The sequence below is a fragment of the Arachis ipaensis genome, chromosome B8 (genome assembly GCF_059453495.1).
Source record: "Arachis ipaensis isolate K30076 ecotype BB chromosome B8, ASM5945349v1, whole genome shotgun sequence".
Lineage (NCBI taxonomy): Eukaryota > Viridiplantae > Streptophyta > Magnoliopsida > Fabales > Fabaceae > Arachis > Arachis ipaensis.
The window spans coordinates 49980598-50052686 of NC_142443.1; the positions used below are offsets into that span (position 1 = coordinate 49980598).

The 72089-nt window shown below is 36.8% G+C and overlaps 3 non-coding genes across 3 annotated transcripts; 1 reads left to right on the forward strand and 2 right to left on the reverse strand.

Moving 5' to 3' along the window:
- Positions 1-41637: 41637 nt before the first annotated feature.
- Positions 41638-41744, reverse strand: LOC148548029 (small nucleolar RNA R71). Its single transcript, XR_015897552.1, has one exon. It is a non-coding gene; the product is annotated as a small nucleolar RNA R71 (small nucleolar RNA).
- A 9619-nt stretch (positions 41745-51363) lies between these two features.
- Positions 51364-51471, forward strand: LOC148548030 (small nucleolar RNA R71). The gene has a single exon (XR_015897536.1). It is a non-coding gene; the product is annotated as a small nucleolar RNA R71 (small nucleolar RNA).
- Positions 51472-64197: 12726 nt separating this feature from the next.
- Positions 64198-64305, reverse strand: LOC148548031 (small nucleolar RNA R71). The gene has a single exon (XR_015897293.1). It is a non-coding gene; the product is annotated as a small nucleolar RNA R71 (small nucleolar RNA).
- Between the last annotated feature and the right edge of the window lie 7784 nt (positions 64306-72089).

Consider the following 72089-nt stretch of genomic DNA (forward strand, 5'->3'; position numbering starts at 1 on the left):
TGGGACAGAGGCATGACAAGCTTCTGCATGTCATTTATTATGCCAGTCGCGTTCTAAATGATGCCCAGAAGAATTACACAACCACAGAAAAAGAACTACTTGCAGTGGTTTATGCCATTGACAAGTTCAGATCATACTTAGTGGGATCAAAGGTGATTGTGTACACTGACCATGCTGCTCTTAAGTATCTACTCACAAAGCAGGATTCAAAACCCAGACTCATCAGATGGGTATTGCTTCTGCAAGAGTTTGATATAGAAATAAGAGACAGAAAAGGGACAGAGAACCAAGTAGCTGATCATCTGTCCCGAATAGAGCCAATGGAAGGGACGTCCCTCCCCTTCCTTGATATCTCTGAGACATTCCCTGATGAGCATCTATTTGCCATTCGGGAAGCACCATGGTTTGCCGATATTGCAAACTATAAAGCTGCAAGGTTCATACCCAAGGAGTACAATAGAATACAAAAAAAGAAACTAATTACTGATGCAAAGTACTACTTGTGGGATGAGCCCTATCTCTTTAAGAGATGTGCAGACGGAATTATCCGTAGGTGTGTCCCCATAGAGGAAGCACAGAGAATCTTATGGCATTGCCATGGATCTCAATATGGAGGCCATTTCGGAGGTGAGTGAACAGCCACCAAGGTCCTCCAATGTGGCTTCTATTGGCCGACACTCTATAAAGATTCCCGAGAGTTTGTACGTAATTGTGACAGTTGCCAAAGAGCTGGTAATCTGCCTCATGGTTACGCCATGCCTCAACAAGGAATCTTGGAAATAGAGTTGTTTGACGTATGGGGAATTGACTTCATGGGACCTTTCCCACCATCATACTCAAACACTTATATTCTGGTGGCAGTTGACTATGTATCAAAATGGGTTGAGGCTATTGCCACACCCACCAATGATACTAAAACAGTGCTGAAGTTCCTCCAGAAACATATCTTTAGCAGGTTTGGTGTCCCTAGAGTGTTAATCAGTGATGGGGGCACTCACTTCTGCAATAAACAGCTTTACTCTGCCATGGTTCGGTATGGAATTCGCCACAAAGTGGCCACTCCATATCATCCACAAACCAACGGGCAAGCTGAAGTCTCTAACAGAGAATTAAAGAGAATCCTGGAATGGACAGTAAATACCCGTAGAAAGGATTGGGCAAGGAGCTTGGATGATGCTCTGTGGGCTTACAGAACAGCATTCAAGACCCCTATAGGGACCTCTCCATACCAACTTGTGTATGGTAAGGCATGTCACCTGCCCGTGGAACTGGAACATAAAGCTTATTGGGCAACCAGATTCCTAAATTTAGATGCCAAATTAGCAGGAGAAAAACGATTGCTCCAGCTAAATGAGCTAGAGGAATTCAGATTCACAGCTTTCGAAAATGCCAAGCTTTATAAAGAAAAATAAAAAAAATGGCATGACAGAAAGCTGTCATCTAGAATCTTTGAACCAGGACAGAAGGTCCTGTTGTTTAACTCTAGACTCAGGCTATTCCCCGGGAAACTGAAATCCCGGTGGAGGGGACCATACGTGATTACAAATGTGTTACCATATGGTTATGTGGAGCTTCAAGATATTGATTCTGATAAGAAGTTCATTGTCAATGGACAGAGAATCAAGCATTATCTTGAAGGCAACACTGAGCAAGAATGCTCAAGGCTGCAGCTAGATTAAAAGCTCAGCAAGGTCCAGCTAAAGACAATAAAGAAGCGCTTGCTGGGAGGCAACCCAGCCATGGGGCATCAATCCTCTAAGCATTTTTGCCCTATTTTTATTTTTATTTTTATTTGTTTATATAAAGTTCACTGACACTAAGGTACAAAATCATTTGTATAAGTTTACAGGGTTACAGAAGGAATCAGTACACAAAACAGAGAAAAAGAGCTCAATGGCAAGAAAACGCCAGTAAAGGGGCATTTTGGGCGTTCAGCGCCCAAAATGGCCACCCACTGGGCGCTGAACGCCAGTAATGGCAGCAATTGGGCGTTCAACGCCAGAAATGGCCACCCACTGGGCGTTGAACGCCAGGAATGGTAGCAACTGGGCGCTGAACGCCCAGGAGACCAGCATTTGGGCGCTGAACGCCCAAAACAGGCAGTGTTTGGGCGTTCAAACGCCAGGAGGACAGGAAGGAGCCAAATCCAAGCAATCCCACACGTATTTCCATTTTAATTTCAAATTTTATGCTTCAATGCATGATTTTTACATAAACATATCAAGAACCCTGATTTCTAAAAACCTTAATTTCTAAAAATCCATCTTTCCAAATTCAATCCAACTCTTTTCAAAATCTTTTCTGAAAAATCTATCTTTTTCACTTTAAAATCTTTTCAACTAATCCATATCTTTTTCAATATCTTTTTCATATTATCTTTTTCAAAATCCAGAATTATGTTTTTCAAAAATCTATCCTATCTTTTCAAAATTAAACTATATCTTCTATCTTATCTTTTTCAACTCAATCTTTTTATCTTATCTCCTCCAATTTTTCGAAAATCCACCCCTCCCCCCCTTTAAATTGGGTTCGGCCTCCCCCCTCCTTCATCAACAAGTGCTACTCAATCTCCTTCTATCCCTCTCCTTTCTTTTCTTTTGCTTGAGGACAAGCAAACCTCTAAGTTTGGTGTGTTTTTCCGAAATCACTAAGATCATGGCTCCCAAAGGGAAACAATACACTCCTAGAGACAAGAAAGAGAGCGTTCCAAAACCACTTTGGAATCAAGGGAAGTTCTTATCTAAAGAACATTCAGACCATTATCTTAAAGTAATGGGTCTGAGATCAGTGATCCCGGAAGTTAGATTCGATCTGAAAGAAGACGAATATCCGGAGATCCAGGAGCAAATTCGAATCAGGAACTGGGAAGTCCTAGCTAATCCTGAAACGAAAGTAGGAAGGAACATGGTCCAGGAGTTCTATGCTAATATGTGGCAGACTGACAAGCAAAGACTATCTGGAACAGCCTGCTACGAATTTCGGACCATGGTCAGGGGAAAAATTGTTCATACCACCCCTGACAAGATCAGAGAGATACTAAAGCTACCTCAGCTAAAGGATGATCCAGACTCTTTCAACAAGAGGATGATGAGAGCAGACATTGGCCTGGATAAAATTGGAGAGGACATCTGTATTCCTAGAGCCAGGTGGACCACCAACACAAAGGGCGTCCCAAATCAACTCAAAAGGGAGGATCTCAAACCAGTTGCCAGAGGATGGCTGGACTTCATTGGGCGTTCTCTGTTGCCCACCAGCAACCGTTCTGAAGTCACAGTTAAAAGAGCAGTGATGATTCATTGCATCATGATGGGAAAGGAAGTGGAGGTTCATCAGCTGATCTCAACAGAGCTCTATAAGATTGCTAACAAAAATTCAAGAGAGGCCAGGTTGGCTTATCCAAGCGTGATTTCTCTGCTCTGCAAGGACGCTGGAGTCAAGATGGGAATAACTGAATATATCCTAATTGAAAAGTCAATCACCAAAGCATCAATGGAGAGACAACAAGCACAGGAGGATCCTATAAAGAAAAGAGCACAGGAATTCCTCCCAGAGATTCCTCAAGCAGAATATTGGGAACATCTTGAGACGTCTGTCAACAAGATACAGGAAGCTATGGAGCAAATAATAAAACAACAGAAGGAACACAGTCAAATGCTGACCCATATGCTCAAAGAACAAGAGGAGCAGGGACGTGACTTAAGGGAATTGAAGCGCCAAAGATCTTCTGTGATACCAAGTCTCCCAAGGATCAGAGGAACCCCCATACCCCCAGAATAAAGGTTGTTAATTTCCAATTTCTGCCTTAACTCTGTGACAGTGTCCTTAGAAAAGTACCTTAGAAGTCATATAGTAGTAATTAGTATCTATTTTGATTTTATCTCCAATTAAGCTATAGTTTATTTTTCTCATCATCATTAAACATGAATAAAATAGTAGATCTTTTGAATAAGAAGCAATAAAATCTCGAGTTTAAATAAAACAAATTCTAATTGGTTAAATGTGGTGGCAATGCTTTCTGTCTTCTGAATGAATGCTTGAACAGTGCATATGTCTTTTGAATTTGTTGTTTAAGACTGTTAAATATGTTGGCTCTTGAAAGAATAATGAACATGAGACATGTTATTGATAATCTGAAAAATCATAAAAATGATTCTTGAAGCAAGAAAAAGCAGCAAAGAACAAAGCTTGCAGAAAAAAAAAAAAAAAGCAAGCAGAAAAAGCCAGTAACCCTTAAAACCAAAAGGCAAGGGCAAATAAAAGGGATCCCAAGGCTTTGAGCATCAGTGGATAGGAGGGCCTAAAGGAATAAAATCCTGGTCTAAGCGGCTAAACCAAGATGTCCCTAACCATGTGCTTGTGGCGTGAAGGTGTCAAGTGAAAACTTGAGACTGAGCGGTTAAAGTCAAGGTCCAGAGCAAAAAGAAGAGTGTGCTTAAGAACTCTGGACACCTCTAATTGGGGACTTTAGCAAAGCTGAGTCACAATCTGAAAAGGTTCACCCAATTATGTGTCTGTGGCATTTATGTATCCGGTAATAATACTGGAAAACAAAGTGCTTAGGGCCACGGCCAAGACTCGTAAAGAAGCTGTGTTCAAGAATCATCACACTGAACTAAGAGAATCAATAACACTATCTGAATTCTGAGTTCCTATAGATGCCAATCACTCTGAGCTTCAATGGATAAAGTGAGATGCCAAAACTGTTCAGAAGCAAAAAGCTACTAGTCCTGCTCATCTAATTAGGATCTGAGCTTCAATCAAAAAATCCTGAGATATTATTGCTTCTCAACCTATTAGTCTTCTATTTTATTTGTCTAGTTGCTTGAGGACAAGCAACAGTTTAAGTTTGGTGTTGTGATGAGCGGATATTTTATACGCTTTTTGGGGATAATTTCATATAGTTTAGAGTATGTTTTATTTAGTTTTTAGTCTATTTCTAGTAGTTTTTAAGAAAAATTTATATTTCTGGACTTTACTATGAGTCGTGTGTTTTTCTGTAATTTCAGGTATTTTTCTGGCTGAAATTGAAGGAGCTGAGCAAAAATCTGATTCAGGCTGAAAAAGGACTGCTGATGCTGTTGGATTCTGACCTCCCTGCACTCAAAGTGGATTTTCTGGAGCTACAGAACTCGAAATGGCATGCTTCCAATTGCGTTGGAAAGTAGACATCCAGGGCTTTCCAGCAATATATAATAGTCCATACTTTGCACAAGGATAGATGACGTAAACTGGCGTTCAACGCCAGTTCTCTGCCCAATTCTGGCGTCCAGCGCCAGGAAAGGATCAAAAACTGGAGTTGAACGCCCAAACTGGCATAAAAACTGGCGTTCAACTCCACAAATGGCCTCTGCACGAAATCTCAGCCCTAGCACACACCAAGTGGGCCCCGGCACACCAAGTGGGCCCCAGAAGTGGATATCTGCAGCATCCATCATAGTCCACTCATATTTTGTAACCCTAGGCTACTAGTTTAGTATTTAAACAACTTTTAGAGACTTATTTTGTATGTCATGACATTTTTCAGATCTAAACTTTGTATTCTCTGACGGCATGAGTCTCTAAACCCCATTGTTGGGGGGGAGGAGCTCTGCTGTGTCTCAATGAATTAATGCAAGTATTCCTGTTTTCCATTCAAACACGCTTATTCCTATCTAAGATGTTCATTCGCGCTTAACTGTGATGAAGGTGATGATCTGTGACATTCATCACCTTCCTCAAACCATGAACGTGTGCCTGACAACCACCTCCGTTCTATATCCGATTGAATGAGTATCTCTTAGATTCTTTAATCAGAATCTCCGTGGTATAAGCTAGAACTGATGGCAGCATTCATGAGAATCCGGAAAGTCTAAACCTTGTCTGTGGTATTCCGAGTAGGATTCAAGGATTGAATGACTGTGACGAGCTTCAAACTCCTGAAGGCTGGGCGTTAGTGACAGATGCAAAAGGATAGTAAATCCTATTCCAACTGGATCGAGAACCAACCGGTGATTAGCCGTGCTGTGACAGAGCACGTGAGCGTAGTTTTCACTGGAAGGATGGAAGGTAGCCATTGACAACGGTGATCCACCAACACACAGCTTGCCATGGGAGGACATGCGTGCGTGAATCAGAAGACAGAGGAAAGCAGAGATTCAGAAGACAAAGCATCTCCAAAACTCCAACATATTCTCCATTACTGCACAACAAGTAACTTTTAATTTATGCTCTACTGGTTACTCACAATTCAATTGATAAACATAATTGACTTCCTGACTAAGATTTACAAGATAACCATAGATTGCTTCAAACCAACAATCTCTGTGGGATTCGACCCTTACTCACGTAAGGTATTACTTGGACGACCCAGTGCACTTGCTGGTTAGTGGTACGCGTTGTGAAAAGTGTGATTCACAATTCGTGCACCACCTCCCATGAAGCGCTTCTTTAGTGTCACTAGCTTGACGTTTCTCCTTCATCAGGGAGGTTGATAATGCTTCAAGTCCTCCCCTCTTGCCTTGGACTTATATCCATTGGTTGTATCAATGATCTCTACATGTTCCAAGGAGAGAACTCTGTTGATAGTGAAGACCTTAGGTAACTGAGATGGTACAGTGGGGAGATTAGGGGGGATATCTGGGAAGTAAGCTGAGATCACTTTATCTCCTGGAGAGAAACCTTCCGTAGGGATTTTCTTGTTCCTCCACCACCTTGGTACCTTCTTCTTGGTCCCTTTTGATGCTGCCATGCTCTTGGTGACTTCTTCTTCTAAGTGAATTTTATTGTTGTCTTCACATGCCTCTGGTGGTTTAGGTTCTTCCAACTTCTCCTTGAGCTGTGACGATTGCTGTTTGCCTTGTTCATCATTCAGTGGGGTTCTCAGATGTGTTGGTGGTGCCTTAGTGCTTGTTTCCTCTGTCAGCATCTCATTATGATCATTCCTTGGTTCTTTGTTTTCTTGGTCTGCTTCTTGTGAAGATTTAAAGACATTAAAGCTGAGTCGTTCATCATGGATCCTCAATATTAGCTCCCCTCGCTCCACATCTATGAGTGCTCTGGCTGTAGCTAGGAATGGTCTTCCCAATATGATTGGGTGAGTGTGACTCTCTTCCATGTCCAAGATGACAAAGTCTGTGGGAAGAAAGTATTTCCTCACCTTTAACAACACGTTTTCCACCACCCCTTTTGCTTGTTTTTGAGTTTTGTCAGCCAGCCTGATGACTACATCTGTGGAAAATATCTCATTGATCTGCAGCCTCTTCACCAGGGATAAGGACATTAAGTTGATGCTTGCTCCCAAATTGCAGAGTGCTCTCTCAAACATTGTTTCTCCTATGGCACAGGGGACATGAAAACTCCCTGGATCTTTTTTTTTCGTTGGTAACTGTGGTTGAATGAGGGCACTGCACTCCTTGTTCATTACTATAGTTTGCCCTCCCTTGAGTGAACTTTTCCTGGGAAGCAGCTCCTTCATATACTTGATGTACGCAGGCATTTGTTTGATAGTCTTGATGAATGGTATGTTCACCTGCAGAGATGCAAACAAGTCCAGAAATCTTGAGTATATTCTCTTCTCCACAGCACCATTGAGCAGCTGGGGAAAAGGTGCATAGAGTCTCAGCAGCTCCTGTTTTGAGATTTTTGGTTCTTGGTACTCTTTTTCCTCCTTCTCTGCCGAGGTATCTTCAGGTTGTTCTGACAGCTTGCTTGGCTTATCCTCAGTCTCCTTATTACTTACAGTGACCATCTTGCAATCTTCCCATCTTACCTTTTTTGTTTCACCTCTCGGATTCTTCTCTGTGTCACTTGGGAATCCATCTGTGGGTTTGGGAATTTGCTCAGAGAGATACCCCACTTGAGATTCCAACCTCTTGATTGTGTCTCCTTGGTTCTTGAAACTGGCTCGCACTTCCTCATTGAACACCTTGTTGTCTTGAATCTCCTTGCTTATGCCTTCAAGTAGATTCTCAATCCTTGAGATTCTTTCATCAAATGATGATAGGTTAGGCTGAGTAGGGTTATTCTAGCCTTGATATGAATGTGGGGAGGTGTTGTTATGGGGGTGTTGATATGGTCTAGATGTGAAGTGTTGGGTGGCTGCATTTTTGGATTTGGGCGTCTTTGATCAAGGCTTTGGTCTTGTTGATTTCCCCACCCAAAGTTTGGGTGATTCCTCCATCCAGGGTTGTAGGTCTTGGAGTATGGATCATGGTATTGCCTAGGTGAATTCCCAATGTAGTTGGCCTGCTCCTGACTACCCTCTGCTTCTTCATTCACTCCTTCTTGGGTTGTTGATGAAGTGGAGATTGCTGCTACTTGGTTCCTCTCCATCTTCTTGGTGAGGTCAGCTAGCTGCTGGGTAATGAGCTTGTTTTGGGCCAGCAGAGCATCTACATTATTCAGCTCCATCACTCCTCTAGTGTTCCCTCTTTCGGAGGCATAGAAGTAGTCATTCTCTGCTACTGTTTCAATGACATCTATGGCCTCCTCAATGGTCTTCTTCTTGTTCAAAGATCCTCCAGATGAATGGTCCACGGCCTTCTTTGACTCATAAGAGAGCCCTTCATAGAAAATGTGCAGCTGCACCCATTCATTGAACATATCTGGTGGGCACCTCCTTGTTAGGTCTTTAAACCTTTCCCATGCTTCATATAGAGTCTCACCATCTTGTTGCCTGAAAGTTTGGACCTCAGCTCTCAGCCTATTGATTCGTTGAGGAGGGTAAAATCTTGCTAAGAATTTGTTCACCACGTCTTCCCAAGTTGTCAAACTTTTCCTTGGGAAAGACTCTAGCCACTTGGCTGCCTTATCCTTGAGTGAGAATGGAAATAAGAGCAGTCTATAGGCGTCAGGATGAACACCATTAGACTTCACTATGTCACATATTCTCAGGAAGGTGGTTAGATGTTGATTGGGGTCCTCTTGGATACTCCCTCCGAACGAACAGTTGTTCTGAACAAGGGTGATGAGCTGTGGCTTCAGTTCAAAATTATTGGCATGGATGGTTGGCTTTTGAATGCTACTTCCACAGTTTCCTGGGTTTGGATTGATGTAAGAGCCTAAAACTCTTCTATCTTCCCCAGCATGATTTGCTCGACCTCCTCTGCCATGGTTGTGAGCCTCTTCTTCATGATGGTTTTCCATGTTTTCTTCCATGTTTGGTTCAAAATATTCCTCAAAGTATTCCTCCTCTTCAGCACCAACTACACGTTTTTCTCTTGCCTCCCTCCTTAGTCTAAGGAAGGTTCTCTTAGGTTCAGAATCAAAGGAAGTTGAAGCCCTGCTTCTTCTCCCTGTCATACAACCAACAAGTACAAGCAAAGAGAATAGGTGCAAAAAGTATATCTGTCAGAATTACTGTTAGTGTGAGTGATGCAATATATCAAACAGTTAATGGGTTAGTGAGATGAATAGTAAATAACAAAGAAAAAGTAAGGGAGAAGGGAAGAAATTAACTATAACAGAAAGTAAATGACTCAAACAGAAATTTAAATCAAACAAAAATAAAATGCTCAATCTAGTTATCCTCCAATCTAATCATTGTTGATGCACAATCAATCCCCGGCAACGGCGCCATAAACTTGATGCACGGTAAACTTGTCTCAAAACAAATTTCCTTCGGCAAGTGTACCGAATTTGTCATCAAGTAAAAACTCACAATAGAGTGAGGTCGAATCCCACAAGGATTGATTGATCAAGCAACTTTAATTAGAGAAATGTTCTAGTTGAGCGAATCCAGAATTTGAGTTGAGAGTTGCAGAAAATAAAATGGCGGGAAGGTAATGGACAGAAAAGTAAATGCTAGAATTAAAGAGCTGAAAGTAAATGACTGAAAGTAAATTGCAGAATTGTAAATGGGAATGGGGGAATTGCTCATAAAAGTAAATAACAGAAATTAAAGCGAATGGGTAAGATCAGAAATGGGGAGTTCATTGGGCTTAGGAGATGTTGCATTCTCCGGATCAATTTCATTTTCATCTCTTCCTCAATCAATGCACTCATTGATCTCCTTGGCAATCTTAAGTGATTGAATTACAATTTCTTGTAATTCAATCTCTCAAATCTTGATCAATAGCCAATTCCTTGGTCAATTGCTCATGAGAAGAGTGAAGTATGGTCACTGATTATACCACATGCATTTCCCAAACCAAGTGTTGAGAGGATTATAGTCACATATCCATCCAAACCCAATTTGGTCCAGCATGAGAAGGCATTTCTAGCTTGATCTCTTCATTCCTCTTTCAAGGTTCAGAAGAGATCCAAGTATGAATAGCTTATTTTCCAAGATAACTACCCAATTGGATGAAGATCGAAAGCTTTCAAGTAAAATCAAGAGAAAAGATAGAAGAAGAATAATGAAAACTAGTATTGATCCATCAAATTACAACAGGGCTCCCTAACCCAATGAAAGGGGTTTAGTTGTTCATAGCTCTGGAAAATGAAAACAAGGATGGAGAATACATTATGAAAACTAGAAGTGCAGAGAAAGTAAAATACAGAGAGTAGTTCTATGCCAAGAGGCTCCCTATAATTTCCAACTCTCCAAAATAATTCAAAGCTACTCCTATATATACTACTCTTCTGTTCTTCTAGTTGATTCTTCAAGTCTTGGGTATGGGCCTTTGGATCTTGAGTTTGAAGCAGTTCTCTTCTTCATTGGGCTCAGCTTTACTTGCAGAGAGAAAGTGTAAAGTGGGCAGAGACTTTAGCTCAGGACGTTAGTGGTGTTAACGTTCAGTGAAAATATGGGTTCGAGAACGTTAGTGACATTCAACTTTTTCACTAACGTTCCTTACCTAAGTAAGAGCCACGTTAACCTCAATGTTAGTGGCACAAACGTTGCCACTAACGTTGCCTCTTTGTCCTTCGCGCACGTTATTGGGACTCAACTTTCCCAATAACGTTGAGAAGCCTCCCCCTTCTCTACGTTAGAGTCCACGTTAACTTAGTTAACGTGGCTCTTTTAACATAGGCTTGCCGACCTTCGAGAACGTTAGTGACACTTAACATTGTCACTAACGTTCCAATTTGTCCCTTAGCTCCCACGTTAGAGTCCACGTTAACTAGGTTAACGTGGCTTCTAACGTGGCCATGCTAGCCATCTCCAACGTTAGTGACAAAGTTGAGTGTCACTAACGTTGGCTCAACATTCTCTTATCCACGTTAGCTTCCACGTTAACTAAGTTAACGTGGGAGTTAACGTGGCTCATGGTGGCATGTGTGGGCTCCTTCCAACGTTAGTGACAATGTTGGGTGTCACTAACGTTGGTGTCACCTCCCTTCTTCACGTTAACTTCCACGTTAACTAGGTTAACGTTGGAGTTAACGTGGCTTCTTGGGGATAGTGTGTGTTCATCCCAACGTTAGTGACAATGTTTAGTGTCACTAACATTGTCGACCACCTAGTCTCTTCACGTTAGCTTCCACGTTAACTAGGTTAACGTGGAAGTTAACGTGGCCTTGTGTGACTTGGCCAACGTTAGTGACAATGTTCAATGTCACTAACGTTGGCTTCCCCCCTTTTCTTCTTAACTTTAGAGGCCACGTTAACTAAGTTAGCGTGGACTCTAACGTGGCCACTCATGATCTTGGTCCAACGTTAGTGATAATATTAAGTGTCACTAACGTTGGCTCCATTTCTTTACTTCCACGTTAGAGTTTACGTTAACTTAGTTAACGTGACTCTTAACGTGGGTAATGATGGCTTCGAGAGCATTATTGGCAATCACTTTTCTCATTAACTTTGCAAGTTACTCCCATTCCACGTTAGTGTTAACGTTAGTGTAACTAACGTAGCCACTAATGTGGTTCTTCTTTGCTTCCTTTGTCCTGAAATCAAGCAATAAATTGCATCAAAGTTCTAGTCTAAGTCATGGGAAATGCAACATCCAATTTGTCCTTAAATTTATGCAAAATCCTCATGAAATCATGTAAAGTGCACAATGTATGCTTGAATCAAGATGTAAGTGAATATCTACCCAAAACTAGCTTATTTCCCAAGGAAATGCATGAAACTACCCTAAAAACATTAAAGAAAAAGGTCAGTGAAACTGGCCAAAATGCCCTGGCATCAGCCACCACGTGCTCCAGGTTGAGACTCGAAGCTCTTGTGACCCTATGTCGTAAGTGTGGCCGGCACTATGAAAGGCCCGGATGAGCTCGTCCCCGTGAATATTCACCAGTGAAGGTGATGGATATGGATCATGATTATGATCAAGTTTATATTGAGTATAACTCGAGTTGGGGATGCGCGACAGAGGGACAGTCCAATGGTTAGCTACCAGGACTTGTCGGGTTGGCTCTATAACCGACAAATGATATCATCAGCCACTAGGGACAGGCATGCATCATATGCATCTATGTAACATTGTTTGGGTGTGCATATTATACTTGGTGTGCCTATGTGATTAATTGCTAATTGTTCTACTTGCAATAACTATTTGTTTGTGCTTGCATCTTCCTATTTGTGTTTGCTACTGGGACTCTGTTGGACTGTGGTGATTGGTTGATGGTTGGATTGTTTGGGCCTAGGGCCGTGGTTGAAATGAGATGAATCGATGGTTGATTTCGGTTTGTGTTTCTGGTTTGGAATAAAATATGAAAGGCTGTTTTGGTTCAGCATAGATAAACCGTTTTGAAGGGCTTTTGAGTTTTTGAGAATTGAATGGTTCCTTTTTCAGAAAAGATTTCCGACTTTACTTTTATTGTAAACTGTTGTTTTTGAAAAGAGGCATAAGACGATTATTAATCACTGGTATGGTTTACCTTCACGTATCCTATTACAGTAATTCCCAAAAACCCTCTACTGAGAACCCTTTCGAGGATGATGTTCTCACCCCCCTACATTTTTCCCCTTTCAGGATATGGCGCAGAAGTTACGAAGAGCTTATTTAATTGTTGTTGTGATGCTCTGTATTGTTTTAGTTATGGTTTACCGTACCCTCGCCTTTATCTTGATATAATCTGTAAGAGGGATATGAATTGTATTGGATTATGTTTGTAATATTACTTATATATATATTTATGTATATATATATATAGATGTACTCTTTATGAGTTGTTGTAAGTTGTATGGTATTTATGGATGTACGTTGTCGAACGAAAGTATCTTTGGGAGCGGTATTGCGGTTTAAAGTTTTAAACAGGCTCATATTTTAGTATTAAATAGTATAAGTGTCGTCGTAATGTCCGAGCTATCAGAGTTGCGCAGCCGGAAGCATGAGCTTTGGTAGTTAGGGTATTACAGCAATGATATTATGGTATAATTTAAGCTTTTACTTTAGAACTGTGTTATGATTTTATTTCATCATTTTCTCTTAGATATCAAGTTGACGTATTTTTATTTATTATTATTGAAACGGATGTGATATGAAATTTATAAAAAAAACCTCACACTAAATTTATTTTATTGTAATCTTCCATCTCTTCTATTTCATTTTATTTTTTTTAAATATCATATAATTTATTATAATTTATACCAATTAATTAATTATAATTCATTATATCAGTTAGTTTGATTCATTAATTTATAATATGCATAATAAAATAGATCATTTGTTACTTATAATGTTAATTCTTCTAAAATCTAAATCTGAATAATTATATTTTTACTTTTTGTTATGAACAAAATATTATTAATAATTAACCACTCATACTTTTAATCAAAGTGTTTGGATGATTTTTATATTTATTAATATTAACTGTTAATTATTTTTTCGTAAATACATTGTATTATAATTTTATGTTAGTTCATAATTGATTAACGATTGATGTTCATGAAGCTATGTTACTCTAAATTTTATATTTTATAAATATTTTATTTAAATGTAATTTTTTAAACATAAAAATATATTATTTTTAATAATATAATATTTTTACTTTTTTTTAATTATTCTAAATGAATATTTTATCGAATACTAATTAAAGTCATCCTTCCATTTGCTTTTACTAATCTATTATCTAACTATTATATAAAATTAAAATCGTATTAATAAATTTAATATTAAAGTTAATTTGGCTTTTTATTTAGAGTATTTTTCGATTTTTTTAGTCTAATCAACCAAAACTATTCAATTATGAATAGTCACTTCTATCTTATTTTAAATTATTGACTAATTAAAATTACTAAAATTTTAATAATATAATTATGTTTTATATTTTTATATTTAGTGCAATCCATCTAAGCTATATAATAATACTTAAATTTTTTTATTTTAAAATGTAATACTACATACCGTAATAGTAAAATAACATAGTAAATTGTCATGTTTTAATATTAAATATAAAATTAATACGTAAAAAAATCTACTTAATATACTAAAATTGAGTTTTTTTTTTTCAACTAAAGAAAGTGAGGTGTCAATTTCTCATGAATTTATTTTTCCTCCAAAATGAAAGTATCATTCTCTCTTCTAAATTTATTTTATAAAAATATCTTTATTATAATTATATTACAATTAATATTTAATGAATAATGTATGATTATATTAATTTAGAAAAATATTTTTATTATAATTATATAAAATCAATATTTAATACATTATCAACTAATGAAAGTGAGGTATCAAATGCATTATTAAACTAATTATCAATTATTAATATTTTTAATCATTCTAATTGTATTAATTGATATAGTTCTAATTCTTATTCATATGCAATAATTTTATTAATTAGTAGATAGTTAGAGCACACATTAATGATGACCCATTTAATTTGATATCAATTAGTAGATAATAATAATAATAATAATAATAATAATAATAATAATAATAATAATAATAGAAAAGTTATAGACGGTATATGCATTGTATTTTAAAAAAGTAAAATATATTTTAAAAATGATTAAAGTATCAATGATAAATTGTGATTGATATCAATATTAATAATTATTTTTTATAATTATTTTTATCTACTAAAAACTACATATAGTATTTTTTATGGTATAAAAAGGTTGCGATTCATAATATTTTTGTGAAATTATATTGCATGGACACAAAATCAATTATATAACAAATTAAATTTTAATTAATATATTTTATTTTTTACTCTTATTTTTATTCATTAATTATTTTACTTTTTATATTTACAGTAAATTGAATGTAAAAAAAAAATATTGATTGTTATATATTTTATTTATTTAGAGTTATAATTAAATTTGATATAATTGTAGCAAGTATCTACAATTAATAATAGCATGATACTATAATTTTAAATTATATAATATAATAAAAAAGAACGTAGCAATTTATATCTGCTTCCTATATAGCAATAATATTATATATATTTATATATCTCCTCTTTTAGCTCTTTTTTAAAAAATATTGGCATATAATTAATGTAGATAACATATATATTGAGTAAGTATTTCCATTGAATTAATCATAAAGGTTAATAAAATATAACGGCATAATTTTTACCTAATTGTAGCAAGTATCTCTATTAAAAATATTGGCTAATTGTTACCATGTATAATTAATGTATGTGTGTATATATATAGTAATAGTGAATATTTACAATTATTTATCATTTAGAGAATTCATAATTCAGACATTGTTTTTTTTCTATTTTTTTATTTTTCATACCTAATGGCTGCTAGCTACGATTCTATCAATAGTATTACCTATGAAAGATTATGTGATGAAAAAGTTTGGAAAATAAAGGCAAGAATTATAAGGTTATGGAAAGCCTCATTCAATTTTGACAAGAGCAAGACGGCTTACATAGAAATGGTTCTAATGGATGTTAAAGATGGTTGATTATTTTTCATGATTCTTTCAAGTAATGTTAGGTCCAATTTATAAATATTTTTTTGTTCGTATTTTAAATTTATTTGATAAGTAAATCATTGCAATCAAAGACAGTGCCATTTAATAGCTTTATAAGTGCTAATAGTTTTTATATTTAATTTGTTTTACAGTGTGATAAAATTCATTCTTCAATCAAGAATTATTTGGCAAAGATATTTGAGAATGAACTGATTGAGGGCAAGGTCTATGTCTTCTCAGATTTTGTGATTGAGGAATCAAGCGAAATTTATATTCCGACTGCACACGTATGTAGAATAACTTTTAAGAAGGAGACACGTATAATAAATATGGTCGATGATCGTAAAATTCTTGACAATCATTTTAATTTTCTTGCTCATGCTGATATATTGAAACAAACAAATGAACAATCCAACTTATTTGTTACGTCGTTAATTTGTATTAATCTACACAAAACTATTTTTTTATTTTAATTTTTGCAAAGAAATCATATAATAGCATCATTTTATCGATAACATAAATTTTAATAGTTTATTTATGCAAATGTTTAAAATTGTATTGCGACTTTTTTAAAGGTATATCCTTTTATTACTATATTGTTAGTTTTATTGTTTAATATAAAATAAATTAGTAAAAATTTTTTAATTTATAAGTAATTTATTATGTTATTCATTTATTTGTCCTTAATTTAATACTTTTAATTCATTTTTTTTCAATTAGATATTATTGGACTCTTGCCGGAAAAAGAAGAGCTTAGATCATGATCAAAAATAAGAAGAAGTGACCATTACATTGTGGTTGATCTTCATGATTTGGAGTATGTGAAATTTTAATATTTCACAATAAAATTTTGTTTTGTAATAATTATCTATACATATGCAAAATATTTTATTTTTTTCATTATATATTACTACTTATTCACTTAATTCTTACTTTTATTTAGAAATGAAAAAAAATAAGGTGCACACCGTGAGATCAATATACAACTCAATTATTCAATTATCTATGTGATCACCAAACAACCGAATACATACTTATTTTCCAATTTGTAAAATTTAATAAAGGCATTGGTAAGCATATTGGTTTAATTTTTTATTTAACATATTTGTTTATGTTATATTTGTAATCATATTATATCTATTTTTACGAATATATCTTTTTAAAAAATACTCTCAGTATTAGCATATGGTGTATTAAATAAATATTAGTAGTTTTAAATTATTTATTATTTATTAGAGAATTTTGTGCATTAGAATTCTCTAATAATTTGTTATTCATTTTAAGCTGATTTTGATATGTTCTTACTTCACGGTAAAACAACATATAAAAATTTGTTGGTGAAAAGTATTACTAGGTTATTTATGGTCACATTAAGTATATATGTCTGATTTATTGAAAAAATAAATTACTAAAACTGATTAATAATTATTTTAGAGTTGATATACTTAACACTAGATTAAGAGAAAACGAACAATGCATAACATGTTACTTTTTTATTAGTCAAATTATTATAATTCAAATTAATTTTAATAAAACAACTTAAAATTATAATTTCAATCTTATCACGTGCGTGGCACGGGTTATTACACTTGTATAAGCCTAATTAAGAGGCCATTCGGCCTCATTCATCATCAAAGAGAGGGAGGGAGGTGCTGAAGTGAGGAGAGGAAGAAGAAACCCTTCCTTTCACTATTCATCTTTTTCTTCTCTAGATCATAACTTTTGATCCGAAGTTTCGATTCACGAGTCATTTGTGGCCACACGTTCATCTCGTTGAGCTCTTCATTTCTAATAGAACAAAGTGGTGAGTAATCCAAAACCCATGCTCCAGTTCTCTGTTCTAATAGAATTTCAGGTTTTGGCTTTAGGAATTGAGGGTTTTCATAGTTTTGGTTGTTTAGGTGTAATCTAACTTGGGTGATTAGTAGATTTTACACCAAGTTTATTGGACAAGGTGAGAAATCACTAAATTCTCGGGGTTAGTTGAATTTGATAAACCCTAGTTTTTTATTTTGATACAATGTATGAAATTATATTGAGTTGATGTTGATGGGAGTTGAGTTGATGATTTTGGGTGCTTGAGATTTTGCTATTGGTGGCTGGAACTTGGTGAATTGCTTGAAAGCTTGTGAGGATCAATCTTGGTAGTTGTGAGGATCAATCTTTCGAACGCGATGCCTTTTGATACATGTGTTTCCGCTCGTAATTTTCTTTTTGTTCTTTTTTAGGCTTCTCGTTTAATAATTCCTTTTAATTATACACACAGATTACAATTCCACACCCACACACACACATATATTACAATTATAATTTCTCTTTGAGTCGTACCACCTTAGTATCATTGACTTATGACTCGAGTATAAGGATTTAAAAATTAGGATGTTACAATAAATACTTGTATTTATAGTCTCCCTGGATGTATAAATTGTTGCAACCTTGCTCGGTGGTTATGTTAGAGAACAAGTTGTTACACACCACTGTAAAATAATAATAATAAAAAGTTTAACAACAAAGTGTAGTAACCGATGAGTTTGAAAACAGAATCTGTGAACATTAAATTTGGACTATTGGATTCAACCATATGAACTTTATCACAAAGGATACTTAACCATTAAATTGTTAAGAAAAAATTGTAACTTGATGATTTATTTTAGGAGTTTGATATTTTTGTTGGAGAAAATCTGTGACATACTTTGGTGTAAATGTTGGATAATAGTGGTAGAAGAAGTTGAAAGGTTAGGATAAGAGTTAAAATATTGAGGATCATAAAAATGTTTTTTAAGAGATTTTAAATTTGTTTAAGGAAATTAACTCTAAATTTAATGATAGGATATTTTTGTCAAACAAACTCATCTTTAATGGTAAAATGTTAATTTTTTTTTTGGTTAGTATTATCAGTGTCTAAATCTTTGATGGTCATAAATGGTTATTTTCTCTTAAAAAAATATGTTCCTAAATAAAAATATATAATGATTATTTGGGTTTGGTTTGGTAAAACTTTTATCTTTTAAAAGTTGTAGCATTTATGTTTGGTAAATTAAATTAAAAATGACTTTCAATAAGCACAAGAAACAACAAATGCGTTTGGTGAAATAGCTTTCAAAATTTAAAAATACTATAATGGACATTGTAACAGCCCAGACCACCCGCTAGCACGACATTGTCCGCTTTGGCACACAAGGCCTCACGGTTTTGCCTTTGACGATAGAGATGATAGCCTAAGCCCCCCCACACTCACTCGTCAAAACGCGTCATGCTAGGGAGAGGTATCCACACCCTTATAAGGCATGCTTCGTTCCCCTCTCCAACCGATGTGGGCCTTACAATCCACCCCCCTAAGGGAGTCCAGCGCCCTCGCTGGCACATCGATCCGGGTTCTGGCTCTGATACCATCTGTAACAGCCCAGACCACCCGCTAGCATGATATTGTCCGCTTTGGCACACAAGGCCTCACGGTTTTGCCTTTGACGATAGGGATGCTAGCCGAAGCCCCCCACACTCACTCGTCAAAACGCGTCATGCTAGGGAGAGGTATCCACACCCTTATAAGGCATGCTTCGTTCCCCTCTCCAACCGATGTGGGCCTTACAATCCACCCCCCTAAGGGAGTCCAGCGCCCTCGCTGGCACATCGATCCGGGTTCTGGCTCTGATACCATCTGTAACACCCTAACTACCAAAGCTCACGCTTCCGGCTGCGCGCCTTTGATAGCTCGGACATTACGACGACTTTTACATTATTTAATACTAAAATATGAGCCTGTTTAAAACTTTAAACCGCAATACCGCTCCCAAAGATACTTTCGTTCGATAACGTACATCCATAAATACCATACAACTTACAAAAACTCATAAAGAGTACATCCATATATATACATACACATATATAAATAATATTACAAACATAATCCAATACAATTCCTATCCCTCTTACAGATTATATCAAGATAAAGGCGAGGGTACAATAAACCATAACTAAAACAATATAGAGCATCACAACAACAATTAAATAAGCTCTTCGTAACTTCTGCGCCCATATCCTGAAAGGGGAAAAATGTAGGGGGGGTGAGAACATCATCCTCGAAAGGATTCTCAGTAGAGGGTTTTTGGGAATTACTGTAATAGGATACGTGAAGATAACCGCATCAGTGATTAATAACCGTCTTTTGCCTCTTTTCAAAAACAACAGTTTCCAATAAAAGTAAAGTCGGAAATCCTTTCTAAAAGAGGAACCGTTCAATTCTCAAAAACTCAAAAGTCTTTCAAAACGGTTTATCTATGCTGAAACAAAATAGCCTTTCACATTTTATTCCATACCAGAAACGCAAAACCGAAATCAACCATCAGTTCATCTCTTTCCAACCACGGCCCTAGGCCCAAACAATCCAACTAACAACCAATCACCACCATCCAACAGAGTCCCAAATGCAAACACAGATAGGAAGTTCAAGCACAAACAAACAGTTATTACAAGTAGAACAGTTAGCAATTAATCACATAGGCAAACCAAGTATAATATGCACACCCAACCAATGTCACACAAATGCATATGATGCATGCCTGTCCCTAGTGGCTGATGATATCATCTGTCGGTTATAGAGCCAACCCGACAAGTCCTGGTAGCTAACCATTGGACTGTCCCTCTGTCGTGCATCCCCAACTCGAGTTATACTCATCATAAACTTGATCATAATCATGATCCATATCCATCACCCTCACTGGTGAATATTTATCCATCACCATCACTGGTGAATATTTATGGGGGCGAGCTCATCCGGGCCTTTCACAGTGCCCGGCCACACTTACGACATAGGGTCAACAGAGTATCAAGTCTCGACCTGGAGCACGTGGTGGCTAGCCACTGCTACTACCCAGGGAAACTCGTATCTCAGATAGTGGAAGTGCAACATTCACATTTATCAATGATTCAGCATAAATATGCATTCAATCTCATCCATGGATCAACATCCATCTCAGCCATCCGGCTCACGGTTCAGTCCAGAACCAGCCAATATGTATAATCATACACAGCCATTCCGGCTCACAACAAAACAGCACTTCCACCATTCAACATCATTAAATTCATAAAGTCGGCATTTAAGCCATAAATTATTTTCTCAATTCATTTCACTTTGAAATCGAGTTTCAACTCTTTTCAGCCTTGGCTTTAAAGATCTCATTTCTCAAATCATCTTAGGCTCATAAGCCACTTTTACTCAAGGTAAATTCCCCTTTGAAAACAATGCCACTCTCGGCATCCTCTTTCCAAACTTCCATAACCATGGCAAGTTAAAGATTTATTTTGAAACATTCAAAATCATCCATTCAACAATGGGATTTTATAACAAAGTTTCTCGGCAGAGTCCCAAGCCTTTAGGGGAGAATAACATATCTCATTTCACCAAATTCATTTAAAATCATTAAAACATTGGCTTTCTGATTTGAGTAAGAAAATAGGATCTAAGCCAAACCGAGTCACGTAATCTTTACTTCTTTCAAAACCATTTCCTTTACTTAAACAAAACCGGCTTCAATTCCATAATTAAATCTGAAGCGTTTCAAACTGATAAGAGAATCATTTTTGTTGTGTTAAACTAGAGTTCAAAAGATACTTCGAATCTTATTTAAAACGTCAAAATAATGAGGCTCATCAATCGAAATCCAATTCCTTTTAAAATCACGAAAACTCTCCCAAGGGACAATCTTTGTGTTTAATAGAGAAAAACATAAACCCGTTTTTACCTTTTAAAACAGCCTCAAAGCAAAATTCTCTTTCAAATGACTTGTACCCAAAGACATACTGTTCTTCTTGGAAAATAAGGATAAATCATGATTCTCTTTTCAATAATTCTTTCAAAGCATAACTTCATTGCTTTCTTAATTGTTCTAAGTAAAGGTAATAAAGAAGCCATAATTTCACAATCCTCAAAATAGATAGGAAAGGTATTAAACTCAAGATTCCCCAATTAACATTTCAAATAAGGACTCGGATTCTATAGAAATTTCGGCAGCACCTCCCCTAAAACTTGGACTTTAGCCACCCGGTTCGGGTCCCAACTAAACCGTTTCTCATTCCTTTTCAACAGCTCAAAACCAGAAATCAATTCAAAAGCAAGCTAAATCCAACAGTCGCCTCAGTGGCATATCTCAAGGAAGCCATTTCAAAAATCAACTCAATATCAACCGATTTAACTCATTTCCAAAGCTTTAAAGAATCGGTTCAGCAATAAATCATTTATCAAAACCAAATCAATTAAAGCAACACAGGCTGAATTTCAAGAGTATTCTATCTTCCACATCATCAAAATAATTGACTCAATTCAAACCAATCCCCAACGGATTAAACTCATTTCAAATCTTTAAAGAATCAACTTCAAACATTACATTTCACAAGCCACACAACAATTCGGCCAAACCAACATCCATAGTCATTCGAGTCAATCAAATAATACATAAGGCAGATACAATCACCAAATACACAATATCTCACATCAGTACCCATATGTAATAATTCCAATAATAAACTATAGTTTTTGGAAAGCGCCCCTACCTCAAAACGCAAGTCCATAACTCAAACGCGCCACAAAGTCCTTTCCGCCTCGACCCGAAATCCACAACCACAATTCCGGCAGCCAAAACCTCAGCTTCCAGTCACGTTCGCAATAACCATAGCAACACTAATCGTAACATACAATAATCAGGACTCTACCCCACGTTATCAAAACTCGTATTCATTAACCGAACACAACAGAATACTAACGCGAGATCATTCGAAACATAATTTCTTACCGAAACAACACAATGAGGCAACTACGATTTCGAACCGGCCCGGCAACAGCTCCGGCGGCGGCCAGAAGCTCCGGCGGATCAACTGGAAGAGCCGTACAGCATCAAAACCTTCTCGAAACTCAAAATGACCGAAGCCACAAATTTAAAACCCTTACCGGCAAGTTCTCCAGCGACGGCAGCGAAGTTTTGGGCGGCAGGAGCGGCGACTTGAACGGCACCCAGGAGCTGGCAGCAGCGGCAAAGCCTTGGAACAACCCCAACCAGCTCCATTAACGGCGACCTGAACCATTTCTGATGGCGGCGCTCGAGAATGTCGGCGACGACAACGACAGCACAGGCAGCGGCGGCGGCACGGTGCTTCTGGCAGCGTCCACCTCCCTCGCGCGTCTCTGCTTTGGTGATGGCTGAAGGACGACGACACGGCTCCACGGCGAGGAGCAACCGCGGCCGCACATAAGCCCCGCGAAGACGGCGGCGGATGCAAGGCTACCTCGCGACGGCGCCTGCACGAGGGTGACAGCAACTGGAGTCTGAACGGCGGCGAGTTGAACGCGGATTCTGGGCCGCGCAGCAGCTTCTCCGACGCTTCTCCTGGACGACCGTGGCGGCGCGATCCTCTCCCTCTCGTGTCTGTTTGCTCGCTCACTCGCCCTCCCTGATGCAACACGGCGGCGCGGCGGCAGTGACGCCCGCCAGCGCCGCGCTTCCTCCCTTTCCCTCATCTCTCTCAGAAGTTCTCCTCCCCTGTTTTGTGTGTGTGCTTTTCATTTTGGGGGGGAGAAGGGGCTTGCGGCTGCTACTGCAGCTTCTGCTGGGAAACGGTAATGGGTTAGGGTTTTTAGGGTTAGGATTTTATTTTCAAAAATTAGGGTTAGGGGCATTTTAGTAATTTCACTTAAAATAGGGATAATATAGTAATTAGAAATAAATTCTAATCCATTAATAATAATGTATAAAAATACTATTTGCTCATCAATTTCATAAATTATTTTCAATAAAATGTCCCCACCAAATAATTAGAAATAATATACTTATTTTCTTCATTTTCCAAAATAGTAATATCTATATTCTAAAATATTAATTATTTAGTCCAAAATCATATAAAAATCCTTTTTATTTCACAACTACCAACTATATGATTTAAATATAGAAAATAATCCAATAATTGTAAAATTGGATAATACCCATAACTTATCTCAAATTCAATAAATCAAAACTTGCCTTAATTATCTTTAATAAAATAATCTCTGAAATTAAGGCTATAAATAACTGTAGGATTTGAGACTTGATCATAATAAGACTTTTCAAAGATTCTGAGTCTTACATTCTACCCACCTTATAAAAATTTTCGCCCTCGAAAATTGATACAAAACGAAAGAAATTCCATAACAGTTCACCTTTGAACACATTTAAGGAAGAAGCAAAAATATCTGAAAATATAATCATATATACGATTTTCAAATACTTTGATTGTCATAAGCATAAGGATGTAAAGGTAGGAGTGTGATTGCAAAGCAAACGTTACAAGGTAGGCTCAATGCAAAAGATAACATGGGTCAATCATGTGATAGAAGGGCAAGGCATCAAAGGCTATCAAACAGGATGGAGTTAAAACATGGGTCAATCCATCTAAGCTATATAATAATACTTAAATTTTTTTATTTTAAAATGTAATACTACATACCGTAATAGTAAAATAACATAGTAAATTGTCATGTTTTAATATTAAATATAAAATTAATACGTAAAAAAATCTACTTAATATACTAAAATTGAGTTTTTTTTTCAACTAAAGAAAGTGAGGTGTCAATTTCTCATGAATTTATTTTTCCTCCAAAATGAAAGTATCATTCTCTCTTCTAAATTTATTTTATAAAAATATCTTTATTATAATTATATTACAATTAATATTTAATGAATAATGTATGATTATATTAATTTAGAAAAATATTTTTATTATAATTATATAAAATTAATATTTAATACATTATCAACTAATGAAAGTGAGGTATCAAATGCATTATTAAACTAATTATCAATTATTAATATTTTTAATCATTCTAATTGTATTAATTGATATAGTTCTAATTCTTATTCATATGCAATAATTTTATTAATTAGTAGATAGTTAGAGCACACATTAATGATGACCCATTTAATTTGATATCAATTAGTAGATAATAATAATAATAATAATAATAATAATAATAATAATAATAATAATAATAATAATAATAATAATAATAATAATAATAATAATAATAATAGAAAAGTTATACACGGTATATGCATTGTATTTTAAAAAAGTAAAATATATTTTAAAAATGATTAAAGTATCAATGATAAATTGTGATTGATATCAATATTAATAATTATTTTTTATAATTATTTTTATCTACTAAAAACTACATATAGTATTTTTTTATGGTATAAAAAGGTTGCGATTCATAATATTTTTGTGAAATTATATTGCATGGACACAAAATCAATTATATAACAAATTAAATTTTAATTAATATATTTTATTTTTTACTCTTATTTTTATTCATTAATTATTTTACTTTTTATATTTACAGTAAATTGAATGTAAAAAAAAAATATTGATTGTTATATATTTTATTTATTTAGAGTTATAATTAAATTTGATATAATTGTAGCAAGTATCTACAATTAATAATAGCATGATACTATAATTTTAAATTATATAATATAATAAAAAAGAACGTAGCAATTTATATCTGCTTCCTATATAGCAATAATATTATATATATTTATATATCTCCTCTTTTAGCTCTTTTTTAAAAAATATTGGCATATAATTAATGTAGATAACATATATATTGAGTAAGTATTTCCATTGAATTAATCATAAAGGTTAATAAAATATAACGGCATAATTTTTACCTAATTGTAGCAAGTATCTCTATTAAAAATATTGGCTAATTATTACCGTGTATAATTAATGTATGTGTGTATATATATAGTAATAGTGAATATTTACAATTATTTATCATTTAGAGAATTCATAATTCAGACATTGTTTTTTTTCTATTTTTTTATTTTTCATACCTAATGGCTGCTAGCTACGATTCTATCAATAGTATTACCTATGGAAGATTATGTGATGAAAAAGTTTGGAAAATAAAGGCAAGAATTATAAGGTTATGGAAAGCCTCATTCAATTTTGACAAGAGCAAGACGGCTTACATAGAAATGGTTCTAATGGATGTTAAAGATGGTTGATTATTTTTCATGATTCTTTCAAGTGATGTTAGGTCCAATTTATAAATATTTTTTTGTTCGTATTTTAAATTTATTTGATAAGTAAATCATTGCAATCAAAGACAGTGCCATTTAATAGCTTTATAAGTGCTAATAGTTTTTATATTTAATTTGTTTTACAGTGTGATAAAATTCATTCTTCAATCAAGAATTATTTGGCAAAGATATTTGAGAATGAACTGATTGAGGGCAAGGTCTATGTCTTCTCAGATTTTGTGATTGAGGAATCAAGCGAAATTTATATTCCGACTGCACACGTATGTAGAATAACTTTTAAGAAGGAGACACGTATAATAAATATGGTCGATGATCGTAAAATTCTTGACAATCATTTTAATTTTCTTGCTCATGCTGATATATTGAAACAAACAAATGAACAATCCAACTTATTTGTTACGTCGTTAATTTGTATTAATCTACACAAAACTATTTTTTTATTTTAATTTTTGCAAAGAAATCATATAATAGCATCATTTTATCGATAACATAAATTTTAATAGTTTATTTATGCAAATGTTTAAAATTGTATTGCGACTTTTTTAAAGGTATATCCTTTTATTACTATATTGTTAGTTTTATTGTTTAATATAAAATAAATTAGTAAAATTTTTTTAATTTATAAGTAATTTATTATGTTATTCATTTATTTGTCCTTAATTTAATACTTTTAATTCATTTTTTTTCAATTAGATATTATTGGACTCTTGCCGGAAAAAGAAGAGCTTATATCATGATCAAAAATAGGAAGAAGTGACCATTACATTGTGGTTGATCTTCATGATTTGGAGTATGTGAAATTTTAATATTTCACAATAAAATTTTGTTTTGTAATAATTATCTATACATATGCAAAATATTTTATTTTTTTCATTATATATTACTACTTATTCACTTAATTCTTACTTTTATTTAGAAATGAAAAAAAAATAAGGTGCACACCGTGAGATCAATATACAACTCAATTATTCAATTATCTATGTGATCACCAAACAACCGAATACATACTTATTTTCCAATTTGTAAAATTTAATAAAGGCATTGGTAAGCATATTGGTTTAATTTTTTATTTAACATATTTGTTTATATTATATTTGTAATCATATTATATCTATTTTTACGAATATATCTTTTTAAAAAATACTCTCAGTATTAGCATATGGTGTATTAAATAAATATTAGTAGTTTTAAATTATTTATTATTTATTAGAGAATTTTGTGCATTAGAATTCTCTAATAATTTGTTATTCATTTTAAGCTGATTTTGATATGTTCTTACTTCACGGTAAAACAACATATAAAAATTTGTTGGTGAAAAGTATTACTAGGTTATTTATGGTCACATTAAGTATATATGTCTGATTTATTGAAAAAATAAATTACTAAAACTGATTAATAATTATTTTAGAGTTGATATACTTAACACTAGATTAAGAGAAAACGAACAATGCATAACATGTTACTTTTTTATTAGTCAAATTATTATAATTCAAATTAATTTTAATAAAACAACTTAAAATTATAATTTCAATCTTATCACGTGCGTGGCACGGGTTATTACACTTGTATAAGCCTAATTAAGAGGCCATTCGGCCTCATTCATCATCAAAGAGAGGGAGGGAGGCGCTGAAGTGAGGAGAGGAAGAAGAAACCCTTCCTTTCACTATTCATCTTTTTCTTCTCTAGATCATAACTTTTGATCCGAAGTTTCGATTCACGAGTCATTTGTGGCCACACGTTCATCTCGTTGAGCTCTTCATTTCTAATAGAACAAAGTGGTGAGTAATTCAAAACCCATGCTCCAGTTCTCTGTTCTAATAGAATTTCAGGTTTTGGCTTTAGGAATTGAGGGTTTTCATAGTTTTGGTTGTTTAGGTGTAATCTAACTTGGGTGATTAGTAGATTTTACACCAAGTTTATTGGACAAGGTGAGAAATCACTAAATTCTCGGGGTTAGTTGAATTTGATAAACCCTAGTTTTTTATTTTGATACAATGTATGAAATTATATTGAGTTGATGTTGATGGGAGTTGAGTTGATGATTTTGGGTGCTTGAGATTTTGCTATTGGTGGCTGGAACTTGGTGAATTGCTTGAAAGCTTGTGAGGATCAATCTTGGTAGTTGTGAGGATCAATCTTTCGAACGCGATGCCTTTTGATACATGTGTTTCCGCTCGTAATTTTCTTTTTGTTCTTTTTTAGGCTTCTCGTTTAATAATTCCTTTTAATTATACACACAGATTACAATTCCACACCCACACACACATATATTACAATTATAATTTCTCTTTGAGTCGTACCACCTTAGTATCATTGACTTATGACTCGAGTATAAGGATTTAAAAATTAGGATGTTACAATAAATACTTGTATTTATAGTCTCCCTGGATGTATAAATTGTTGCAACCTTGCTCGGTGGTTATGTTAGAGAACAAGTTGTTACACACCACTGTAAAATAATAATAATAAAAAGTTTAACAACAAAGTGTAGTAACCGATGAGTTTGAAAACAGAATCTGTGAACATTAAATTTGGACTATTGGATTCAACCATATGAACTTTATCACAAAGGATACTTAACCATTAAATTGTTAAGAAAAAATTGTAACTTGATGATTTATTTTAGGAGTTTGATATTTTTGTTGGAGAAAATCTGTGACATACTTTGGTGTAAATGTTGGATAATAGTGGTAGAAGAAGTTGAAAGGTTAGGATAAGAGTTAAAATATTGAGGATCATAAAAATGTTTTTTAAGAGATTTTAAATTTGTTTAAGGAAATTAACTCTAAATTTAATGATAGGATATTTTTGTCAAACAAACTCATCTTTAATGGTAAAATGTTAATTTTTTTTTTGGTTAGTATTATCAGCGTCTAAATCTTTGATGGTCATAAATGGTTATTTTCTCTTAAAAAAATATGTTCCTAAATAAAAATATATAATGATTATTTGGGTTTGGTTTGGTAAAACTTTTATCTTTTAAAAGTTGTAGCATTTATGTTTGGTAAATTAAATTAAAAATGACTTTCAATAAGCACAAGAAACAACAAATGCGTTTGGTGAAATAGCTTTCAAAATTTAAAAATACTATAATGGACATTAATATAAGAATTAAATTTGGATATTAATTAATGGACGGGGTTTATTAGACTTTTTGATTTTGATAAGCACAAGCCCACTTTAAAAAGCTCTCTTTTAGGTATTTATAGAAACACCCCTAACTTTTAAAAGCTACAAGTACAAGTACATAATTTTTTAATTTATTAACATAAAACCAGATGCTTGTGTTTTTAAAAAGTACAAGTACCTCTTCAAAAAATTTTACCAAACCAAGCCTTAGTATGATAAATTTTATGGTCCAAATTTGCTATACAATCCAACATAGAGTGTCAGTAATTATTATGGTAAGATCATTGGTCAAATTTAGGAGAAAGCAAATGTCGTCATTTATTTATGTTGAGTTTAGCATGAGAAATTTTAATAAAATTTTTTACCATCAAAAATAAAAATTTAATCAGATATTCTGCTAATAGAACAAAAATATACCTTTTCCTAAAAAAAATTGAAAGAAAATAATTAGTGGTAAATTATATAAATATTTTAGAAGTTTAATTAATTTTTATGAAAAAAAATTCTAATAAGGTAAGAGAAGTTTTTTTTAGCATATAAATATTAAATTTTGTCAATGTCAAGCTTTAGTCTTAATATTTTAAACAATAGAATTCTTCTTCCAACTCCAAAAAAAGAATTTTGGAGCTATACAACAAGATAACCGAGGTGATGGATAAAAGAGCTCAAGGTAATGGTGTTTGTAGAGAAGAATCAAGAATTCAATGGCTAAATTGGAGAGAGCAAAATAATTATCATTCTATAGTCCAAGCTCAGAGTTAAATGAATAGAATACATGCTTTGGAGGATGATGAGGATAATCAGGTAGATGAAGATGAGAGCATAACTGTAATAGCCCAAAAGTACTTTGAAAGATTCACATCCTCACACCTAAGAGAACCAACTAAGAGATACAAGGAATTCCCAACAAAATTAAATCAGCAACAAAAGATTAACCAGTGACAACTAAAGTACTTTTATTAAAGGAGGATTAACGAATGATAATACTTTTATATATAGCTCACGAGTTCATGCATTTTCTGAAGAATAAGAAGTTTGACGAGTATGATTTAGCTTTGAAACTAGATATGAGCGGCGTATGATAGAGTGGAGTAGAGTTTTTTTATGAACGATCATGAGAAAAATGTGATTTTGTACTAAATGAATGGAATAGATCAAGGAGTTGGCAACGATGCGGTTTCGTACTCTGTTATTGTGGATGAACAACCTCATGGTTTCTTTAAACCATGTAGATGTTTGCGGCAAAGCAACCCTCTATCCACCTACCTTTTCTTGTTTTGTATAGAGGGACTCTCCCATCTACTTTACATAGGAGAAGATAGACTGGAGATTTATAGTTTGAGAGTGAATCATAGATTTCAAAGATAGACGATTCCATATAATTTAGCAAAGCTTTAAAGAAGAAATGTCAAAACCTACTTCAAATACTGAAGATCCATGAATAAACTATTAGACAAGTTGTTAATTGGATAAATCTTTGGTCTTGTTTAGCAAGAATACTCCTATCTCCACCCGAGATCACTTTTTAATCTCTTACGAGTTCTTCATGTAGGGAATCAGAACAAGCACTATAAGATGCATGAAAGGGCCCACAGATCAATGAAGACCCCTGCAACTTCACAGAGACGATGAATGACACTTGGAAGACCAAGCATGGATTTAGATTATTAATTGGAGGAGATGTGATATAGTTCTTGAGCAATTATTTTGTCCCCTCTTAATTCTTCACCAATCATGATAGAGTAGATCATTATGGCTCTCACCACTATGTGGTCTGAGCGATTGTTCATGTGCATGATTGATCGATTAATGAATTCCAGCCATCTATCCTTTTGCCGAAGGTATGAGATCACACTTTCTCAATTAAAGTGGGTTGCCACTGATGGTGTTTTTGTGGAAAAACGAATTTCTGAAACACACAAATCTAACCGGCAAATGCACCGGGTCGCATCAAGTAATAAAACTCACGTGAGTGAGGTCGATCCCACAGGGATTGATGGATCAAGCAACTTTAGTGGGTGATTAGTTTAGTCAAGCTAACATTGAAGTGAATTGTGTGAAATTGTAGCCAACAGAAAGTAAATTGCAAGGAATTATAAATTGCCGAAAGTAAATGGAACTGAAACTTAAAGAGCAACCAATGTAAATTGCAGAAACTTAAATGACAAGAAATGTAAAGTGCATCAAATGTAAAGGGGAGTGGGTGCTGGAAATTAAAGAAAGCAATAGATCAAGCAATTGGAAATGTAAATTGCAGGAAGAATAAATTGAACTGGGTGCTGGGAGCAATATAAACAGAGAAGCAAATTGGAAGCAATGCAACAGAAAGTAAAATTTCTTAAAGACTTTAAAGACAGAAAGACTATGCTTAATTTGCAGCAATTTAAAAGAAGATTGAAGATCTCAGGAGTGGAAGAGACTAGAAAACAAGTCTAGATCTCAAATCCTTCCTTGATCCAACAAGAACAATTGCAAGAGAAATTAAAGAAAAGTAAATTGCAGAAGCCAAGAGAAGGTGAAGCAGTAAACAGGAATGAAAATTCAATTGTGCAGAGAAAGTAAACAAGAAAATTCTCAAGGTGAGATTGAAACAGAATTTCTTCAATTCTCAACCCAAGATTTAAGACAAGACTGAAAACTAAGAGAGAGCTCTCTAATGGAGCTCCCCTGTACTCTCTGATGGGACTCCTTTCTAAAATGAGAATGATGCCTTATATCGGCATTTTGAAAAAATGAAAATGAAATTCAAAACAAATTACAATTAAAATAAAATTTCTATTCTAACTATCTCTTGTGCCTTTGAGTGGTGTCAATTGGGCCCTTGCTCTTGATGAAATTGGGTTGACAAAAGCCTCTGTTGATTGCTCTTGGAGTTGGAGAGAAACTCATTGTGAACCGGGCCATGAATCATAAAAGTTTGAGTAAAAGTTTGAGGCAAACTTTTACTCAAAATTTTTATACCAGCTGCCCTTATTTGCTGCTACCAACGTTTGGGCTAAAGTTTGAGGTCAAACTTTTAGCCAAACGTTGGGCCTTCTTGCATGCATGTTGGGGTACTACTTTGTCTGCTTGTCAATGTTGCAAATTTCATACCCACTAGAGACTATTATATATGGTTAGAAAGCTCTGAATGTCAGCTTTCTAACCCAATTAGAATCACCTCAATTGGACATCTACAACTCAAGTTATGCTCATGTGAAGAGGACAAGGTCGCTGGCCTTGGTGTGCAGCGTTTGAGGTAAAGTTTGCCTCAAACGTGGTCGAAAACGCCAGTTCTGGAGGCTCAAACATATTGTCCACCCCATACTATTATACATTGCTGGAAAGCCCTGAATGTCTACCTTTCAATGCCGTTGGAAGCGCATCATTTGGAGCTCTACAGCTCGAGTTATACTCCGTCGAAGGTGCAGAGGTCAGTTGGCCTCACTGCAAGTTGCCACCATGTTCATTTATGCTCATTGCGGGGCAGTTTTCTCCCTCAATTTTAGTGTCCACCATACAGTGTCATATATGCCTGGAAAGCTCTTGATTCCTACTTTCCATTGCTTTTTGAATCACCTCATTTGGAGCTCTGTAGCTCAAGTTATTTATGTTGGAAGTATACCCCTTGTATGCCTTGTGGCGCCAACGTTTGCCAAAAAGCTTGAGGCAAACGTTGGCGCAAGCTTTTTCTCCCCTGGGTGTGTTGGTGTGGCGCCAACGTTTGCCAAAAAGTTTGAGGCAAACGTTGGTGCAAACTTTTCTCCCTCCAGGGTGTAGTCAAGCTCCTCCAAAATTTTGAGCTAAAGTTTGAGGCAAACTTTAGCTCAAGCTTTTTTTGTCCTCTCTTGCTCTTTGTTTTGAGCCACGCTTTTCTTCCTTTGGGCCACGCTTCTCTTCCTTGATTTGGTCATGGGTCACGCTTTTAGAAGCGTGGCCTAAGCCTCCAAAGTGTGCCCAAAATTCCTCTTTTCTTCTTTTTAGCTTATTTTGTGCTCTTTTTGCTTCTTTTTCTTCTTATTTCCTACAAAGTTTATCAAATCAAAAGATCAAAGAAATATACCATTTAAGCACCAAAGAATGCAATATTTAAGCACTAATCATAAATTTCTTGTATGAAAAAGCATAGAAAAACATGACATGGTGACATGTCATCACAACACCAAACTTAAACCTTGCTTGTCCCCAAGCAAGAAAAGAATCATGCATTTAAAGATTGACAATCCAAGGTAAGAAGAGTAGCAACTCAATTTTCATGGTAAGCTAGTTTTCTAAGCATGCTACAATCGCAAAAGAGATGTAAATGATTGATGTTTCTATCTAGCTCAATTTATGAAATCTTTCTCTTATATTTCTTCCTTGAAACAAGCTTTTGATTTTTCTTATTAGCTTCTCCTTTTGGGTGCTTTGCCCCATGAGTTGATAACAAAGCTACGACTTCTAAATGCTTTGTTTTCAAGTATTACCACTTGATACATAAGCACCATAAGCATTTGATTAGAGGACTTCATTAAGCTCATTTTTTTCTTTTCTTTTCTTGACTCTCTAATCATTGATGCTCAGAGCCTTGAGCTTTGAGGGAGTGCTTTTGCACTTTGAGCCTAACCTTGACTTCTAAATGTTTTGTTTTCAAGCATTTGGCTTGATACATAAACACCACAAGTACTTAGCAAATAAATTGTCATTGGTACTCAGAGCCTTCAGCTTTCTCATTTTTTCCCTTTTTCTTTTCTTGCTTTAATTGTATTTGCCTCTTCAAGGTTTTCATGATTTTCAAAAGATTTCACAAAATGTACTAGATGAAAACTTCAATTAAATAAAATCCAATGCAATTGAGCAACAATTAATCATACTAGCTTTCCAATACTTTTATGCATATGCTAAATTCTTCTTTAATTCCTTGTTTGTTTATGATCATGATACTTTATTGCTTTTGAATTAACAAAACTCAAGTTGGTAATCATAATGACATAGCACCATATTGCAAATCAGTATTCAAGCTATGCTTATTCATACCACACATGCACACAGAGAATATAAAGACAATCATGCATTTTAAGTGCTGGAAAAACAAATGAGGAGAAAAGGAACTCTACAACCTTGTAGTTCATCTTCATTATTGTTGTCCTTTTTCCTCTATTCTTCCTCCTTCCCTTGCCAAACTCAGAATGTTTGCTCATCCTCAAGCAACAATTAGAACAATGGCTATGGGGCTAAGATGGATCGTGAATGTCTTACACAATGAAAAGTTAGTAGTACATGTGTTTTAAACAAGCAAAATTAAAGATAACAATCAAGGCACAGGAGACAGAGACCTTGTGATTGCAAACTTAAGAAGGTGAGCATAATACTTTGCATAAAGAATAAGTGGCACACCAAACTTAGTGTGACACTTTCACTTAGAATTGATGCAAGTATCTTGTAAGGATTGGAAACAAATTTTTTTGTTGCATAGCAACACCAAACTTAGAATGCAACCACATGTCAATTTATTTGAAATAAAACTAAATGAAAGAAACTGTTATATGCTAAATACAATCACCAAGCCAAGAATCTATCATGAATAAAGCTCTCTTGGTAGTGTATTAACAAACACAGTAAATAAAAGAAAGCATTTAAAAACAAGAAAATGACTCAAAAAAAAAGAAAACTAAAATTGTCTAACTAAATGAAAGATAACACTGCAAGGCATTATGATTATGCAAACAAGTGATGTTGCTGGATGTATTGCATAGAAAATTAAGTGGCACACCAAACTTAGAATCTTAGTGTGACACTTCCATGTAGAATTGATGCAATCATCCAAAGAGATTGAAAACAATGTGTTGCATGGCAACACCAAACTTAGAATGTAACCATATGCCAATTTATTGAATTTAAACAAAGCAAAGAAAGAAGACAAAGCATAGAAGAGAAACGTTACCTACTGTTGGCATGTTGTTCTTTACTTTCTTCCTCTTCTTCCAGTTTGTTAAGAGGAATGACTTCAAGAGAGGAGAAGATTCAGCTATTGCCCCCTGTCTTGGTTTCCTCTCAGCAAGCTTTCTTTTGTACATGGCTTGATTGAGCTTGCTTGCTATTGGTCCAGGGGTTGGATTGCTTGTGGTTGACCTCCTCTTGAATGTTATCCTTGGTAGCTTGGTCACAATCCTCTTCTTGGTGCTTTTGTTAATTGCCTTCACTTCCTTGAATCCAAGTCTTGGTGGTTGTGTGATTGTTGGAGTCTTCTTTTCATCAAGAGTCTCTTGTATTGGTGGTTCCATGAGCCCTTCCTTCATGTGATTTTCTGCTTCACTTGAGTGTGAATTTTCTGGAATGACTTCCTCACTTTCATGCTCCTCCACTCTTTTCTTTGCACCCAATATTTGACTTAATAGTTCTTTTATGGAGGAGGTTTGTTGTTCTTCCCAAGATTTCTTCATCTCTTCTTCATATTTTTCGATCACAGATTCAAGGGAAGTTTGTGAGGGTTGTGAATGTTCCTTTGTTACCTCAAGTGCAGTTTCATTTTCAACCACCTCATTCTTCATTGAAAGTTCACTTGATGCAGTAGCCTCCTCATCTTGCTCTTCCACTTTCTTCATTGCACTTTCACTTGACATAAGGACCTTTTGTTCTTGTTTTTCCACTTCCTCTCCCACAGATTGATTTTTACTGTTTGATGGTTCTAAGTGTTTCCTTATGTTCTCCAGGTGCTCATTCGTCCTCTGACGGATGATTTCTTCCCTTTTCCAGGCTTGTTGTTGTTCCTTCATGAATTGTTCTTGTCTTTTCAACAATTCTCTGGATTTTTGAAGTGGATCTTCATTTTGCTCTTCCACCTCCTTCTTCTCATTTAGCGTTTGATTGATCAACACTTCTATGTTTTTGAAGGAGTTCTCTTGTTCTTTCCATGATCCTTGTACTTCCCTTTCATGTCTTTCAAACATGGTTTCAAGCTTTGAAGGGCCTTGGTTCATGGAAATTTGTGTGGATGGTGAGTTTTGGCAAGGATTTTGTGTGGAGACAAAGTCCAGTGATGAAGAATTTTCAGATGAAAAACTAGAAGGTGAGGTTGGAAAATTTTGTATAAGTGAATTGATAGTACGTTTGAGTGAAGATAGCTCTTGATAAGTGGAATATGGGCTCTCAAATGTTTTCTGATTTTGCTCCCCCCAGCCATCATTAGAATAGCAACTTGCATCATTTTGTGGTGGAGGAAGATATCCCATATGATTTTCTTGCTCATCTTGTGTCTCTGAAGCAAATCTCCATGAATTGGAGTGCTCAAAATTAGTATTCTCTTGGTGATATTCCCAGCCACCATTAGAGATTGGTGATGGTGGGTCATATCCCATGAAATTAATTTGATCATAAGATGAGTTGAACTCCATTTGAATTTTGTAAAACACAACACCAAGGAGAATTGAAATTCATATCTCAGAGATGAATTTCTTAGTGAGGCAATAACTCAAACACCCTGGTTTCAACTTAGAACAGAGAACAAAAATAAAGAAAATGCTTGATCTAGACTTCTCACCCACTTAATCATTGTTGATCTAAATCAATCCCCGGCAACGGCGCCAAAAACTTGATGGTGTTTTTACGGAAAACGAAAAACGAATCCCAAACACACAAAACTAGCCGGCAAGTGCACCGGGTCGCATCAAGTAATAAAAATCACGTGAGTGAGGTCGATCCCACAGGGATTGATGGATCAAGCAACTTTAGTGGGTGATTAGTTTAGTCAAGCTAACATTGAAGTGAATTGTGTGAAATTGTAGCCAACAGAAAGTAAATTGCAAGGAATTATAAATTGCCGAAAGTAAATGGAACTGAAACTTAAAGAGCAACCAATGTAAATTGCAGAAACTTAAATGACAAGAAATGTAAAGTGCATCAAATGTAAAGGGGAGTGGGTGCTAGAAATTAAAGAAAGCAATAGATCAAGCAACTGGAAATGTAAATTGCAGGAAGAATAAATTGAACTGGGTGCTGGGAGCAATATAAACAGAGAAGCAAATTGGAAGCAATGCAACAGAAAGTAAAATTTCTTAAAGACTTTAAAGACAGAAAGACTATGCTTAATTTGCAGCAATTTAAAAGAAGATTGAAGATCTCAGGAGTGGAAGAGACTAGAAAACAAGTCTAGATCTCAAATCCTTCCTTGATCCAACAAGAACAATTGCAAGAGAAATTAAAGAAAAGTAAATTGCAGAAGCCAAGAGAAGGTGAAGCAGTAAACAGGAATGAAAATTCAATTGTGCAGAGAAAGTAAACAAGAAAATTCTCAAGGTGAGATTGAAACAGAATTTCTTCAATTCTCAACCCAAGATTCAAGACAAGAATGAAAACTAAGAGAGAGCTCTCTAATGGAGCTCCCCTGTACTCTCTGATGGGACTCCTTTCTAAAATGAGAATGATGCCTTATATAGGCATTTTTACAAAATGAAAATGAAATTCAAAACAAATTACAATTAAAATGAAATTTCTATTCTAACTATCTCTTGTGCCTTTGAGTGGTGTCAATTGGGCCCTTGCTCTTGATGGAATTGGGTTGACAAAAGCCTCTGTTGATTGCTCTTGGAGTTGGAGAGAAACCCATTGTGAACCGGGCCATGAATCATAAAAGTTTGAGTAAAAGTTTGAGTAAAAGTTTGAGGCAAACTTTTACTCAAACTTTTTATACCAGCTGCCCTTATTTGCTGCTACCAACGTTTGGGCTAAAGTTTGAGGTCAAACTTTTAGCCAAACGTTGGGCCTTCTTGCATGCATGTTGGGGTACTACTTTGTCTGCTTGTCAACGTTGCAAATTTCATGCCCACTATAAACTATTATATATGGTTAGAAAGCTCTGAATGTCAGCTTTCTAACCCAATTGTAATCACCTCAATTGGACATCTACAACTCAAGTTATGCTCATTTGAAGAGGACAAGGTCGCTGGCCTTGGTGTGCAGCGTTTGAGGTAAAGTTTGCCTCAAACGTGGTCGAAAACGCCAGTTCTGGAGGCTCAAACATATTGTCCACCCCATACTATTATATATTGTTGGAAAGCCCTGAATGTCTACTTTCCAATGCCGTTGGAAGCGCATCATTTGGAGCTCTATAGCTCGAGTTATACTCCGTCAAAGGTGCAGAGGTCAGTTGGCCTCACTGCAAGTTGCCACCATGTTCATTTATGCTCATTGCGGGGCAGTTTTCTCCCTCAATTTTAGTGTCCACCATGCAGTGCCATATATGCCTGGAAAGCTCTTGATTCCTACTTTCCATTGCGTTTTGAATCACCTCATTTGGAGCTCTGTAGCTCAAGTTATTCTTGTTGGAAGTATACCCCTTGTATGCCTTGTGGCGCCAACGTTTGCCAAAAAGCTTGAGGCAAACGTTGGCGCAAGCTTTTCTCCCTCCAGGGTGTAGTCAAGCTCCTCCAAAAGTTTGAGCTAAAGTTTGAGGCAAACTTTAGCTCAAGCTTTTTTTGTCCTCTCTTGCTCTTTGTTTTGAGCCATGCTTTTCTTTCTTTGGGCCACGCTTCTCTTCCTTGATTTGGTCATGGGTCACGCCTTTAGAAGCGTGGCCTAAGCCTCCAAAGTGTGCTCCAACTTCAAAGTGTGCCCAAAATTCCTCTTTTCTTCTTTTTAGCTTATTTTGTGCTCTTTTTGCTTCTTTTTCTTCTTATTTCCTACAAAGTTTATCAAATCAAAAGATCAAAGAAATATACCATTTAAGCACCAAAGAATGCAATATTTAAGCACTAATCATAAATTTCTTGTATGAAAAAGCATAGAAAAACATGACATGGTGACATGTCATCAGCCACTCATACCCAAGATCCATTGCACACAAGGGAGACAAATGTCTCTAACTACCTTATCAATTAAGTGACTGATGATGTTGAAGGTGTTGAGTCTCTCAAGCAGAAAACTCCCCAGATGCTTGTCAGGCTAAAATCAATCACTTTCTCTCTTACATAACCCCTAGTATCCTCATCGGTGATAAAAGCATCAGCATGAAATTCTTGGATCAACAATTGTCCCACTCTTTGAGGTGGGTCACAGAGGGTTTGCTATCTTCTTCTTGTAATTTATTCTTGGATTTTCGAGTACTCCTCTTATTTCAGAGCAAAATGGACTTTCATAATGATCTTCTTTTTGCTTGTTGAATTGTAGAAATGGTTCGCATAAAATTTTGAAAGGAACTTTATTGCATCATAGGAAGAGAATGTAAGTGATGAATCCATATTTGATGATGATTTTTGGTTAGAATTGAATGGATTTCATCACATAAACTTGCACTTATTCCCTCGAATAGCATGCTTTTGAACTTTCCTCCCAATTTGTGCTTGATTATAAATATATGCTCTTTTGTGCCCAATTTAATCTATTTTATTCCATTTTCCTTCCATTCGATGCCTTGATTTCGTTTGTGAGTGATTTCAGGTGTATAAGGGAGGAATGGCTTGGAGAAAATGGAAGAAGAGCATACAAAGTGGAGGAAACATGAAGAATCAAAGGAGATGAGTTCAGAGACGTGTGCGTGCGCACAGGCCTGCGTGCGTAGGCACAGGCGCCCAATCAGAGCGCGTGGATTATTTCGAGCGCGTTGCACGTTCATTCAAGCATCGCCTAGTACGGTGCGCACAGCTGCTTGTGCGTACGCACAGGAAGAAATTTTTGCAAAGTGTGCGGACGCACACGTCTGTGCGTCCGCATAGGTGTCCGCACATGACCTCAATAAAATGGCACGTGACTCACAATTTTAAGGCTTTGGAGGCCCATTTCTGAACTCTTTTAGCTCATATTGGAAGGGAATAAAGAGCATAACATAGCATATCATTTAGGATAGTTTAGGAGTAGTAGTAGGAAGCTTTTAGTTTAGTTTTCTCTAAGTTTTGCATCATCTCTATTAGGGTTTATATTAGGGTTTTACATTCAAGTGCCATTTCTATTTTTTATCTTGGATTTCGCTAGCTTCCATTCTAAGTATCTTCTTGTTATTACTCTTAATAGTTACATTGTTCTTACTATTTCTTATAATAGAAGTTATAGTTCAATTTCACTTCTCTTTTGCAATTTCAATTTTTTGTTGATGAATTTGATGTTTGATGTTAGTTTCATGCTTTCTTATGTTATTCTTGTTGATTGAAATCAATTGTTGCTTTTAGTTTCAAGTCTTTTCTTATTTTTCCCATGTTTAAGGATTTTGCCCACCAAGTGTTTGACAAAATGTCAACCATGGTTTTAGGCTAAACTTTTGGCTCTTGGCTTGGGAAAAGTGAGCAATTGGGTTCCTAGAGTTGGAATGTTCAACATTTAGTGTCAATTCTTGGATTGTTAATTGTTCTTGTTCCCACTAACGTTAATTTGTTGCTAAGGCAATTAGCAAGCAATTTAGGATTTGTGGGTTAAGAACACTTATGCTCATTTAACTTACTTTCCGATGTGAGGGTTGATCAAGTGAGACTAATCCATCATAATTGTCATAGTTGTGGTTCCAACAAGGAAAGGACCCTTAGCTCACTCCAAGCTAAGACTCTTTTTATGTTTTCAATCTTTCATATACTTCTATGTTAATCTCTTTTATACTTTACTTGTTTATATTACATAATCGGTTCTTTAATTTCTTCATTAGTTTAATCATTACAATTTTGCACGTTCTTTTATTGCTTTATATGTTTATTTCTTCATTGACAACCCCTTGATCACTACAACCGGAATTGTACACTCATTGTCCTCAAGTGTTCCTTGGGAGACGACTCGGGAGTCAAATACTCTCGGTATTAAATTGGTTTTGAATTGTGACTATCTTTTAAATTTGCATTTTGACTGACGACTAATTGTTGGATCTGGACTATACTTGCAACGTCAATCTTATTCTAGTGCGAAAGTCCAAACTCGTGTCATTTAGTCGTCCGTCAAATTTTGGCGCCATTGCCGGGGAAATCACTTTAAGTGCAATGAGTGCTCTAATTTTGGTTGTTGTAAATATGTGAATAGTGTGAATACATGATTTTGGTTTGCTACTTGGCACTAATTGTAGATACTACTTTTCTCTTTAGTTAGCCTTAGTAGTTGTTGATTGTTAGGTTGGTTCTTGTTTACTTGCCTATTTTTGTTTTGCTTTTCATAATTGCATGCTTTCAGACCCGAGCTTGGCCACTTTTGATCCGAAAATTGAAAGACCTTTAACTCGTATAAGGCAAGCTCGGCGCCGGCTAGCTTTTATGAATAGTGAATTGGGCTCCCTTGAGGAGCACTCCAATTCACTATCACCACCAATCCGTGACCATCATTCTCCAATCAACGAGGAGACCATATATTAATCTGTGGAGAGTACTAAAATCTCTTTGAGTGACTTAGGTGACACCGTCATGGCGGACCCACCTCGAAGAATCACCTTGAAGGAGGCCGGAGCTCCTAATCTTAACTTGCAACCGTTTCAAATTCTGTATCCGGCTTTGGACCCAAATTTTGAGCTCAAGTTCGGTACGATAAACTTGCTCCCCAAATACAATGGACTACCCGGGAAAGACCCTCTGAAGCATCTAAAGGATTTCCAAGTTGTATGCGCAATTGCGAGAAGACATGGGGCAGATGAAGCTGCGGTGTTGGTCTTCGCTTTCCCTTTTTCTTTGGAGGGAAAAGCGAAAGAGTGGTTTTATACTCAACTGGGAGAAGTCAGATCCAATTGGGACTTGTTGCGTAAAGAACTTTTGGAAAAGTTCTACCCTCCTCAGAAAACAGACAAGCTGCAATGAGAAATCTCTTGCATTGTGCAACAAGATGGGGAGACTTTGTATGAATACTGGGAGAGATTCAAGAAGTTACTGGAGGCTTGCCCTCACCACCGTATTGACGAGTTGGTTCTTATCAGTTATTTTTGTCAAGGAATGCACCACCAAGACAAGCTTCTCTTAGATGCCACAAGTGGAGGATTGATGAACGGGATTTTTGACGGTTTAGAATTTCCTAATGAATTCTTGTTGCAAGTATAGTTTCTAAACCAAACAATAATCCTTTCATACAAAAGATTGTTTGTCACAAGTACAAACCCCTAAAATTATGAACCAAAGTATTTAAACCTCGAGTCAGTCTCCCTAGGAATTACGATAAGTCTTGCTATTGGTTATGAGGTATGTTTGGGGTTTTTAAGATATTAGACATGAAAGGTAAATGGCAATGAAAACAAACTAACAACTATGAAAGTTCTTGGCAAGGTTATGAGAACTAGAAGTCCTATCCTAGTTATCCTCCTCAATTGTGATCACAATTGTCCATTGCTACCACTTAGTTAACCTCTAACCATGGAGGAAAGTCAAGTAGATGAATCAACTTGATTCCACAAGTCCTAGCCAACTCCCAAGGGATAGACTAGCTTTAGTGGTATCCAAATCAATTAGCAACTTCTAAGTGTCAATCAACAAAGGAATTAGATAACTCAAGCGTCACTAATTACTCTACCTAGGCCAAGAGGAACAAAATCTACACTAAAATCCAACCAAGCATTTCATCAAACACTTGGAAGGCATAAAGAAAAAGCAAAGTAAATTGACAATAACAATGATATCTAACACAATTATTGCAAGAAATTAATGACAACAAGCAAAAGAAACTCAATTATTATGAATTACCTCAAATTGAATTGAAAGAAAAGTAGACGAAGCAAGAGTAGATCTATAATAAAGCATAGAAACAACATAAAGGAAATTACAACAAAAGAATAGAAGAATGGTGAATGTAACAACAAGGAACTGAAGAGTAGAAGTAGAAGAAGGCATGAATTAAAAACTAGATCTAAGAACTAAACCTAATCCTAATCCTAATCCTAATCCTAGAGAGAAGTGAGAGATTCTCTCTCTAAAACTAACATTAAACTAATCTTAATGTGAATGAATGAGCTCTTTATGTGTGAATGATGTGTTCCCCTTTAATCCTTGGTCTTTTAAAGCTTTTCCCGCCAAAAACTCAGCTCCAAGTGGGGCCAAAAACCCTCCGAAATCGCCAGTCACGAGTTCTCTTTAAAAATCACGTGCGGCCTTCAGCGCGTACGCATACAGTGCGCGTATGCATCCATGGAGCATTTCGCGATCCGCGCGTAGGCGCATAGTGCGCGCACGCATCCATGGGCGTTTTTCAAATCTTTGGCTTTTCATGATTTCTCCACTTTGCATGCTTTTCTCTCAATTCCTTTGATCCATTCTTAGCCTTTTCAATCCTGAAATCACTAGCAAACACATCAAGGCATCTAGTAGAATCAAAGGTGAATTAAAATCAACAATTAAGGGCCTAAGAAAGCACGTTTTCACACTTAAGCACAAATTAGGAGACAATCATGAAACCATGCTATTTCATTAAATAAATGTGGGCAAAAGTTCATAAAATCACCTAAATCAAGCACAAGATAAACCCTAAATATGGGGTTTATCAAGGATCACTGACCAAAAACAAGACTTCCGCGGAAGCATGGGAAGTTATATCAGACTTAGCGGACTCAACTCAACACTCAAGGGCAAGGAGTCTATAACCAAAATCTGTGAGTGAAGTTTCTCCATCCGGAGATGCTATTTTGACCAAGACCCTCGGTGAGATGACAATTTTGTTGAGGCAAATCACCCAAGGGCAACAAATTCTTCAAGATTTGATAAACGCTCCACCTCAACCTCTAAGGATCGAAGGACCATCAATAATATGTGGTGTTTGTGCTTGTAATACTCATTACACCGATGAGTGCCCTCAACTCCAAGAGGACACTACATTGGCGGTAGCCAATCCCTACCTACAAAGGCCCAATTACAATCAAGGATCCTACCAACATGGAGGCAATCAACACCAAGGGTGGAAGGATAATTCAAACCAAATGTGGAACCAAGCTCTTCAAGCTCAACCCAACCAAAAGGCGCAAGCCTACTACCATCAACATCCCCAAGGTCAACCACAATACCAACAACCACCACAATCTCAACCTCAAGTGAAGTATCAACACCCAAATAGTAGGTCTAACCCTCCTCAAGTCAACCAAGCCCTTCCCTCCAATCAACCTCACATGAATGACACCATTCACACCTTCATGCAAGAGCAACGGGAGTTTCATAAGAAATAAGAGGCATATATGGCTACGATAGCTGAAGCACTTTCCCGTTTAACTCTCCCTCTTCAAGCCACACAAAACACCTAACAAGCTTCAATCTCCAGTAGTTTACCCTCTCAACCTCAATCCAACCCTAAGGGAAGCATAAATGCCTTTACTCTTAGAAGTGGTACTAAACTGGATAAGAATGTTGCCATACCTACAAAGTTGAGTGAGGAGACAAACAATGAGGAAGTAGGAGATGAAGTGGAGGTGATGAGGGGTGAAGATGAAAATATTGACAAAGGCGAGGAGGAACCACCCAAGGTCAAGGAGCCAAAGTGAAAGACTTTGCTTGAAGAGCCTACGCCCATCCCATTCCCAACTTTTGCAAGAAGCAAAAAGAACTTGAGCCCAACATGGTGGAAGTGTTTAAGAAGGTTGAAGTTACCGTCCCTCTCTCTCAAGCCATTCAACAAGTGCCAAAATATGTCAAGCTCCTCAAGGTTGTTTGCACTCACAAAGACAAGCTTGGCGACCTCAACAAAAAGCCGATAGATGATTCAATCTCTTCTTTACTTCCTGAAAAATGTAATGATCCCGGCCCATGTTTGGTTACTTGTTTGATTGGTGGGATGAAGTTCATGGATTGTATGTGTGATTTGGCGGCGTGCGTAAGCATTATGCCACTTCCCATTTATGAAAGATTGAACTTGTCACCCCTAAAGAGGTCCGGGGCGAGATTTGTGTTAGCCGATAAGAGCATTGTATCAGTTGTGGGGATTGCAGAAAATATCCTAGTTAACATCCAAGGATTACTCTTCCTAGTTGATTTTCACATTTTGGAGTCCCCTCCCATTGACTCAAACAAGCCATCATCCATACTCCTTGGAAGGCCATTCTTGAAGACGGCCCGGTTCAAGCTGGATGCACATTCGGGAGTCTATTATTTTGAGTCCAACTACAAGTTAGTCAAGTTCACTTTGGAGGAGTCCAACAAACCCGTTCTTGAAGCCTATTCTATCTTTGGATGTGACATAGTTGAAGATCAAGTGATTGAGGATGGCAAGAAGCAAAAAGAAGAGGATATTGCCGAGAAGTCAAATTCAAAGGATCATACTCAACCCAAGAATGCCAATGAGTTGGAGATTTTCCTCCTTGGAGAAGTTTCTAAGTGACCAATGAAGCCATGCAAGTCCAACTTAGGACTCTAAACCAAAGTGCTTGGTGGAAGACAACCCACCATGGTAACATTGTTCCAACTTTATCTTTTGTTTATAGCTTTTTGAATCATTTATTTTTTTTGAGATATGATTATTAGCTTAGGTTTGGTTTGATGATTTTGAGTTGAATAAGTTGAATTGCTTGTGGATTATGAATTTGTGCTAGTTTGAATGATTTGGGGTTAGTATGTTGATATGCTAAGGGTAGGAACCTTAGTTTTGAAGAGAAAAAAGTTTTCTGAAACAGGGCATCTGTGCGTGCACACCATGCTGTACGCGCGCACAAAACTGTGTTTTTCGCCATCTGTGCGGCCGCACAAGCCTGTGCGTCTACACACACCTTGATATGCCCTCTGGTCGCAGCGCCAGCACAGCTTGTGCATGCGTGCTGCCCTGTTTCCTGTGATCTATGCGTGCGCAAAGCTGTGTGCGTACGCACACGTTTCCTTTCATGCTTCATCTGTGCGGTCACACAGACGTGTGCGTCCGCACACCAATTGCAAGCCCCTTTGGTGAGAGCGAGGAAACGGCCTGTGTGCGTGGTGCACGAAATCGTGATTGTTTGTTTCCCATCAACGGTGCCAAAAACTTGGTGCGCACGTTCATATTCTTAATTCTTTTTCACAACTTCGCACGACTAACCAGCAAGTGCACTGGGTCGTCCAAGTAATAAACTTTACGTGAGTAAGGGTCGATCCCACAGAGATTGTCGGCTTGAAGTAAGCTATGGTCACCTTGTAAATCTCAGTCAGGCGGATTCAAATGGTTATGGAGATTTGATAATTAAAATATAATTAAAATATAAAATAGGATAGAAATACTTATGTAATTCATTGGTGAGAATTTCAGATAAGCGTATGGAATTGCTTTTGTTCCTTCTGAACCTCTGCTTTCCCATTGCTTTCATCCAATCATTCATACTCCTTTCCATGGCAAGCTGTATGTTGGGAGGGTCACCGTTGTCAATGGCTACCGTCCGTCTTCTCAGGGAAAATGGTCCAAATGCACTGTCACCGCACGGCTAATCATCTGTCAATTCTCGATCATGTTGGAATAGGATCCATTGATCCTTTTGCGTTTGTCACTACGCCCAACACTCGCGAGTTTGAAGCTCGTCACAGTTATCCCTTCCCAGATCCTACTCGGAATACCATAGACAAGGTTTAGACTTTCCGGATCTCAAGAATGGTCGCCAATAATTCTAGCATATACCACGAAGACTCTGATCGTGAACCAGAAGGCTAAGAGATATGCATTCAAGCTTGTTTTCATGTAGAACGGAAGTATTTGTCAGGTACGCGTTTATAAGTGAGAATGGTGATGAGTGTCACATAATCATCACATTCATCATGTTCTTGGGTGTGAATGAATATCTTAGAATAAGAATAAGCTTGAATTGAATAGAAAACAATAGTACTTTGCATTAATTCATGAGGAACAGCAGAGCTTCACACCTTAATCTATGGTGTGTAGAAACTCTACTGTTGAAAATACATAAGTGATGGAGGTCAAGGCATGGCCGAATGGCCAGCCCCCCTTAAACGTGATCTCTGAAAATAAAATTATTCAAAAGATTAACCAGAGAAGTAAAATAAATCACTAAAAGTAGTTTTTATACTAAACTAGTAGCTAAGGTTACATAAGATAAGTAAATGATGTAGAAATCTACTTCCGGGTCCACTTGTGTGTGCTTGGGTTGAACATTGAGCTTTCATGTATAGAGACTCTTTTTGGAGTTAAACGCCAGGTTGTAGCCTGTTTCTGGCGTTTAACTCTGGTTTGCAACCTGTTTCTGGCGTTTAACTCCAGAATAGGGCAGGAAGTTGGCGTTTGAATGCCAGTTTGGGTCGTGAAAACTCGGGAAAGCCCTGGATGTCTACTTTCCAATGCAATTAAGAGCGCACCAATTGGATTTCTGTAGCTCCAGAAAATCCACTTCGAGTGCAGGCAGGTCAGAATCCAACAGCATCTGCAGTCCTTCTTCAGCCTCTGAATCAGATTTTTGCTCAAGTCCCTCAATTTCAGCTAGAAAATACCTGAAATCACAGAAAAACACACAAACTCATAGTAATGTCCAGAAATGTGATTTTTGAATGAAAACTAATAAAAATATAATAAAAAGTAACTAAAGTATACTAAAAACTATGTAAAAACAATGCCAAAAAGCATATAAATTATCCGCTCATCACAACACCAAACATAAATTGTTGCTTGTCCCCAAGCAACTGAAAATCAATTAGGATAAAAAGAAGAGAATATACTATAAATTCCGAACCATCAATGAAACTTAGCTCCAATCAGATGAGCGGGACTAGTAGCTTTTTGCCTCTGAATAGTTTTGGCATCTCACTTCATCATTTGAAGTTCAGAATGATTGGCATCTATAGGAACTTAGAATTTAGATAGTGTTATTGATTCTCCTAGTTCAGTATGTTGATTATTGAACACAACTACTTTATGAGTCTTGGCCGTGGCCCTAAGCACTTTGTTTTCCAGTATTGCCACCGGATACATAAATGCCACAGACACATAACTGGGTGAACCTTTTCAGATTGTGACTCATCTTTGCTAGAGTCCCCAGTTAGAGGTGTCCAGGGTTCTTAAGCACACTCTTTTTTCTTTGGACCTCGACTTTAACCGCTCAGTCTCAAGTTTTCACTTGACACCTTCACGCCACAAGCACATGGTTAGGGACAGCTTGGTTTAGCCGCGTAGGCCAGGATTTTATTCCCTTGGGCCCTCCTATCCACTGATGCTCAAAGCCTTGGATCCTTTTTACCCTTGCCTTTTGGTTTAAAGGGTTACTGGCTTTTTGCTCTTGCCTTTTGGTTTTAAGAGCTTTTGGCTTTTTCTGCTTGCTTTTTCTTTTTCTTTCTTTTTCTTTCTTTTTTTTCGCCATTTTTCTTTTCTTCTTTTTTTTTGCAAGCTTTTGTATTCACTACTTTTTCTTGCTTCAAGAATCAATTTTATGATTTTTTAGATTATCAATAACATTTCTCCTTTTTCCTCATTCTTTCAAGAGCCAACAATTTTAACATTCATAAACAACAAATTCAAAAGACATATGCACTGTTCAAGCATTCATTCGAAAAACAAAAAGTATTGCCACCAAATCAAAATAGTTAAACTAATTTCAAGGATGAATTCAAAATCATGTACTTCTTGTTCTTTTGTTTTTAGAACATTTTTCATTTAAGAGAGGTGATGGATTCATAGGACATTCATAGCTTTAAGATATAGACACTTAAACACTAATGATCATGTAATACAAACACAAACATAAATAAAACATAAGGCTCAAAAACCGAAAAACAGAAAAATAAGAACAAGGAGATTAAGGAACGGGTCCACCTTAGTGAGGGTGGCATCTTCTTCCTCTTGAAGACCCAATGGTATTCTTGAGCTCCTCTATGTCTCTTCCTTGCCTTTGTTGCTCCTCCCTCATAGCCCTTTGATCTTCTCTAATCTCATGGAGAATGATGGAGTGCTCTTGGTGCTCCATCCTTAGTTGTCCCATGTTTGAACTTAATTCTCCTAAGGAGGTGTTAATTTGCTCCCAATAGTTTTGTGGAGGAAAGTGCATCCCCTGAGGCATCTCAGGGATTTCATGGTGAAGAATTTCCTCATACTCTTGTTGAGGTCCATAAGTGGGCTCTCTTGTTTGCTCCATCCTTTTCTTAGTGATGAGCTTTTGAGATGAATCTCTCCATCTACCATGACTCAGAGGTGGAAGATTTTGCCTTCCCTTTCCCCTTTCTTGAGGTTTCTCTGGCCTTAGGTGCCATTGATGGTTATGAAAAAACAAAAAGTAATGCTTTTACAACACCAAACTTAGAAGGTTTGCTCGTCCTCGAGCAAAAAGAAGAGAAGAGGGAGTAGAAGAAGAAGAAAATAGATGAGATGGAGAGGTATGAGTGGTTATGATGTGTGAAAAGGAAGGAGTGATGGTTTGAATTTGAGTGGGTGGGTGTAGGTGGGTTGTATGATGATTTTGGAGGAGTAATGGAGGTGATTGGTGGAGGTTATTTTGGGGAAGAGTCTTATAGAAAGGTGTGAGGAGGAGAGAAGAAGAGAGGTGGGGTAGGTGGGGATCCTATGGGGTTCACAAATCCTGAGGGGTCAAGGACTTAGCATCCCTGCTCCATTTAGGCGTGCAAAACGCCCTTAGAATACATGTCTGGCGTTAAACGCCAGGTTGCTGCTTGTTTCTGGCGTTTAACGCCAGCTTTTCTCCCATTCTTGGTGTTAAACGCCAATTCCATGCTCTGTTCTGGTGTTACAAGCCAGTCTGGTGCTTGTTTCTGGCGTTTAATGCCAGCTTGATGCTTCTTTCTGGCGTTAAACGCCAGTTTGATGCTTCTTACTGGCGTTTAAACGCCAGTAAGCTCTTCCTCCAGGGTGAGCTATTTTTAATGCTATTTTTCATTCTATTTTTGATTTTTTAGTAGTTTTTGTGACTTCACATGATCATCAACCTAAAGAAAACATAAAATAGTAATGGAAAATAAATAGATATAATTAAATAACATTGGGTTGCTTCCCAACAAGCACTTTTTTAATGTCAATAGCTTGGCAGTGAGCTCTCATGGAGCTTCACAGATAATCAGAGCAAGGTTGGGGCCTCTTAACACCAAACTTAGAGTTTGGCTATGGCCTCTCAACACCAAACTTAGAGTTTGAATGTGGGGGTTTTGTTTGACTCTGTTCTGAGAGAAGCTTTTCATGCTTTCTCTCCATGGCTACAGAAGGAGAACCTTGAGTCTTAAATACAAGGTAGTCCTCATTCAACTGAAGGACCAACTCTCCTCTGTCAACATCAATCACAGCCTTTGCTGTGGCTAGGAAGGGTCTGCCAAGGATGATGGATTCATCCTCATCCTTCCCAGTGTCTAGGATTATGAAATTAGCAGGGATGTAAAGGCCTTCAACCTTCACTAGCACGTCCTCTACTAATCCATAAGCCTGTTTCATTGATTTGTCTGCCATCTCTAATGAGATTTTTGCGGCTTGTACCTCAAAGATTCCCAGTTTCTCCATTACAGAGAGGGGCATGAGGTTTATCCCTGACCCTAGGTCACATAGAGCCTTCTCAAAGGTCATGGTGGCTATGGTACAAGGTATGAAGAATTTTTCGGGATCCGGTTTCTTCTGAGGTAATGTCTGCCTCATTAATGCATTCAGTTCATTGGTTAACAAGGGAGGTTCATCCTCCCAAGTCTCAGTACCAAATAACTTGGCATTCAGCTTCATGATTTCTCCTAGATACTTAGCAACTTGCTTTTCAGTGATGTCTTCATCCTCTTTAGAGGAAGAGTATTCATCAGAGCTCATGAATGGCAGAAAGAGGTTCAATGGAATCTCTAGGGTCTCTGTATGAGCCTCAGATTCCTTTGGTTCCTCAAAGGAGAACTCCTTTCTATCCAGAGGACATCCCAAGAGGTCTTCCTCACTGGGATTCACGTCCTCCTCCTCCTCTGGGCATTCGGCTACACCAAGTAAGGTTATGGCCTTGCATTCTCTCTTGGGATTTTCTTCTGTATTGCTTGGGAGAGTACTGGGAGAAGTTTTAGTAATCCTCTTACTCAGCTGACCCACCTGTGCCTCCAAATTTCTAATGGAGGACCTTGTTTCATTCATGAAACTTAGTGTGGTCTTGGATAGATCAGAGACTATGGTTGCCAGGCCAGAATGGCTCTGTTCAGAATTCTCTGTCTGTTGCTGAGAAGATGATGGAAAAGGCTTGCTATTGCTAAACCTATTTCTCCATGAAGGATTATAGGTATTTCCATAGGGTTCTCCCATGTAATTTACCTCTGCTATTGCAGGGTTCTCTGGATCATAAGCTTCTTCTTCAGAAGATGCTTCTTTAGTACTGTTGGATGCAGCTTGCAATCCATTCAGACTCTGAGAAATCATATTGACTTGCTGAGTCAATATTTTATTCTGAGCCAATATGGCATTCAGAGTATCAATTTCAAGAACTCCCTTCTTCTGAGGCGTCCATTGTTCACAGGATTCCTCTCAGAGGTGTACATGAACTAGTTATTTGCAACCATTTCAATGAGTTCCTGAGCTTCTGCAGGGGTTTTCACGTGAAGAGATCCTCCTGCAGAATGGTCTAATAACATTTTTGACAACTCAGACAGACCATCATAGAATATACTTATGATGCTCCATTCTGGAAGCATGTCAGTAGGACACCTTTTGATTAATTGCTTATATCTTTCCCAAGCTTCATAGAGGGATTCTCCTTCCTTCTGTCTGAAGGTTTGGATTTCCACTCTAAGCTTGCTCATCTTTTGAGGAGGAAAGAATTTGGCCAGGAAAGCACTGACCAGCTTATCCCAAGAGTTCAGGCTATCCTTAGGTTGTGAATCCAACCATGTTCTAGCTCTGTCTCTTACAGCAAAAGGGAAAAGCATAAGCCTGTAGACCTCAGGATCAACTCCATTGGTCTTGACAGTGTCACAGATTTGCAAGAATTCAGCTAAAAACTGATGAGGATCTTCCATTGAAAGTCCATGAAACTTGCAATTCTGCTACATTAGAGAAACTAATTAAGGCTTAAGCTCAAAATTGTTTGCTCCAATCTCAGGAAGTGAGATGCTTCTTCCATAGAAGTTGGAAGAGGGTGCAATAAAGTCACCAAGCATCTTCCTTGCATCTCCATCATTGTTATTAGGTTCGGCCATGTCTCCCTCTTTTTTAAAAATTTCTGTCAAGTTCTCTCTAGAGAGTTGTGCTTTAGCTTCCCTTAGCTTCCTCTTCAGAGTCCTTTCAGGTTCAGGATCAGCTTCAACAAGAATGTTCTTATCCTTGTTCCTGCTCATATGAAAAAGGAAGATAACAGAATAGAAAACATAGAATCCTCTATGTCACAGTATAGAGATTCCTTATGTAAGTAGAAGAATAGGAGAATAGAAGAAGGGGAAGAGAAAAACTCGAACACAGAGAAGAAGATGGAGTTCGAATTTTGGGTGGAAGAGAAGTGTTAGTAGATGAATAAATAAATAGAAGGAGATGAGAGAGGGGGAAGAAAATTCGAATTTAATTTAAACTAAAAGGAAAAATAGTTTTGTTTTTATTTTAAAATTTAGTTAGCATTTGAAAATTAAGAAGGAAAATAGAATTAAATTAAATTAAAATTTAAAACAAATAGTTAATTAAAAAGAGATTTTGAAAAAATGGGGAAGAGTTTTAGAAAATTAGAGAGAGAAATTTAGTTAGGTGGTTTTGAAAAAGATATGATTGAAATAGAAACTTTTAAAATCAAACAAAAAAGTTAAGTGGTTAATTGAAAAAGATTTGAAAATCAAATTTTAAAGGGTGAGAAGTTAGAAAAGATTTTGAAATTGATTTTGAAAAAGATATGATTGAAATTGAAAAAGATATGATTGAAATTTAATTTGAAAAAGATTTAAAAAGGATATTAAAAAGATTTGATTTTTGAAAATTAAAGTTGATTACTTGACAAACAAGAAACTAAAAGATAGGATTTTAAAATTTAAAGATTGAACTTTTCTTAATAGGCAAGTAACAACTTGAGATTTTTGAATCAATATTAAAAGTTTGCAATGAATTCGAAAATATGAAACAAAAATAAGAAAAAGATTTTTGAAAATTATTTTGAAATTTTCGAAAATATTAAGAAGAAAATTGAAAAAGATTTGATTTTTGAAAAAGTTTTGAAAAGATAGGATTTTTAAATTGAAAATTTTGACTTGGCTAAAAAGAAACAACTAAATTTTTTAAAAGTTTTTAAAAAAGTCAACTCAAATTTTCGAAAATTTATGAGAGAATAAGGGAAAGATATTTTTTTTTATTTTTAAATTTTTAATGAGGAGAGAGAAAAACACAAAAAAAGACACAAGACATAAAAATTGAATTAAAACACACAATGCATGCAAGAACACTTTGAATGTCAAGATGAACACCAAGAACACTTTGTATGTCAAGATGAACACCAAGAACTTATTTTTGAAAATTTTTAAGAAAAGAAAAATATGCAAGACACGAAACTTAGAAATTTTCAAACTTTAGACACTAACAAATTGAAAATACATATGAAAAACAAGAAAAGACATAAAACATGAAAATGCAAAGATCAAACAAAGAAGATCATCAAGAACAACTTGAAGATCATGAAGAACACATGAACACACTTTCAAAAAATACAAGAAGAATAAAGACATGCAATTGACACCAAACTTAATAATTGACACTAGACTCAAACAAGAAACATAAAATTATTTTTGGTTTTATGATTTTATTAATTTTTTTTTTTGGATTTTTTTCGAAAAAATTAATTGGAAAAAGAAAAATAAGGATTTCAAAATTTCTAATGAGAATTCCAGGAATCATGCAATGTTAGTCTAAAACTCCGGTCTAGGAATTAGACATGGCTTACTAGCCAACCAAGCTTTCAGTGAAAGCTCCGGTCCAAAACACTAGACATGGCCAATGGCCAGCCAAGCTTTAGCAGATCATTACATACAATAGCTAATTTGCTGAGAAAGACAAAGAAGCTCTTCTAAGGATAGTTAAAACCTCGGTCCAAAAGATTAGACATGGCTTAACAGCCAGCCAAGATTCAACATATCTCATGAAACTCTAGAATTCATTCTTAAAAATTCTGAAGCCATAGAATAATTTTTTTTTTTTTGAAAATTTTTCGAAAATAAAAAGAATACAAACAAAAACTTAAAATTAAAATAAAATTACCTAATCTGAACAACAAGATGAACCGTCAGTTGTCCAAACTCGAACAATCCCCGGCAACGGCGCCAAAAACTTGGTGCACGAAATCGTGATTGTTTGTTCCCTGGCAACGGCGCCAAAAACTTGGTGCACGAAATCGTGATTGTTTGTTCCCTGCCAACGGCGCCAAAAACTTGGTGCACGAAATCGTGATTGTTTGTTCCCCATCAACGGCGCCAAAAACTTGGTGCGCATGTTCATAATCTTAATTCTTTTTCACAACTTCTCACAACTAACCAGCAAGTACATTGGGTCGTCCAAGTAATAAACCTTACGTGAGTAAGGGTCGATCCCACAGAGATTGTCGGCTTGAAGCAAGCTATGGTCACCTTGTAAATCTCAGTCAGGCGGATTCAAATAGTTATGGAGATTTGATAATTAAAATATAATTAAAATATAAAATAGGATAGAAATACTTATGTAATTCATTGGTGAGAATTTCAGATAAGCGTATGGAGTTGCTTTTGTTCCTTCTGAACCTCTGCTTTCCTATTGCTTTCATCCAATCATTCATACTCCTTTCCATGCCAAGCTATATGTTGGGGGGTCACCGTTGTCAATGGCTACCGTCCGTCCTCTCAGTGAAAATGGTCCAAATGCACTGTCACCGCACGGCTAATCATCTGTCGGTTCTCGATCATGTTGGAATAGGATCCATTGATCCTTTTGCGTCTGTCACTACGCCCAACACTCGCGAGTTTGAAGCTTGTCACATTCATCTTTTCCCATATCCTACTCGGAATATCACAGACAAGGTTTAGACTTTCTGGATCTCAAGAATGGCTGCCAATAATTCTAGCCTATACCACGAAGACTCTGATCGTGAACCAAGAGGCTAAGAGATATGCATTCAAGCTTGTTTTCATGTAGAACGGAAGTGTTTGTCAGGTACGCGTTCATAAGTGAGAATGGTGATGAGTGTCACATAATCATCACATTCATCTTGTTCTTGGGTGCGAATGAATATCTTAGAATAAGAATAAGCTTGAATTGAATAGAAAAATAATAGTACTTTGCATTAATTCATGACGAACAGCGGAGCTTCACACCTTAATATATGGTGTGTAGAAACTCTACCATTGAAAATACATAAGTGATGGAGGTCAAGGCATGGCTGAATGGCCAGCCCCCCTTAAACGTGATCTCTGAACATAAAATTATTCAAAAGATTAACCAGAGATTTAAAATAAATCACTAAAAGTAGTTTTTATACTAAACTAGTAGCTAGGGTTACATAAGATAAGTAAATGATGTAGAAATCCACTTCCGGGCCCACTTGGTGTGTGCTTGGACTGAGCATTGAGCTTTCATGTGTAGAGACTCTTTTTGGAGTTAAACGCCAGGTTGTAGCCTATTTCTGGCGTTTAACTCTGGTTTGCAACTTGTTTCTGGCGTTTAACTCCAGAATAGGGTAGGAAGTTGGCGTTTAAACGCCAGTTTGCGTCATCAAAACTCGGGCAAAGTATGGACTATTATATATTGCTGGAAAGCCCTGGATGTCTACTTTCTAACGCAATTGAGAACGCGCCAATTGAGTTTCTATAGCTCCAGAAAATCTACTTTGAGTGCAGAGAGGTCAGAATCCAACAATATCTGCAGTCCTTCTTCAGCCTCTGAATCAGATTTTTGCTCAAGTCCCTAAATTTCAGCCAGAAAATACTTGAAATCACAGAAAAATACATAAACTCATAGTAAAGTCCAGAAATATGATTTTTGAATGAAAACTAATAAAAATATAATAAAAAGTAGCTAAAATATACTAAAAACTATGTAAAAACAATGCCAAAAAGCATATAAATTATCCGCTCATCAGCGCGTAAATAACCTCCCCCATTTTTGGCTTCTGTGTGTGTGCATGGACATGTGTGTGCACGCACATATGATTCTGTCCTCAAGCAACGTTTAAAAAAAAAGAGCCCTTATGTGCGCGCGGACGCTTTTGTGCGCCCACATGCCTTAATGCAACCTCCCTGGTCGCAGCGATCGCACGCTGTGTGCGTTCGCACCCTTCTAAGTTTTGCTTTCTGTGCATCCGCACAGACCCCTGTGCGTCCACACACATCGCGTTCTAGGCATTAACAGCGCAACCTGCCCTGTTGAGAGGTAGCTTTTCTTTTCTTCTTTTCTTCTTCTCTTCACTGCTGTCCTCTCTCTCTTCTCTGCCCAGCGCCAGCCACCGCTGCCGTCGGCCACCACCGGCGACTCTCTCTCTACCACCCCTTTCTTTCTCTTTTCTTCTCTTCTCTTGTCTTCTCTTCTCTTTTCTTCTCTTTCTTTCTTTCCCTTCTCTTTTCTTTATTAACCACCGGTGAGTTCTCTCCTCCGGTGCTTTTTTCCGGCGAACCCAACCGCCATGAGTTCGCAGTGGCTATAAGAAGTGCCATTGTTCCTCCCTACTTCTTGTTCTCTTCAACCTCTATACCTAAGGTTCTTGTTTTTCCTATCTTTTTATGTTAATATTTTTGCAATTGTTTTCATTTCTTTCATGTTGCTTAGATTAAATTCATTGCTTTCTTTGTTGTTTCTTTGTATTGCAAAGTGTTGTTGCTTGATTGTTGGGTTGATTATGATCAAATTTGAGCTTAATTGTAATGAACTTGCACATTGCATACCACATGTTCAATGAAATGCCTCAATGAACATCTTGTCTGATTCATATGACTTAGCCATCATATGCTTTCAATTTATCTTTTGTTAGGCATATTATATGAATTGTGCATCTTCAATTATGAATTTTGATTTTTATCTAGTTGTCTTACCAATGTATTTCCTTGTTTGTATGCTTTGAGTTCAAACACCCATGTTTTCCAAGACTTGTGTATCTTGTTGATGGGTGATTTCAGTTGCAAATGCATTGTGTTGGTGGAATTTAAGTTTCATTGTTCATCTTGGAATTTAAATTGAGTAACCACTTTACAAATGTTCAACTTTTGATGATGTCTTGATCAAACATCTTTTGGCTTTAAATTAAGAACATTGTATATGTGATTACCACCTCTTAAGGATGAACAATTGACAATTCTCTTTTTGGCTTGAAGTTGCTTGCATTTCTATACATTATCTTTGAAACTTGAGCACTTAGTTGTGAAGCTTTGAACTTTGAGTTGCCTTAAGAGTGTGATTACCGTTGTGTCCGGCCGGTGTGTGTGTTCCAACCGCGCGCACCATTGGAATATACACACCGCCTTGCTTGTGAATCACACTATTTTCAAGCTTCCAATTAAGAATTTAGTTTTCTTGACTTTATTAAGTGCTTCCTCATTGATCTTAAATTATTGTTGTCCTAGGATCTTGAAATCTTTTGTTTTCTTTTTAGGATGCAAAAGAAGGGTAAGAAACTGGTCACTTTACCGGTTGTGCAACCTACAACCCGCGTATCAAGACCTTATTTCATGGATCGCCCGAGTGATAACCCGGATGTCTTGGTCAACCGGAGAGCCGAGTTCTAATATGATAAATTTGAGAAAAGGTCAATCCATTGGGAACAGACGCTTAAGGTTCCAAGCAAGTACAAAACAGTCATCCATGAACGGATTGCCTCACTTCATTGGGAGTTTCTTGAGCAAGACCCAATTGAAGTTAATGAAACCATGGTGCGGGAATTCTATGCCAACTACCAAAATTGGGAAGCGGAGTCAGTATTCCTCTGAGGAAAGAGGTTGGATACTTCCAACCGAGCTCTCGAAGCTATTCTGAAAATCCCTCACATTTTGCCCGAGAAGGATGACTATTCAAGGATCAAGGCGAGTGTGTCTAAGGGGACGATGTCTTTGGCTCCTATACTTGAGAGAATAGGCCATCCTGGTGCTTCATGGGAGTTTAGCAAATGGAGGAAATCTGTTCCCGCAACTATAGCTTACTCTGATTTAAATGCCGAAGCTCATATATGGCATCAAATTATGGCGGACTACATCATTCCCAGCACCCATGTGAGATTCAAGACTGCTTTGCTACTTTGGGCTATCATGGAAGGAAAGAGTATAGCCATTGTGCCTTTATTATGAACATCGATATGGAAACTGATTAAGAAGAACATCAACATCCCTTTTCCATCAATGGTGATGCATTTAGCAACAGCAGCGGGGGTAGAATGGCGTCCGAGGGACTTAATGTTCAGGATTCCTAGAGGCAACAAGTTCATTCTGAGGGGAGATTTGGAAAGATCAACAAACACAACACCCTCGGAGAGGAAGACACCCACAGCACCACCATCAAGTCTACCAACTTCATCAATTGCTTTCCCTTTTCTCTGTCCTCTTTCGAAATTTTTCCAAGATATCTTGCATGATATCCACCACAAGGAGCATTTGGAGTAAAATAATTTCGAGTGGATAGCGGCAAGGCAAGAAGGAAGAGACCCCGGCACACCTCCTAGAGCTTCATCCGACCTAGCAGAGGAAGAGTATGATGCAGTTGACCAACGCTCTTCTGAATCCACCAGCTGAAGGTGGACCTCAAAGGGTCTCATTCTCCTGGATTATAAGCATGCACAGAGGACCGTGCACAAACTAAGTGTGGGGGAGGATCGATGATTTCAAGGGGGGTAAAAATTTCTCAATTCAAGACACTTTTGCAATGTTTCTTGTAGTACTTTTTCTTCATTTTGAGTAGTTTTATTTCTATTGTATCTTGTTTAGTTTGTTTGTAAATATTTCTTTATCGTTTATGGATATTTAGTAATTAACATTTTCATGTTGCATGATAGAATGAATAAGTTGGTGAAACACCAAGAAATTTCCATGAGATCTTTTCTAGGGCGTACCATTGATTGAATTGAAGAAAAATTGTGTTTGCCAACTTACTTGAAGTATTTTGTTTGTAGAACATGGAAAAGAGCTAGAACAACAGACCTTGTGAGATTTGAGCTTTAATAGATGGTTGCACTTTTCAAGCATAATGTTGTTCTTGTGTGTGATTATACTCTTTTTTTATTATGATAATTGATTTGCATGATTCTTTATGTCTTGTATTTATGTTTGGATGCATTTAGCATGATTGAGGCCATCTTTGATGTTAAACTCACTAACCGATATGGCCAACCCTTGCATTCACCTTTGTGAACCCCTTTTGAGCCTATGAACCCCTTTTGTTCTCATGATAAGCACATTACTCCCTTTAGGCGAAAAACCATTGATGTCCCTGAATTACTCTTTGATTAGCTTGGGTGGATTAGTGTGTATATTCTAAGTGTGGGGGAATTTTGGGAAGCGTTGGTGATAGAGGCATGAACTCATCATGAAAAATCTTTGGCAATTAGGTAACACTCATGCATTTCATTAATTAAGACATATGGATTTATAGTTCAATTTAAAAAAAAAAAACTTGTGTATAACAAAGTATGAAATAATAGAGTAAATAAAGGATGCATATGCCATGTTTGAAAAGAAAATGCATGAGTGAGGTGAGATAGAAAAAGAAAATGGGTAGAAAAGTTGTATTGTTATGTGTACATAGGTGATGTAGGATTAGGTGGACACTTAAGCTAATCAAAGAACTAATTCTTTAAGTCCACTTAACCATATTTCATCCTACCTAAACCCTAGCCCCATTACATCCCCCTAAAGACCTCATGATATTTGTTATTCATGTATTAAATACTAGTTGATTGTTAGATGACTTGCAAATCTTTGAAAAGTATGATAAAAGGAGAATTAAGTGGTTAAACTCTAAACACTGAGCGAATTGAGTGGATACACATCCGGTGAGGGGTTCGATCGCTCAATTCTATGTTCTTATGCCTCATATTGTATCTTCTTGCAAGTTGTTTAATTGGATAGTTTTGAAAATTTTAATTCAATTCTTTGGTCATTGATCTTAGTACATGAACTCTTTGCATTTGCCCTAAAACTTTCTTGTCATGGATTGGAATTTCATGGTTCGTTTCTACCAACTCTCATCATAGTATATATTGGCAATTAGCCTTAGGATAGTTGCATGCATTTAAGTAGTATATAGCATAAGTCATTTTCCCTTTCATCTATCTCATTTGAGTGTGTTTAGCATGAGGACATGCTAGTGTTTAAGTTTGGGGGAATTGATGAATCCATATTTGATGATGATTTTTGGTTAGAATTGAATGGATTTCATCACATAAACTTGCACTTATTCCCTCGAATAGCATGCTTTTGAACTTTCCTCCCAATTTGTGCTTGATTATAAATATATGCTCTTTTGTGCTCAATTTAATCTATTTTATTCCATTTGCCTTCCATTCGATGCCTTGATGTTGTTTGTGAGTGATTTCAGGTGTATAAGGTAGGAATGGCTTGGAGAAAATGGAAGAAGAGCATACAAAGTGGAGGAAGCATGAAGAATTAAAGGAGATGAGTTCAAATACGTGTGCGTGCGCACAGGTGATGAGCGGATAATTTATACGCTTTTTAGCATTGTTTTTAGTATGTTTTTAGTATATTTTAGTTAGTTTTTATTATGCTTTTATTAGTTTTTAAATAAAAATCATATTTCTAGACTTTACTATGAGTTTATGTATTTTTCTGTGATTTCAGGTATTTTCTGGCTGAAATTGAGGGACCTGAGCAAAAATCTGATTCAGAGGCTGAAAAAGAACTGCAGATGCTGTTGGATTCTGACCTCCCTGCACTCAAAGTAGCTTTTCTGCAGTTATAGAAGTCCAATTGGCGCGCTCTTAATTGCGTTAGAAATTAGACATTCTGGGCTTTCCAGCAATATATAATAGCCCATACTTTGCCCAAGATTTGATGGCCCAAACCAGCGTTCCAAGTCAACATAGAAATTCTGGCATCAAAACGCCAGAACTGGCATAAAAGCTAGAGTTAAACGCCCAAACTGGCACAAAAGCTGGCGTTTAACTCCAAGAAAAGCCTATACACATGAAAGCTTCAATGCTCAACCCAAGCACACACCAAGTGGGCCCGGAAGTGGATTCTGCATCATTTACTCATTTCTGTAAACCCTAGTTTACTAGTTTTCTACAAATAGGACCTTTTGCTATTGACGTTGAACACACTGGATCATATTGATCATCTTTGAACTTGTATGTTCACGCTTTGGGAGGCTCGCCGTTCGGCCATGCCTAGATCTTTTGTTCTTATGTATTTTCAACGGTAGAGTTTTTACACACCATAGATTAAGGTGTGCAGCTCTGCTGTTCTTCATGAATTAATGCAAAGTATTATTGTTTTTCTATTCAATTCACGCCTATTTCTATTCTAAGATATCCATTCGTTCTTCAACATGATGAATGTGATGATCTGTGACACTCATCATCATTCTCACCTATGAACACGTGCATGACAACCACTTTCGTTCTACATGCAATCAAGCTTGAATGTGTATCTCTTCGGTTTCTAATCTAAGATTAAAACCTTCGTGGTATAGGCTAGAATCATTGGCGGCTATTCCTGAGATCTAGAAAGTCTAAACCTTGTCTGTGGTATTTCGAGTAGGATCTGGGAAGGGATGACTGTGACGAGCTTCAAACTCGCGAGTGCTGGGCGTGTGACAGACGCAAAAGTATCACTGGATCCAATTCCAGCATGATCGAGAACCGACAGATGATTAGCCGTGCGGTGACAGTGCATTTGGACCATTTTCACTGAGAGGACAGGAAGTAGCCATTGACAACGGTGATGCCCAACATACAGCTTGCCATGGAAAGGAGTATGAATGATTGGATGAAGGCAATAGGAAAGCAGAAGTTCAGGAGGAACAAAGCATCTTCATACGCTTATCTGAAATTCTCACCAATGAATTACATAAGTATCTCTATCCTATTTTATATTTTATTCATATTTTAATTATCAATCCTCCATAACCATTTGAATCCGCCTGACTGAGATTTAAAAGATGACCATAGCTTGCTTCAAGCCGACAATCTCCGTGGGATCGACCCTTACTCACGTAAGGTTTATTACTTGGACGACCCAGTGCACTTGCTGGTTAGTTGTGCGGAGTTGTGATAAAGAGTGAGATTACAATTGTGCGTACCAAGTTGTTGGCGCCATTGATGATGACAATTTCGTGCACCAAGTTTTTGGCGCCGTTGTCGGGGATTGTTCGAGTTTGGACAACTGACGGTTCATCTTGTTGCTTAGATTAGGTAATTTTATTTTATGTTTAAGCTTTTTACTTTTTATTTTCGAAAAAATTTTCAAAAATACAAAAAAAAAATTCTATTCTATTCTTCAGAGTTTTTAAGAATGAATTCTAGAGTTTCATGATGATCTGTTGAAGTCTGGCTGGCTGTGAAGCCATGTCTAATCTTTTGGACCGAGGTTTTAACTTATCATCACAAGAGCTTGTTGATTTCTATCAATTTTGCTGTTGAGAGTAATGATCTGCTAAAGCTTGGCTGGCCATTGGCCATGTCTAGTGTTTTGGACCGAAGCTTTCATTGAAGGCTTGGCTGGCTAGTAAGCCATATCTAATTCCTGGACCGGAGTTTTAGACTAACATTGCAATGATTCCTGGAATTCTCATTAAAAATTTTGAATCTCTTTATTTTCTTTTCCATATACTTTTTGAAAAAAATCACCAAAAGATTTTATAAAATCATAAAAATCAAAAATATTTTTTGAGTCTAGTGTCAATTTTTAAGTTTGGTGTCAATTGCATGTCTTTATTCTTTTTGCATTTTTCGAATATATATAATATGTTCTTCATTGATCTTCAAGTTGTTCTTGATGATTCCATTGCTCTGATCTTTAATTTCTCTTATTTTGTGTCTTTTGTTGTTTCTTACATGCATTTTTAAATTGTTATAGTCCTTAGTATACAAACTTCTGAGTTGGGAGTCTTGCATGCCTTGTTTATTTGATCTTAGTTGCATTTTTTTTATTGTTTCTCATCATTTAAAAATTCAAATTTTTTTTTTAAATTTGTGTCTTTTCAAGTCAATAATACAGAGAATTGAAGATTCAGAACATTCAGCAGAGGAATTACATAGAAAAGGCTGGGTGTTCAAAATGCCCAATGAAGAAGGAAAACTGGCGTTTAAACGCCAGCCAAGGTAGGCGTTAATCACCCAAAAAGGTAGCATTTTGGGCGTTTAACGCCAGGAGGACACTAGAGGGAAGATTTTGTTTTTAATTAAAATCTTTTCCAAATTTTCATAATTTTGCAAAATCAAATCTTTTTCAAATCATATCTTTTCAATCATATCTTTTCAAAATCAATTTCTTTCCATTTTTTTAATTTATTATTATTTTCGAAAATCCTTGCTACAATTAATGATTTAACTCAAAATTTTCAAGTTGTTACTTGTCTATTAAGAAATGATCAAATTTTAATTCTAGAATCATATCTTTTAATTTCATGTTAGTCAAGTAATCAACTTTAATTTTAAAAATTTCTCTTTTTAATTTGATTCTCAATCATATCTTTTCAATCACATCTTTTTCAAAATTAATTTTCTAATTTCAAAATCTTTTCCAAAAATCACTTAATTTCTTTCCCAATCTTAGTTTTTGAAAATCATTTACCAAATTTTTAAAATTTCTTTTAATTATTTCAAATTCTTTTACTTTAATTTCGAAAATTTTTCCCCTCTTCTAAAATCCTTCTATTTAAAGGACTAACACTTCTCCATTATCAGCAATTCAAACGCTGTCCCTCTTGATAAGTTCGAATTCTCTCTTCTCTACCTCATCCTTCTATTTTTGTTTTCCTCTGACACCTCAAGAAATCTCTATACTGTGACATAGAGGATTCCATATTTTCTTCTCCTCTCTTTTCATATGAGTAGGAGTAAGGACAAGAACATTCTTGTTGAGGCTGATCCTGAACCTGAAAGGACCTTGAAGAGAAATCTAAGAGAAGCTAAAGTACAACTCTCTGTAGAGGACCTAACAAAACTTTTTAAACAAGAAAAAGACATGGCAGCCGAAAATAACAATAATGCCAACAATGCAAGGAAGGTGCTTGGTGACTTTACTGCACCTACTCCCGACTTCTATGGGAGAAGCATCTCAATTCCTGCCATTAGAGTAAACAACTTTGAGCTTAAGCCTCAATTAGTTTCTCTAATGCAACAGAATTGCAAGTTTCATGGACTTCCATTAGAAGATCCTCATAAGTTCTTAGCTAAATTCTTGCAAATCTGTGACACTGTCAAGACCAATGGGGTTGATCCCGAGGTTTACAAGCTTATGCTTTTTCCCTTTGCTGTAAGAGACAGAGCTAGAACATGGTTGGATTCACAACCTAAAGAGAGCCTGAACTCTTGGGAAAAGCTAGTCAATGCCTTCTTGGCAAAGTTCTTTCCACCTCAAAAATTGAGCAAGCTTAGAGTGGAAGTTCAAACCTTCAGACAGAAGGAAGGTGAATCCCTCTATGAAGCTTGGGAAAGACACAAGAAATTAATCAGAAAGTGTCCTTCTAACATGCTTTCAGAATGGAGCATCATAGGTATCTTCTATGATGGTCTGTCTGAACTGTCCAAAATGTCATTGGACAGCTTTGCTGGAGGACCTCTTCATCTGAAGAAGACGCCTGCAGAAGCTCAGGAACTTATTGAAATGGTTGCAAATAACCAATTCATGTACACTTCTGAAAGGAATCCTGTGAATAATGGGACGAATAAGAAGAAAGGAGTTCTTGAAATTGATACTCTGAATGCCATATTGGCTCAGAACAAAATATTGACTCAGCAAGTTAATATGATTTCTCAAAGTCTGTCTGGCATGCAAGTAGCAACAGGCAGTACCAAAGAAGCTTCAGCTGAAGAAGAAGCTTATGATCCTGAGAATCCAGCAATGGAAGAGGTGAATTACATGGGAGAACCCTATGGAAACACCTATAATCTTCCATGGAGAAATCATCCAAACCTCTCATGGAAGGATCAACAGAGGCCCCAACAAGGCTTCAACAATAGTAATGGTGGAAGAAATAAGTTTAGCAATAGCAAGCCTTTTCCATCATCTTCTCAGCAACAGACAGAGAATTCTAAGCAGAGCTATTCTGACTTAGCAACCATAGTCTCTGATCTAATTAAAACCACTCAAAGTTTCATGACTGAAACAAGATCCTCCATTAGAAACTTGGAGGCACAAGTGGGTTAGCTGAGTAAGAAAGTTACTGAACTCCCTCCTAGTACTCTTCCAAGCAATACAGAAGAAAATCCAAAAGGAGAGTGCAAGGCCATTAACATGACCCACACGGCCGAACTTGGAGAGGAGGAAGAGGCAGTGATCTCCACTGAGGAAGACATCAATGGATGTCCACTGGCCTCCAAGGAGTTCCCTAATGAGGAACCATGGGAATCTGAGGCTCACACTGAGACCATAGAGATTCCATTGAATTTACTTTTGCCATTCATGAGCTCTGATGAGTATTCTTCCTCTGAAGAGGATGAAGATGTTACTGAAGAGCAAGTTGCTAAGTACCTTGGAGCAATCATGAAGTTAAATGCCAAGTTATTTGGTAATGAGACTTGGGAGGATGAACCTCCCTTGCTCACCAAAGAACTGGATGACTTGACAAGGCGGAAATTACCTCTAAAGAGACAAGATCTTGGAAAGTTCTCAATACCTTGTACCATTGGCACCATGACCTTTGAGAGGCTCTGTGTGACCTAGGGTCAAGCATAAACCTCATGCCTCTCTCTGTAATGGAGAAGCTAGGAATCATTGAGGTACAAGCTACAAGAATCTCACTAGAGATGGCAGACAATTCAAGGAAACAGGCTTATGGACTTGTAGAGGATGTCTTGGTAAAGGTTGAAGACCACTACATCCCTGCTGATTTCATAGTCCTAGGCACTGGGAAGTGTATGGATGAATCCATCATCCTTGGCAGACCCTTCCTAGCCACAGCAAAAGCTGTGATTGATGTTAACAGAGGAGAATTGGTCCTTCAAGTGAATGAGGACGCCCTTGTGTTTAAAGCTCAAGGATCTCCCTCTGTAACCATGGAGAGGAAGCATGAAAAGCTTCTCTCAATACAGAGTCAAACAAAATCCCCACATTCAAACTCTAAGTTTGGTGTTGGGAGGCCACAACTAAGCTTTAAGTTTGGTGTTGAGAGGCCATCATCATGCTCTGAGTATCTGTGAGGCTCCATGAGAGCCCATTGTCAAGCTACTGACATTAAAGAAGCGCTTGTTGGGAGGCAACCCAATTTTAATTATCTATGTTAAATTTCTATTTTCCATTGTTATTTTATGTTTTCTGTAGGTTGATGATCATGTGAAGTCACAAAAACAATTGAAAAAGCAAAAACAAACTGAAAAACAGAAAGAAAAATAGCACACCCTGGAGGAGAAGCCTACTGGCGTTTAAACGCCAGTAAGGGCAGCAGAATGGGCGTTAAACGCCCAGTCTGGCACCATTCTGGGTGTTTAACGCCAGAAATGGGCACCAGACTGGCGTTTAACGCCAGAAAAGGGCAAGAAGCTGGCGTTAAATGCCAGAAATGGGCAGCAACCTGGCATTTAACGCCAGGATTGGCAGCAAAGGGTGTTTTGCAAGCCTAATTGGTGCAGGGATGAGAAATCCTTGACACCTCAGGATCTGTAGACCCCACAGGATCCCCACCAACCTTAACTCACTCTCTCTCTTCTTCACACCTTTTCATAATACTCTTCCCCAAATACCCTTCACCAATCACCTCAATACATCTTCCCCAAAAACCCCTCACCTATCAAATCCTACTCTCTTCTCCATAAACCCTTCACCAATCTACACCCATCCATCATAAACCCCACCTACCTCACCATTCAAATTCAAACCACTTTCCCTCCCAATCCCACCAATACATGGCCGAACTTTACCCTCTCCCCACTCCTATATAAACCACTCTTCACCCCTTCATTTTCACACATCTTAAACACTACTTCTCCCCCTTGGCCGAAACACTAACCCACCTCCATCTCCTCTATTTCTTCTTCCTCAACTCTCTTCTTTCTTCTTTTGCTCGAGGACGAGCAAACCTTTTAAGTTTGGTATGGTAAAAGCATTGCTTTTTGTTTTTCCATAACCATTTATGGCACCTAAAGCCGGAGAAACCTCTAGAAAGAGGAAAAGGAAGGCAAAAGCTTCCACCTCCGAATCATGGGAGATGGAGAGATTCATCTCGAAGGTCCATCAAGACCACTTCTATGAAATTGTGGCCAAGAAGAAGGTGATCCCTGAGGTCCCTTTCAAGCTCAAAAAGAGTGAATATCTAGAGATCCGACATGAGATTCAAAGAAGAGGTTGGGAAGTTCTCACTAACCCCATTCAACAAGTCGGGATTTTAATGGTTCAAGAGTTCTATGCCAATGCATGGATCACCAAGAACCATGATCAAAGTGTGAACCTGGACCCTAAGAATTGGCTTACAATGGTTCGGGGGAACTGCTTAGATTTCAGTCCAGAAAATGTAAAGTTGGCATTCAACTTGCCCATGATGCAAGGAGATCCATGCCCCTACACTAGAAGGGTCAACTTTGATCAAAGGTTGGACCAAGTCCTCATAGACATTTTTGAAGAGGGCGCTCAATGGAAGAAAGATTCAAGAGGGAAGCCGGTTCAACTAATAAGGCATGACCTCAAGCCCGTGGCTAAGGGATGGTTGGAGTTCATTCAACGTTCAATCATTCCCACTAGCAACCGGTCTGAAGTTACTATAAGACCGGGCTATCATGATCCATAGTATCATGATTGGAGAGGAAGTAGAAGTTCATGAGGTTATATCCCTAGAACTCTACAAGGTGGCGGACAAGTCCTCTACTTTGTCAAGGTTAGCCTTCTCTCATCTTATTTGTCACCTTTGCAATTCAGCTGGAATTGACATAGAGGAAGACATCCTCATCGATGAGGACAAGCCCATCACTAAGAAAAGGATGGAGCAAACAAGAGATCCTACTCATGGACAAGAGCATGAGGAAATTCCTCATCATGAAATCCCTGAGATGCCTCAAGGGATGCATTTTCCTCCACAAAATTATTGGGAGCAAATCAACACCTCCCTATGAGAATTAAGCTCCAATATGGGACAACTAAGGGTGGAGCACCAAGAGCGTTCCATCCTCCTTCATGAAATTAGAGAAGACCAAAGAGTTATGAGAGAGGAGCAACAAAGGCAAGGAAGAGATATTGAGGAGCTCAAGCACTCCATAAGATCTTCAAGAGGAAGAACAAGCCGCCATCACTAAGGTGGACCCGTTCTTTAATTTCCTTGTTCTTTATTTTCTGTTTTTCGAATTTTATGCTTTATGTTTATTTATGTTTGTGTCTTATTACATGATCACTAGTGTCTAAGTGTCTATGCCTTAAAGCTATGAAAATGAATCCATCACCTTTCTTAAATGAAAAATGTTTTTAACTGAAAAAGAAAAATAAGTACATGAATTTCGAATTTTAAAACAGTTTCATTATTTTGATGTGGTGGCAATACTTTTATTTTTCTGAATGAATGCTTGAATAGTGCATATTTTTGAAATTGTTGTTTATGAATGTTAAAATTGTTGGCTCTTGAAAGAATGATGGAAAAGGAGAAATGTTATTGATAATCTAAAAAATCATAAAAATGATTCTTGAAGCAAGAAAAAGCAGTGAATAGCTTGCAGAAAAAAAATGGCGAAAAAAAAAGGAGAAGAAAAGAGAAAAAAAAAGAAAAAAAAGAAAAAGCAAGCAGAAAAAGTCAATAGCCCTTTAAACCAAAAGGCAAGGGTAAAATAAAAAGGATCCAAGGCTTTGAGCATCAGTGGATAGGAAGGCCCACAGGAATAAAATATTGGCCTAAGCGGCTAAACCAAGCTGTCCCTAACCATGTGCTTGTGGCGTGAAGGTGTCAAGTGAAGACTTGAGACTGAGCGGTTAAAGTCGTGGTCCAAAGCAAAAAGAGTGTGCTTAAGAGCTCTGGACACCTCTAATTGGGGACTCTAGCAAAGTTGAGTCACAATCTGAAAAGGTTCACCCAGTTATGTGTCTGTGGCATTTATGCATCCGGTGGTAATACTGGAAAACAAAATGCTTAGGGTCACGGCCAAGACTCATAAAGTAACTGTGTTCAAGAATCAACATACTGAACTAGGAGAATCAATAACACTATCTGAATTCTGATATCCTATAGATGACAATCATTTTGAAATTCAAAGGATAAAGTGAGATGCCAAAACTGTTCAGAAGCAAAAAGCTAATAGCCCCGCTCATCTAATTAAGACTGATCTTCATAGATGTTTTTGGAATTCATTGTACATTCTATTCTTTTTATCCTATTTGATTTTCAGTTGCTTGGGGACAAGCAATAATTTAAGTTTGGTGTTGTGATGAGCGGATAATTTATACGCTTTTTGGCATTATTTTTAGTATGTTTTTAGTATATTTTAGTTAGTTTTTATTATGTTTTTATTAGTTTTTAAATAAAAATTACATTTCTGTACTTTACTATGAGTTTGTGAGTTTTTCTGTGATTTCAGGTATTTTCTGGCTGAAATTGAGGGACCTGAGCAAAAATCTGATTCAGAGGCTGAAAAAGGACTGCAGATGCTATTGGATTCTGACCTCCCTACACTCAAAGTGGATTTTCCGGAGCTACAAAAGCCCAATTGATGCGATCTCAATTGCGTTGGAAAGTAGACATCCTGGGCTTTCCATCAATATATAATAGTCTATACTTTGCCCAAGATTTAATGGCCCAAACTAGCGTTCCATGTCAGCATAGAAATTCTGGCGTCAAAACGCCAGAACTGGCATAAAAGCTGGAGTTAAACGCCCAAACTGGCACAAAAGCTGGCGTTTAACTCCAAGAAAAGTCTCTACACGTGAAGGCTTCAATGCTCAGCCCAAGCACACACCAAGTGGGCCCGAAAGTAGATTCTGCATCATTTACTCATTTCTGTAAACCCTAGTTTACTAGTTTTCTACAAATAGGACCTTTTGCTATTGACTTTGAACACACTGGATCATATTGATCATCTTTGAACTTGTATATTCACGCTTTGGGAGGCTGTCCATTCGGTCATGCCTAGACCTTTTGTTCTTATGTATTTTCAACGGTAGAGTTTCTACACACCATAGATTAAGGTGTGGAGCTCTGCTATTCTTCATGAATTAATGCAAAATACTACTATTTTTCTATTTAATTCACGCCTATTTCTATTCTAAGATATCCATTCATTCTTCAACATGATGAATGTGATGATCCGTGACACTCATTATCATTCTCACCTATGAACGCGTGCGTTACAACCACTTTCATTCTACATGCAATCAAGCTTGAATATGTATCTCTTGGGTTTCTAATCTAAGATTAAAACCTTCGTGGTATAGACTAGAATCATTGGCGGCCATTTCTGAGATCCGGAAAGTTTAAACCTTGTCTGTGGTATTCCGAGTAGGATCTGGGAAGGGATGACTGTGACGAGCTTCAAACTCGCGAGTGCTGGGCGTGTGACAAACGCAAAAGGATCAATGGATCCTATTCCAACATGATCGAGAACCGACAGATGATTAGACGTGCGGTGACAGCGCATTTAGACCATTTTCATTTAGAGGATGGGAAGTAGCCATTGACAATGGTGATGCCTAACGTACAGCTTGCCATGGAAAGGAGTATGAATGATTGGATGAAGGCAATAGGAAAGCAGAAGTTCAGGAGGAACAAAGCATCTTCATACGCTTATCTGAAATTCTCACCAATGAATTACATAAGTATCTCTATCCTATTTTATATTTTATTCATATTTTAATTATCAATCCTCCATAACCATTTGAATCCGCCTGACTGAGATTTACAAGATGACCATAGCTTGCTTCAAGCCGACAATCTCCGTGGGATCGACCCTTACTCACGTAAGGTTTATTACTTTGACGACCCAGTGCACTTGCTGTTTAGTTGTACGGAGTTGTGATAAAGAGTGAGATTACAATTGTGCGTACCAAGTTGTTGGCGCCATTGATGTTCACAATTTTGTGCACCAACAGGCACCCAATCAGAGCACGTGGATCGTTTCAAGCGCGTCGCACGACCATTCAAGCATCGCCTAGTGTGCGTGCGCACAGCTGCTTGTGCATACACACAGGAAAGGATTTTCGCAAAGTGTGTGGACGCACACGTCTGTGCGTCCGCACAGGTGTCCGCACATGACCTCATTAAAATGGCACGTGACTAGCGATTTTAAGGCTTTGGAGGCCCATTTCTGAAGTCTTTTAGCTCATATTAGAAGGGAAATGAAGAGCATAACATAGCATATCATTTAGGATAGTTTAGGAGTAGTAGTAGGAAGCTTTTAGTTTAGTTTTATCTAAGTTTTGCATTATCTCTATTAGGGTTTATGTTAGGGTTTTACATTTAAGTGCCATTTCCATGTTTGATCTTGGATTTTTCTAGCTTCCATTGTAAGTATCTTCTTGTTATTACTCTTTATAGTTACATTGTTCTTACTCTTTCTTATAATTCAAGTTATAGTTCAATTTTACTTCTCTTTTGCAATTTCAATTTCTTGTTGATGAATTTGATGTTTGATGTTAGTTTCATGCTTTCTTATGTTATTCTTGTTGATTGAAATCAATTGTTTCTTTTAGTTTCAAGTCTTTTCTTATTTTTTCCATGTTTAAGGTTTTTGCCCACCAAGTGTTTGACAAAATGTCAACCATGGTTTTAGGCTAAATTTTTGGCTCATGGCTTGGGAAAAGTGAGCAATTGGGTTCCTAGAGTTGGAATGTCCAACATTTAGTGTCAATTCTTGGATTGTTAATTGTTCTTGTTCTCACTAACGCTAATTTGTTGCTAAGGCAATTAGCAAGCAATTTAGGATTTGTGGGTTAAGAACACTTATGCTCATTTAACTTACTTTCCGATGTGAGAGTTGATCAAGTGAGACTAATCTATCATAATTGTCATAGTTGTGGTTCCAACAAGGAAAGGACCCTTAGCTCACTCCAAGCCAAGACTCTTTTTAAGTTTTCAATCTTTCATATACTTCTATATTAATCTCTTTTATACTTTACTTGTTTATATTACATAGTCGGTTCTTTAATTTCTTCATTAGTTCAATCATTACAATTTTGCATGTTCTTTTATTGCTTTATATGTTCATTTCTTTATTGACAACCCCTTGATCACTACAACCGGAATCGTACACTCATTGTCCTCAAGTGTTCCTTGGGAGACGACCCGGGAGTCAAATACTCTCGGTATTGAATTGGTTTTGAATTGACTATCTTTTGAATTTTCAATTTGACTGATG